The 68,251-nt window shown below is 45.7% G+C and overlaps 2 protein-coding genes, 1 long non-coding RNA gene and 1 pseudogene across 11 annotated transcripts; 1 reads left to right on the top strand and 3 right to left on the bottom strand.

Annotated features, from left to right (window-relative positions):
* Positions 1-13,969: 13,969 nt before the first annotated feature.
* Positions 13,970-20,940, bottom strand: LOC124850745. 6 transcript variants are annotated; one of them, XR_007031564.1, is made up of 6 exons: positions 18,311-20,558; positions 17,958-17,998; positions 17,369-17,800; positions 15,909-15,997; positions 15,061-15,119; positions 13,973-14,955 (listed from the first exon to the last, which is right to left on the bottom strand). It is a non-coding gene; the product is annotated as an uncharacterized LOC124850745 (long non-coding RNA). The 6 variants fall into 6 exon arrangements; XR_007031563.1 differs by adding an exon at positions 20,865-20,940 and having other exon boundaries at positions 13,976-15,997; positions 18,311-18,902; positions 19,215-19,262; XR_007031561.1 differs by having other exon boundaries at positions 13,970-14,955; positions 15,061-15,997.
* A 321-nt stretch (positions 20,941-21,261) lies between these two features.
* Positions 21,262-50,102, bottom strand: kif20ba (kinesin family member 20Ba). Of its 4 annotated transcripts, none has more exons than XM_047335091.1 (34): positions 49,962-50,102; positions 48,882-48,990; positions 47,507-47,596; positions 47,277-47,399; positions 47,041-47,179; positions 45,994-46,178; positions 45,672-45,726; positions 45,349-45,555; positions 44,999-45,110; positions 44,662-44,733; positions 44,402-44,548; positions 43,580-43,742; positions 43,344-43,502; positions 43,117-43,221; positions 42,858-42,997; positions 41,920-42,040; positions 41,372-41,558; positions 41,053-41,216; positions 39,609-40,867; positions 39,294-39,432; positions 39,087-39,209; positions 38,869-38,929; positions 38,647-38,772; positions 38,410-38,540; positions 37,987-38,142; positions 37,582-37,758; positions 36,303-36,404; positions 35,149-35,256; positions 34,654-34,863; positions 28,290-28,331; positions 24,898-24,972; positions 24,067-24,184; positions 22,512-22,666; positions 21,262-22,090 (listed from the first exon to the last, which is right to left on the bottom strand). In XM_047335091.1, the coding sequence occupies exons 2-34, from the start codon at positions 48,987-48,989 to the stop codon at positions 22,010-22,012; spliced, it is 5,340 nt and encodes a 1,779-aa protein (XP_047191047.1). In that variant the 5' UTR covers position 48,990; positions 49,962-50,102; the 3' UTR covers positions 21,262-22,009. The 4 variants fall into 4 exon arrangements, with proteins under 4 accessions (XP_047191047.1, XP_047191049.1, XP_047191048.1 ...); XM_047335093.1 differs by having other exon boundaries at positions 38,869-38,923; XM_047335092.1 differs by having other exon boundaries at positions 42,858-42,994.
* Positions 50,103-52,856: 2,754 nt separating this feature from the next.
* Positions 52,857-59,525, top strand: LOC118283837 (annotated as a pseudogene).
* A 125-nt stretch (positions 59,526-59,650) lies between these two features.
* On the bottom strand, positions 59,651-67,339 carry ankrd1a (ankyrin repeat domain 1a (cardiac muscle)). Its single transcript, XM_035606241.2, has 9 exons — positions 67,185-67,339; positions 66,327-66,515; positions 64,143-64,271; positions 63,861-63,968; positions 63,611-63,709; positions 63,351-63,449; positions 62,646-62,744; positions 62,458-62,556; positions 59,651-61,009 (listed from the first exon to the last, which is right to left on the bottom strand). Exons 1-9 carry the CDS (start codon positions 67,209-67,211, stop codon positions 60,908-60,910), a joined length of 951 nt encoding a protein of 316 aa, XP_035462134.1. The 5' UTR covers positions 67,212-67,339; the 3' UTR covers positions 59,651-60,907.
* Positions 67,340-68,251: the final 912 nt, after the last annotated feature.

The following is a 68,251-nucleotide window of genomic DNA, read 5'->3' as shown; positions in this document are numbered from 1 at the left end:
CACGCCGTCGTTAATATTCATGTGTACAGTAATGAGAGGAGAAGAGCTTTTCAGTGTTGTTGTTGTTGTTGTTGTCAATATTTAAAGTCTGAGGGACGTTTTACTGCCCCGTTGCGTGTGTGTGTGTGTGTGTGTGTGTGTGTGTGTGTGTGTGTTTTGGAGCTGATCGGTCAAAGGTCAAACACAAAATATAGTCTTAAAAAAAACACATTTCTCCTCAAACAATAAAGAGACAATGTAAATGTCCAAAGTGTCCATTTCGTCTGCGGCGGGGGCAAAAGCAAACGCTGAGAGATCGGCCATTGTGGTTGTTGTCGGCGGCTCGCTGACGCGCTACAGGAAGTAGGAGGAGTCGGACTTTGACGGTTTTAGTTGTTAAGCTCCGCCCCTGCAGCCGCCGGCTGCTCGCGTTGACGTATCAAGTCCGCCGCAGCCGCAGCGTAGGTGAGGCATTGACTAGATGACGTCACGATGACACCGCGATGAAATGGCATTGATACAATTTATATATATATATATAACCGATTTTTCATTCTTGTTCTGATCATGAATTAAAGAGGAAAACTTAAGACTCCGGTGGAATCAGGACGTGTGAGTGCGAACGTCCGTGAAAAGAGAAAAGATCATCGGCACCTGGCGACTGCTCTCCAGACGGAGACAGGTGAACCAATGTGCCGCCGTCACACTTCGTGGTCCCGTGAACCGAACCACTGAACCGAGCTCGTTCTGGGCCCGGCTCCACGGCAACGAGAGCCGCTGCCAGTGAGTCAGTGAGCGCCGCTAACACACAGAACATCCGCCGAGGAAACCAGAGCCCCGACGCCAATCAGCTGATATCAGACGTTTATGGTTTACTGATATGAAACACATTGAGTTAACAATGTAGAAAAGATCTTTAATTGTGTTTCTTTTCTTGATTGGACTTCTGTACATTTGGTTCTGTGTCATAAGGGTTTGATAACGTCGTCGTAGAGTGGTGGTGAGAATTTGAAATCCTCCAATGCGGCAGCGGATCAATTCTGATCCTTCCAACTGATTGATTTTAATGGCAAAACCCCCAAGCGACCGGCGACAGCAAGGTCAGAGGTCAAAAAGGTCTGGGACCCGATGTGAAGATGGTTGGACGAGACGATGGCGCAGATCGTGTCGTGCGAAGACACGGGCTCGTTTCTCTGACACTCTGAGTCCAGTCAATGAAAAGAAGTGACGGACACTAAATGACGACTGGCGAGCGGCGTCCCAGTTCAGGCTCCGCCTCCTTCCGAGGACGTGGTCCACAAAAAGGCCGACCCCAAACGAGACGGTCTGGTCCGGGCAACGGAGCTGCAGTTGCCCACGGTACGAGGAAGTAAGTCACTGGAGCGCTATGAATCATGGGGAAGATCGGCCCGTTGCTGGGACGCGTTTGAAACGGGACGATCGCCTCTGGAAGGGGGCGGAGCCTGAACTGAGACACTGGAGGGAAACAGCTGTGGAACGCCGCTGATGTGTATAGTGTGAATATTATTGATGTGCATGTATTATGATTTGTAAAAAAAAAGGAAAAGGGAAGGAGGTGAAGTGTGAAAGCACAGGAAGACGATTCCGTCCGCACGGACGCCGCCCATCAAGTCTCCGACGGATCACTTTGCCAGATTCGTGGCGAAAACTCACAGAAATGTGTTGTTCCAGCAAATGAGTTTCAATTGGAAGAAAAACAGCAGCGACGCTACTGTGGGACGTCGTGGCAACATGTTGACGTCTTGATCTGCTCCGACAAAGACTCAAAGGTCACATTTCTTTGTTTGGAACTCTCTGGGACTTTTGGTTTGGGACTTGTTATCACCTTTACGTTTCACCGCCTGACTTGAGATTATCAGAGTTCTGACTGTACGTTTCATCAAACCAAAAGTCCCCGTGAAAAGACTTCCGACCCAACGAGAGTCACTCGAGTCTTCGGCAGATCCTGATGATTTTTGTGTTTTGCAGTCTAGTCGTTCCACCGTCGACGCTGTGGTGAACGTCCCGTTTCTAACGTCAACATGTTTTACAGTGCGTGCGGTCGCATCTCACCTTCTTGTCTGTGTGCCGTCACCTGAAGACTCAAGTGTAAATAATAAATCTGCCTGTTTTTCTCCAACTGACCTGCGTAAAACCTGATTTATTGTTCTCGTGTAAAAATGACCCCATGAGAAAAAGATGTGTGACGCTGCTCCACAAACAGAATCTGCACGGGCGACGTGTTCTTGAGTTTTGCAGATCGGACATTTTAGAAATACGAACAAAGAGCTGCAATGAAGTTAGAAATACCACAGTGAACTATGATGGTCAACATTATGTCAGTTATTCAACATGGATTTAAAATAACACTAAAATACCAACGGCTAATGATTAACACATTTTCCAGTTTGGAATGCTAGCAGGCTAGCTTAACGTTAGCTTAGCTACTTTGATTAACGATTAACGCTAACCTGTAGCTATAATTTGATTTGCGTAACGCTATTAGCATTGCTAGTACTACCAAAACCGTACTGTACTAAATACTGCCACAACGTACCGACGTTCACAAGTTACATTATGCAACCGAGCTGCTGCTAAAGCTAAAGCTAACAATCTCGCAATCTAGTAACGTAATTCCAGTAACGAATTTGCCAGATAAAAATTCCGGTGAAATTGAAAGAACTCTACACAGCTAAAATGTATATATCATGTATTGAAAATTGATCTACATGGCATCACTATTTATGAAAGTATGATGCATACATGTCGCCGCTCGTGAACTCTTATGGGTGCGTTCTCAAGTGTCAAGTGGACACGAGCTTCTGCAACACGAACTGTGCGGACAACATTCAACATTCGTGGGTTGATGAACGATCCTGTGGCCAAAGGAGCGTGAACGCACCATTAAAGATAATTTGCATTAACTTTACAGCAATATAGCATCTTTAAAAAGGAATTGAGCTTCTACCCTTTTTTAAAAATTGAGTTTTTTATCGTGGCTTGTAATTGGCGGTAACAATTTTAAATTGTATCCCATTAAATGAAATTCCTTTTCATCCCTCTTTTCCCATTCGACAGCTCAAAGAGACAAAGCAAATACATCCAGGAACTCGCTCAGAGAATGGATGAATATGGCGAAGGGACTTTGACCCAGTTACAGAAGCTGCCGAATGGCTTCCTGCCACTCCGACAACTTACACTCTACAAAATGTTTTCCAGCAGGTAAAGAGAGAAGGGATTCCCGTTGAGCAGCGCGTGTTCACGCGTGTGAGCTCTATTCTGAGACATACGAGGGAAATTCATCGGGCGCGAACCGAGCGACGAGGCGTCGTTTCCTCCGCTCGGCGTGGGCGTCATGATAAGAACTCTTTTTCTGCAAATACATCCATTTGCATTTTTGCAATCCTGCGAATGCAGACGTGTGAACTAATTTCCTCACTCGACAAATGTCAGTCGCTTTTTTTTTTTAAAAGCGCAGATTCCCTGAAAAAAACAACAGTTCACGTCTGAATTTATGAAATTTCCCTTTAAGCAGCGAGAATATTTATTGTTATTAACTATGAATACTACAGGTTGAAATGGAATTAAAATATTTTGATGATAATTTATATATTTGGCTTCATGAATTGTCAGTTACTCAATACGCAGAGCGACGTGTCATGTTTTAAGTGATGCTGCTAATGAAGCGGCTTGTTCTACCATAGGAATCAGAGTTTTGGGCCTGAATATGTCATTAATAGTAGTAAATAAAATAGAAACTTCATTAACAACAGAGTGAAGACGCCTTACGCGGTGAGGAAGTCTCTCCGACGTGACGATTGTGATTCAGTCGCAGATTAAATCCAGAGTCTGAAGATAACAACACGTTTTCCTCTGACATGAATAAATCCAACGCACTTTTGAAGATTCTGGCTTCTCGTCTTTGAAGAGATGAGTTTTCCTCCTGGAGTCCGATGAATCACCTCTTTGATGTAGATATGTGCAAAAAAAAATAATAAAGAAATCCTCGTTTTTATTTAATCAAATGAGATTAGATGTAAAAATGTGTGTCAGTGTCAGACGGAGGAAAGAAGAAGACAGCGGTGGATCACTTCTTTGTAATCAACTCATTCTCCTTGATAACATCACGTCCAAATACTGGGACATGCGTTTTCCATCCAAACTAAAAACTGCTCCTCAGCTGCTGATCGATGAAAAGACTGATCAGGAAACGAGGTAACATTTCATTTCCCTTTTGATATCTATTCATGGAAAAGGATAATAAGCTGCTTGTTTTGGGTTTCATAAGACTTGAATCTAGGTCACACAGTTTTTAACCTGACCTTCTTCCGTTCTTTAGTTGAGCTGCCGATGAATCAAACAGAACCACATGTTCTCACCCGACTGAGTAGGGGTCTCCCAATCAGAACAATAACAACCGACAGTCCAACATGTGTATCGGAGGAGCCGGAAATCGAACCACCGAGCACCGGTTACAGGACAATGAGCCGCTCTGCCTCCTGAGCCACCTCCATAGTGTTGGACCGCACTCATTCGGCAAATCCCAGAATCTGAAGAGTGAAGCCAGGAGGTCGGAGGCTGGTGAAGCGACACGTGAGGTCACGTCTAATGGTTTTACAACACTCAGTAGAACGTATCCCTCCGCCAGCCGTCCTCTAGTTCTTATGGTAGAAATACATAAAGGAAAACAGGAAGTGGTCTGATAACCTGAAAGACTTGGTGGAAATTGGTTAAGTAGTTTTTGTGTAATCCTGTTGACAAATAGACCAACTAACAAACCAACCAACCAACCAACACAACAACCAACCAACTAACAAACCAACCAACCAACACAACAACCAACCAACCAACTAACAAACTAAACAACCAACACAACAACCAACCAACTAACATACTAAACAACCAACACAACAACCAACCAACTAACAAACTAAACAACCAACACAACAACCAACCAACTAACAAACTAAACAACCAACCAACTAACCCAACAACCAACTAACCAACCAACCAACCAACCAACCAACCTAACAACCAACCAACTTGACAACCAACCTAACAACCAACCAACCAACCTACCTAACAACCAACCAACCAACCAACCAACCAACCAACCTAACAACCAACCTAACTAACAACCAACCAACCAACCAACCAACCTAACAACCAACCAAACAAACAACTTAACTTCTAACCAACTATACCAAATTAATAAAAGCGGGGAAAAGATAACTTCCTTGGTGGAGGTAAGAAACACATATGGGTGAGAAGTTTGTGTCTCCATACAAATGGTGTATTTTTCTTCGGTTTTCTTGATGTTTCTGAAGTAAACTCACTCTCTCACTCATACACACACACAATAGAGAAGGTTATTTTTAACTCCTGCCCACCACTGGAGCTGCAGAGTTGGTGTGAAGAATATTTTACCTACTGTAGAGTTCAAACCCGCCGCCTCTCTGCCTCCCGGTGACTTGCTCGAGGACCAGCGGACGACGAAGGAGAATTTCACCGACGCGCCGCTTCGTGTCTGAAAGCATAGTTCAGCATTCCGCGTAACTTGTGGCCAGAAAGCATTGATTTGTTTTGTTTTTTATTGACCACAATGCACCTGTGATGGATGTCCGCTGACGCACTTCGCTGTTTGACTCATTTACTTTTGCCGCCCGGGGCGGCGTTCACATGAGCGGCCGCTATCGACTCGGCCTTCCCACATCCACACTCAGAAATATGTTCAGCAGGGACGTTTGGTTCCTTCAAAAGGCAGCGGAGCAGGGGAGAGCGAGACATCACACTCACCGAGCTGTTGCACCGAAGAGGAAGAAGAAGAGGAAGAGGAAGAAGAAGAGGAGTAGTTTTTTTACATTTTGTTTTTTTTATTTCTGAGTCAAAAAGGGAGTGATGCTGCCTGTCAGGTGAGGAGGAAGAGGAGGAGGAGGAAGAGAAAAGAGACAAAGAGACTGAAGAGGGGAAGAAAAACAGAGGACAAAGTGAAACCGGATGATAAAGGAGCGACAGGTGAGGAAAGTGGGACAGAAGAGGAGGAGGACGAGGAAGGAGAGACAGAGAGAGAGAGTGTGAGGGAGGAGGAGGAGGAGCAACGAGTGAACAGAGGATGGAGCGATGAAGAGGGAGAAGTGCTGGATGAGCTGTCGACTTGGCTCAGCGCTGACTCACTGGCTCTTAGTGTTGTTACATGACGTGAGTCCATGTGATGAGTCACAGACGTGTTGATGATGATGATGATGAGGATGATGTCAGTGTGAGGAGGAGGAGGAGGCGGCAGAGAAAACGCTGGTCACTTTGTCGTGTCCTGAAGCCGGAGGCAGCGAACCGGACGCTCGTCGGTCGATTCATCGCCGACCCCGTCGGCCTGTCGATCAATCACAGAACCACAACCATTCTCCCCGACAGGAAGTTAACGGGGCCCGACCCCCCGACGGAGCTAACGAGCTAGCGGTGGGTGGCCAAGCTGCAGCTTATGATGAGGCGTGATGGCGGGACACGCTGGTGACGCCGTCCTCCGTAGACAAGCCCGTCTCTTTTCCGTCCGGCCTTCACGCTCCACTCCGTGTCTGAAGGCGTCGACGAAGGCGTCACGCCACCGCGTCCTCCCGGGGACGTGGTCTGACGAGGAGGTCGAAGCGAAATGAGACGCTCTGATTTTTTCTCATTGGGTTTTTGAGAAATGAACATTTTCTCCCGGCGCCTCCGAGCGTAGAGAAACGTGACGGCGTCATCACGGGTGTATGACGCGATGGCGCCATCGCGACCGACGCGTCGACTTCCTGCCGCTTAGGGAATAAATGTTCTGATTGTCGTGGTTTTCTCTGTTTTAGATCAGTTTAAACGGGATCGTGTGAAACAACAATCAGTTTTCTGAGGATTAATGGTTTCACTCTGTCAGATATTCAGGAGCCTTTCTCCAATGTCAAGCTGCTTTTCCTTCGTGTCCTCTCTTTTCTCTCCGTCCGTGACTCATCTCTTCACCTCTCTGCTCCTCACATGTGTCGCGGCGGCTGCTGCTCGGCACAGACGACTCTGTTAGAGGAACGATGTGGTGGATCCAGTCGGACTAATTCCATTAGCTGCTGGAATAAAGAGAGCCTCAGGAAGGACTTGTCACTCTGATAAATCCAACCGAACCGCAGTGTGGGCGGGGGGGGGGGGTTGAGTGCTCTCACTCTCGCTGACGCTTCCTGAAAATAATTCAGAAGTTTCAAATATGTAGGAGCATCAAGAGTCTGACGCGAGGACGCCCGAGGTCAGGACGCAGCAGGAATCCTCACGGGGGCGTTTGACAATTAAAAGACAAAAATCATATTTTAACGGCAAGCTGTGAGAGATTGACAGCTGCTGACACATGGCTCGCCATTGGTCGAGAGCGTAGAGGGGCGGGGCCTCGATATACCTCGACTTCCACACCACGATCACCGCAGACTCTGACTCCACACCACGTCACCTTTAACTTCGCTCACAGTTCGTGTGTGTGATCTGTAGTGTCTGTGTGTGCGTGCGTGTGTGCGAGCGATTTCAAAATGCCACACTCGTACAGTGTTTGTCGCCTGAGGCGCCGGGGGGCGTGTCTGCACCTTCACCTGCTGACGACCACGATGCTCCAGGGCAGTCCGACCGTCGCTTCACTCCACGCGACCTCCTGTTCCCCCGTCGGCCCTGACGGAGCGTCAATCATCCTCCAGGAGGCGGGAGGAGGAGGAGGAGGAGGTGGAGGTGGAGGAGGAGGAGGAGGAGGAGGTGGAAGAGGTGGAGGTGGAGGAGGAGGAGGAGGTGGAAGAGGTGGAGGAGGAGGAAGAGGTGGAGGAGGAGGAGGAGGTGGAAGAGGTGGAGGAGGAGGAAGAGGTGGAGGAGGAGGAGGTGGAGGAGGAGGAAGAAGGGGTGGAGGAGGAGGAGACATCATGAGTGATCTGAACAGAGACGTGTTCTGACCTTTTTAACCTTTGACACGTTGTGACTCGTTTGACCTTGAGGTGTGAAGTGCCTCTTTTCTCCAGGGAGTCGGAGTGCTCCTCCTCTGCAGCTTCCTGCACGCGCTCCACAAAACTCTTCCTTTCGGAGGAACCATGTTTAATGTGATTCACCGCGCTCCACCGCGGCCGTTCCCCTCTGTTCTCCAGCCCCGAACCTTCTTCTTTCATCTTCCCCCTCTCTCCGACCTTGAGGCTGCTGGTGGGAACAAGAAGGTCAAACGCAGGTTCAAGTGCAGCTCGAGAAAAGGAAAGATAGAAAAAAAAACCATCTTTTCCCACTCAGGAGAACATCGCCCCTCGGAGCCGAGGTGTCACGTCCGTGTGGAATTAATCTAGATTACTTCCTGCCTGGCGGCAGAGCGAGGCCATCTGCTCGGCGGTGTGACGCCCATATAAGGAGCTGGTTCCTGAAGACGATAAACAGAAACACACACACACAGACCAAGATGATCAAAATAATTATGAATTATTCTTTACGCTGCTTCAGAAGACATATAACCTGCATCCTGCTCACGACTTCACACACCAGCTGATGGTACATGGAGGCGTTAACACACACACACACACACACACACACACACACACACACACACACACACACACACACACACACACACAGACACACACACAGACACACAGACACACACACACACACACACACACACACCGGCAGCAGCTGGTCCCGCCCTCACTCGATTCTCATTGGACAGTAACTACATTTGCAGGTATAAGTGATTATATTGATTATTCATGACTTTTGATTTCACATCAGATCAACAGCGACGATGCGCAGGTGTAGGCGGTGAACCGACGAACGAGCTCTTTCCCCTCGTGACGTCACGGCCCAGGTCACCGACAGGCTCAGGGGTCACAGACGGGCTCAGGGGTCACAGACGGGCTCTCAGGGGTCACAGACGGGCTCAGGGGTCACCGATGGGCTCAGGGGTCACCGACGGGCTCAGGGGTCACAGACGGGCTCAGGGGTCACCGACGGGCTCAGAGGTCACCGACGGGCTCAGGGGTCACCGACGGGCTCAGGGGTCACCGACGGGCTCAGGGGTCACAGACGGGCTCAGAGGTCACCGACGGGCTCAGAGGTCACGTGCAGCAGGTGGAGCCGGAGGCGAGCTGACGTGAGCGCCCTCTGCTGGATCTTAATCCCATCAGGTCGAACATGAACTTCTCCGTCTGTTTGACTTTCAGATTTTAAAAAAGCCTCTTGTGGGTTTTTTCTAGCTGCTCTTTCATCTTATGAAACTTTAAACCGACGAAGGAAAATAAATTGTCCTTCGTCGCGTTCACGACCTTCCTCCATGTTTTCGCCCTTCGTCTCATTCATCTCGTCTTCCTCGTTGATTTGCCTCATCAACAGCTGCTGCTGCTTCGCCACCGATCGAGTCCGTTCACATTTCCATCTCGTCGCGTCCTAACAAACTGTGCTCCGACCACTTCAGCTCCTCGGACGGTTTCGGAGTGTGTGTGTGTGTGTTTCCTTATCTTCTCGTCTTTTGTGTGAATCATCTGGACTCGTGCTCTGTGTCCTTGACGAAAAGAGCAAAGATCCATTACTTAGATTATTTGGAATACAGCTCAATGCAACACGGGTTTGGGATCTGTATGTGTTTGTGAGACGACGTACAGTATGAAGGTCAGATCTGAACGGAGCACACGAGGTCAGCCTCTCTCGGACGCACAGTTCCACTCTGTTCAGACACTAAAACTTTTTCCTCTTGTCTCTCACGTCGTCTGTTTCTTAAACTCGGCCTCAGACACGCCAGCACGACCTGACCTGAGCATCCATTTAAGGCTCTTTTTTTTCTCCGTTTCAAGTTTCAAGTTTCAATTTCATGCCACAGACGGCAGAATTTATTTCAGGGGCAGACGATTGTGCACTTTGCTGTCAGGGTTACTTACATCTTCCCCCCGTGGATTTAACACGATGTTGAGAAACAAACAAGCCCTCAGAGGCTCCTGGTGGGAAAAGTGGCCATCGAACGGAGGATTTCACGATTGTTCACATTCACAGGACGTCGGCGCTTCTCACCTTGACAGTCTTAAAGGTGCTGAAGGAGGATGAAGAGGAGGAGGAAGAGGAGGAGGAGGATGAAGAGGAGGAGGAGGAAGAGGAGGAGGATGAAGAGGAGGAGGAGGAAGAGGAGGCTTCGGCTCAGGATCTGTGAAGCCCCGCAGGGAGGAAAGTTCAAGAAGCTGCAAAGCTCAAGAGAAAATCTGTTGGTTTGTTTGTGCTGTAAAAAAAAAAAATCTGTTTAAATAAAAGCTGCAGGAAACTTCTCGGCTTAATCGCAAATATTCAAACTTCGGAGGAAAGCAAAAAAGTCAGAGATGATGTAACGCGCAACGAACTTCTGTTCTGTTGAATTAGAACAGTTTTTTAGTTTTGAACTTCATGTCGGTTTTTTCAATTCTGCAGTGACGTACGCCAGGAGGCTCACTGAGCCCCCTGGTGGTCAAAAGCCATAAATGCACCAACAATGTTTCTCCTTAACGATGGCAGCCGCCCTCGTCTCCTTTGTCCCAACACAGTTTCATAATGGATCAAAAATGTTTTTAAATTCATAATAACATCTCTTACCAGCAGCCCGTCACGTCGTCGCGTCGCCAGAACATCCGTCAAGTTTTTCTGCTCGTGCGTTCCCCGTCTTCGTAGGTGTGAGTCCGATCTGTCGCTCCGTCGCCATGGCAGCGAACTGCGTGATCTCGTGCGTTCCCCGTCGCGTTTTAAGATTATGTCACCTCTCTCAATTTTCTATCGCGTCTCCAGATTATAAATTTTTCCGTGTAAACTAAGCTTCTTGTTGTGAACTTTGACCTTAACGCTCAAACTGCGTCGGGTGTTTCTATCAAGTAAAGAATCGGACGCTGCCTGATCGCCGCCGTTTTGGGGATTTACTGCCCTCCGGTGGCCGCAGCAGGTAGTCCCATTGACAAGTGTCATCGAACTGTACAAGTTATTACATATTATTAATGTGATGATGACGATAGACGATCTCAGAGGAGGCGGCTCTGTGATTTATTCTCTCGCAGTCCGGCCATTTGAGATGGGGAACGCGGTCAGACTGAGCGTGACACGTACATGTTCTTCTTCTTCTTCCTCAGGGAATCACAGGACGAGATGGGAGCCGTTCAGTTAGATTTCCCTCGGGGAAAAACTGAAGTGTGAGAGTCACAGGACTCACAGTGTCCCGACTCCTCGTCTGCTCTGGGCCTCGGGGGCGTGATGGCGTGATGGGGTTGTGGTGGTGGTGGTGGTGGTGGTGATGGTGGGGGGTAAGGGGTTGGCGTCAACAGCAGGAAGTCACAGTCGCTGTCACACTTTGGGGCAGTGAAGGCAGCAGGAACGACACGCGACAGAGTGCAGCAGGAGTTCCCTCCGGCTACAGAACAGCCTCTTGTTCCTCAGAGTTCATGACCCCGTGTTAAAGGGCCAGTGGGTGATTTTAATCCGATACACGTTATGTCACGTTACATCTCCGCGAGCTCGTCAACATCACTCCCCACAACCAAGAGACGTGCCAGCGACGGACGCTACGACACAGGGGCTAGAGGACCGTGCGTCTGTCTAGCGTACCCGAGGCTGCGGGTTCGATTCCCGATCATTAACAATAACAACAACAAAGAGAGAAACAATCTTTCGCCAAAATCGCTTACTGCACCTTTAACGCCACAGTCCCCTCCCCTCATCTGGCCCGAAACCCCAACGAGCACAAATGTTTCAGCGACCAAACTCAGACACTCGGGTCACGTCTGGTGTGAATGAACCTTTAATGTCAACACACAAACACACACACACGTCCTCCATTTAAAGGTGATACTGCCTTTCTGCTTTAGAGAGAGTTTGTGTGTGTGCGCGCGCGCTGCAGCCCTCTGGATTAATACAGTCTCCTCTGGCCACGCTGCTGAATCTAATGAAAAGGTATGAAGCTGATCTCATATATCCACCTTAATGTTCCTTTGTTCCACTGTGGCTCCGTCCAGACGCAGTTAACTGCTCAGACGACGTTTCACCAACTGCACCTTCGCAAATAAATCACAGTAAAAACGTCTTTTCAGTCGGAGAAAAGTTCACGCTGAAAAAATTTAACTGTTTATTTCTCCACTGTTTGAGGCTCAGTCAGTAAAGTTCCTCTGACCGTCTGCCTGCTTAACTGTATGACTGACTGTCTGACTGACTGTCTGCCTGCTTAACTGTATGACTGTCTGTTTGACTGACTGTCTTTCTATCTGTTCATTTCTCTCTCTGTCCGTCTGTCTGACTGTTTATCTGACGTCTGTCATCCATCTGCCTGTCTGTCTCTGTCTGTCTGTCCGTATCTCTGAAGTCTCTCTGTCTGTTTGTCTTTCTGTCTGAACGTCCGTCTGTCTGACCGTATCTCTGACGTCTGTCATCCATCCGTCCGCCTGTCGTCCGTCTGACCGTATCTCTGACATCATCCATCCGTCCACCTGTCGTCCGTCTGTCTGTCTGATCGTATCTCTGACGTCTGTCATCCGTCCGTCTGTCTCTCTGTCTGACCGTATCTTTGACGTCTGTCATCCATCCGTCTGTCTGTCATCCGTCCGTCCGTCCGTCTGTCATCCATCCGTCTGTCTGTCATCCGTCTGTCGTCCGTCCGCCTGTCTGTCTCTCTGTCTGACTGTCAACAGGATTATATAAAAATACTGACCAGATTTCCAGTAACCTTGGACAGAGGTCACGATCAGCGCCGGAGGTCAAACGTTTGCCGACTTTGACCTTAAGATTCCTTGAACCTTCCTCGGACGTCGGTGATTAAAAAGCACTTTTAATCACATTAACAAAATAAATCCTAATGTTTTAATCCACTTCTGTTCTCGATCACGTCCCTTCTCCTTCCTGACGACGTGTCCGACTCCTGGGATCAACGGCTGCCCTCTGACGCCACCCGAACACGGTGTGTTTTCTTTCAGAACAGATATTTTACAGTTTAACCCCAGATTTTTTTTTATAAAGAACTTAAATTAAGAAAGAATATTTTTGAGGGGTAAAATAAAAAATATCTTTTCTCCTTTTTTTATTCTGCAAAATGAACGTTTTGCTTGTGAAAGATTCAGATTAGCCTTTTTTTTTTTTAATTGATTCACGTCTTTCTCAAATCTTTTTAATATCAATCTGATCAAACTCTGCTCTTTAAATCTGTTGCTTGTTTCCCTGTTCCTTTTTTAGATTTTATTCGTCAATTTCTCTGATATTTTTCTGTGAATCTATTCTTTTTATTGCCATCTATTACTCGGAGCTCCATGTTTCAGAGCAGCGGCTGCACCATCTGTCCCTCCGTCTGATTGCTCTTTATTTAGTCTCTAACATCACTGTTTTCACTGTCGTGTCCTAATTAAAACAAATAAAGTTGAATATGATACTGTGATACTGTATAATGCACACGTTTGATTAATGCTCTGTGACTTTTCGGCAGCAGATTTGTGCAGCGTTGTTTGGCAGCGTTGTGATTCTGGATATCTGCTCTTCACAAAAACAGACAGTTATGGTTGAGTGATGATTTTCTCCGAGGCGCAGATCCCGGATCAGCACCAGACTCCAAACACCTGCACCAGGAACCTCGGGCCAAACGGCGCCGGGCCACCTGATCTGAGCCAGAGTGCTCTGTGTGTGTGTGTGTGTGTGTGTGTGTGTGTGTGTGTGTGTGAACACGTCTCTCGATCGTTAAGCTTCACACCAGACTTGAGAACAGATGGTAAATAAACGGACTGAATTGATATTATGCTATTCTTGTCTTTACAACCACACACACCTCTTCTCTCATACTAACACACACACACACACACACACACACACACACACACTCTCTATATCTAACACTTTCAGGTGTGCATCTTATCAACGCTTCACAGTCGTCAGGGGCAATTTTGTGATCAGAGTCTTGACCAAGGACACCTGTAAACTCTGAATCCACCTCAAGCTTTTAATAACACACACACACACACACACACACACACACACACACACACACACACACACACACACTCTCCTGGATTTCTAAGAGAAATGGAAAAATGCACAATTAGAGATGTACAACATTTAACACGTCAGGAAACAAATGAAAATCAAGGAGCTGGAGAGTGTGAGAGTGTGTGTGTGAGTGTGTGTGTGTGTGAGTGTGTGTGTGTGAGTGTGTGTGTGTGTGTTGTTCAGTCCCAGTTCTGATGGATCCATTAGAAAGTATTTTTAGACGGACTCAAACGTTGACCTGAAGTCCTTTCGACAAGATAAACAAACATCTCCGCCGAAGCATGAAATCTATATTCCCGTGAACGCGGAGCATTGGGAGAACATTGCACAGAGGGAGTAATGATCAGAATCAATCATCATTCATAAAATCATGCTTCAGCTGCACTGAGCAGATATCAAAGTAAAAACACATGAAAAACAATTGTCAAAATTTGATTCATAACAAAGTTTTAGTTATTTTCTGATCAGGTTTATTGTCCAATTGCAAGTAGCAAAATATAAAGAAAGATAAGTTTGTCACATCAGAGCTTCTTCAAAAGATTTGTATTAAATATGATGGAACAGTTTTTTAAAGTTTAAAGTGATTCTCAAAGGAGCGAAAGAGAAAAGCCTGAGGTTTAAATCCCTGATCCTCCTGCAATCAGATGAGGATTTAATTTGTCAACATGTTGTCGGAAGATTAACGATAACGTGAAGTGATTAAAATGGTGATTTCTGTTCATGTCACACGGTGACACGGAAAATATGATTTTTTACAGTTAGTGATGCTCCTGGAATCAGAGAGCATTAGGGATGAAGGGTTTTCATGTACATATTAATCTTCTGCCATGATTATTTATTTTACTTTTCCTTTTGGGACATCAGTCACATCTTCACCTGTGGAATCTCCACGTTAACGTGACACGTCGGAATACCTACCTCATATTTTCCTTCCAGGTCAGTGACTCACATCGAGGGGGTGGGCGGAGCTTCAGGTCCGTCCGGCGTCTGTGGAGAGAGAATATGAGGAAGATGAAATTAAAAAATGTTGACTTATCACAATGTTGTTTTTCTTTGTGAACTCAGCATGTTGATGTAATGAGGCAGAATCACCGAGACGTTGACTTGTTGAGTCGGTGGTTGATGAAGACGTTGATGAACAGTTTCTGGTGCTGATGAGGAGACTGAAGGTTTTTTTAATGAGGGGGAAGTGAAAACACTGCAAACTGCCAAGTTATCCAAGCTGGATAATTTGTTCTTATTGAACTGACGTCGTGCTGCAGAAATAAAACCTCTCTCTCTCTCTCTCTCTCTCTCACACACACACACACACACACTGGTTCATGTGTGAACACTGCAGCTGTGGGCTGTGAGGGACGACTCTATTATCAGAGGAGAGAGGTTTTTTACTCAGTGTGAGTGTGTGCGTGTTTGTTTAAAGATGTTCTCCTTCAGTACTTCACTGGTTGGATGGCACCAATCTAATTTCTGAATTAGATAACACATCCATCATACACACACACACACAACCTGTGTCACAGTTCTGAGAAAATGGGCACAAGAAAAACTTTACTTGGAAAAAGGACACAAAGTACAGAGACCGAAAAGAGATTCACAAGGTGAGACTTGACGTGACCTGACGTGACGTGTGTGTGTGTGTTGGGGGTTTCAGCTGTGTCTATGACCAATGTGTGTATGTGTGTATTTTTGTCAGTGCCCTTGTGGATCATTGTTGAGATTTTTGGGACAAAGTCATTCACATTTTCATTATGATCAGGTCATAAACTATTTATAAGATGTGACGTGGTCTCAAGGTCCAGTGAAGTGAAGCCTGTGTTCTTCGTACTGACCAGCAGTGGGCGACTCCATTGATTTTGCTGATAAGTTTATTTGTTGTACATTATGGTCCATTTACAGTCACATAAACCATAAAGCACCGGGTCTATTGGGGTCGTGGATACAGTGTGATTGATGGCTGGTACTGTCCAATCGGTGAAGGTCACAGGTGTCAGTCAGGCCACGCCCCCCACTCCTCCAAGGTTGGTTACTTCTGGTTTCAAACAATAATAATAATATATAATTAATGAATAAGATAATAATAATATAATAATCATGGTGAAGATGTTACCTTAATTATTATGTCACATATTTAATTCCTCAGGTCACATGATGTTTCTGAGGTTCTAATATACAGAACAAAGGGTCACGACCTTGAGAACCATATGACTCCGACCTTTTGACCTTGACCCCTGACCCTGTCGACCTCAGTAAACTGGATGTAACTGTCTGCATGTTGGTACTAATATATATATATATATATATATAAACATAAACATCTACTGCTCTATAGAGCAACTTTCAAAAGCATAGACTGTATATAAAGACGATCACTGACTGTATATAAAGACGATCACTGACTGTATATAAAGACAATCAGTGACTGTATATAAAGACGATCAGTGACTGTATATAAAGACAATCAGTGACTGTATATAAAGACAATCAGTGACTGTATATAAAGACAATCAGTGACTGTATATAAAGACAATCAGTGACTGTATATAAAGACAATCAGTGACTGTATATAAAGACGATCAGCGACTGTATATAAAGACGATCAGTGACTGTATATAAAGACAATCAGTGACTGTATATAAAGACGATCAGCGACTGTATATAAAGACGGATACAAACACATCCAGACTGTTAGTGGATCAGTGTTTGTTCACTGTTTTACTTTAATTAGTTTGTGATGATGAGACTAAAGATCTTTACTCGACAAGCCCGAGGCCACGCACGCACGCACGCGCGCGCGCACACACACACACGCACGCACACGCACAAGCACACACACACACACGCACACGCACAAGCACACACACGCACAAGCACACACACGCACACACACGCACACGCGTCCAGTGAGGCTCATCCTGACTCAGATTTTATGTAAATCTTCTCCCTCCATTAAAACCTCAGGTTATGACTTCCTGAATGTTCCTCACTTTAAAATTAACGAGAAACATTTTCGCTGATGCTTTTGTTTCATCAAAGTCCACAGTTCTCAGTTTTGACTTTTCTTATAAATCTTAATTATATTTCACAATGAGACTAACGACGCTTTTCTCTCCATAGTTTTCTCACATGGAGAGTTTGCTGTTCACGTGACGAACGCAGCAGGAGATAATATTCAGAGTCGGACGCGTTCACGCCAACAGGAACATTTCTGGAACATTCACAAGTTCAGACTTCAAAGCAGCTTCAGTAGAAGTCCAATCCCCCCGCTGAGGCCCAACAGTCAATCAATCAATCACCAGATCTCTCTCATCACAGAATCAGTCAGTAAACGTGTCTGATAGTCCTCATGAATTATTCTCTGTGAAATCAGTGAACATGTTGAATAAAAAACCTTCCATCTCACAATTTACTGGAAATCTGTTGAGGAGTTCCGAGAAGAGCTGCTGCTCCGTCGTGTCGACAGGAGTCAGTTGAGGTGGTCCGGACGTCTGGGGGCGACAGGGAGCAGCGTTCCCATCGGTCATGGAAACACCTTCGGATCACATCTGGAACATCCCGCGGCCTCGGAGGAGCAGAAGAAAAAAGAAAATTGATGGATGTATTGTGTATTTTTTCCCACCGTCACCTTTTCTCTCCCCGAGTGAACCGGACTCTCCTCCGTCTGATGATGTGATTATTCCCATCAGTGGTTCTGGCAACAAGAGTCGGGGGACGAGGCCACGCACTCCTCTCACGTATTAACCAGACGTTTCCCTCAACATGTGGAATCTCCTGATCTGATCTCACAGCTTCACCCTGACGACGCAGACGGAGCAGAACGCCTCTGATCCCGTTTCTGCAGATTAAGATTTTTTTTTTTTTTTTTAATTAAAATTTTACCATAAAAAAAACATTGTCCGCAGGCAAAAGCAGGACGAAATAAATCAGGTGAAAATGATTAAAAAAAATCAAACAACAGAAGAATGAGAGAATAAAATTTCACCTGAACTCACCTCTGAGACAGATTTACTGCAGCAGCAGCAGATGTTTCATCCTATAGGAGAAGAAACCAGATGTGACCGGGTCACTTTACCCCTGCGGGCGTTTTGTCTCAGGAGAGACGGCATCTTGTTAAACCAATCAGCTGCAGGCCGAGTGTTCGTTAACGACGCTCCTGAAGCGTCAGTTCGATCAGAAGACAACATTTGGAGGTTTTTACTCCGACAGCTTCATCATCTGGGCCTGAAAGGTCACTGAAGTGAAACTAAGTTGTGACCACGAAACCACGTGACCTTGTTCTTCGCTTCCAATCGTTTCATTTCACGCTTTTAATTAAAAAAAATCCTAAACAGTTTGGAGAACTAACCCTTGTTCCGTCACAGCACCACGGACAGCTCCGGCCTCCGGCGCGTCCCAGGATCAGCACCTTGGACAGCGGCCATGACACTGCTGCAGAAGGTGATGTCCCAGGTTCGTTGTCGTCATGGAGACAGAGCTTCAGCTTCGTCTACTCACTCTGAAAAGACTCGTCCTGTTTCAGTCTCATTAGTCTGATCTCAGATCGGATTCTCCTGCAGCTGCAGTTCGTCTCATTAGTTCCGACTCTAAACATCTTCAAAGTTTTATGGGTTTTTTTTTACCTCGAAGCAGATTTTTTTTTAAACCTCAAATCTCCATCAGCTCTCAGCTTCACCGTCCGTTAGTCAAGTTTCCCTGTTTTGAAACTTCTTAAATCAACCAGACTGTATTCTATGAACGTTTTATTCAAGCACACGCACACACGATTCATCATAATACTTCTGTGCAGATGTGACAAAAACTGTGATGAGATTCTGAAACCAAATCCCAAAACACCCATAGCTCAACGTGCAGCGAGGGATTATGGGTAGTAACAAAGCGCTGCTGACATTCACCACATCATGACATCACCACCGAGCGGACGAGTGAGAAGGAAAAAGCTGCCGAGGCAGAAAGAGAGAGAGAGACAAAGGAGGAGAGAAGAAAAGAGGAGAGGTGAAGAGTGAGGATGATAAAGCACTAATCCAACGATGAGACGCGCAAACACATGAATACATAAATATAAAAAAAACATAAATACACATTCATCTGCGTCGCTGCTGAGAGGGAAAATCATAAAAATGCAAATGTGGCAAATTTACTGAGGCACAAACACTTGGAAGGAAATGTTGGGTCCTGTGTGTTACTGTGTGAGAGGCAGCAGCAGAGAGACGCGATACACTCACACACACTCTCTCTTATTAGTACTGTACCTGTCAGGACCGTCCTGCAGGTGAGTCCTTCAACATGAATCTCATGGCCTGTTTGAAAAATTACAGATATTAAAAGGAATGAGATAGACTAAATAATGCAGAAAGAAATGTTACCATGTAACATTGTGAAGACATGTCAAGTATGAACTTTCACTCTTTCAGCCGCAGAGGAGGTGAAAATATCACAGCGACGACGAGACTGACTGGCGCCAAAGAGCTGGACGAGTTTATGATTGACATGTGCTTATTATTTCTTATGGATCACATAACGTCACTTGCTTAAATTAAATCAGTCAGACAAGAACTTCTAAAGGCAAAAGTGTTCAGAAAGTTTCCTGCTGTAAAATATAGAAACAGGTGTTTGAGGTTGAATCTAAACTTATCTGCCCTTCGCCAACCACTGTTCCCCAGGGGCATGATGGGTAATGACAGTGAGGCATGATGGGTAATGACAGTGAGCTAACGACACAGCTGTTGTTCTGAGATGTGACACTTTGTCATATTTTATCACCGTCACGTCCTTGACAAAGACAATTACTCACGAAAAAGACAATTATCCACGTTCGTGACACACACACTTAACTGAGACTCTAAAACTCTGCAGGTGATAAAATCATCATCATCTAAGAATCATTAGTTGATAAAAACAGAGAAACTGAACTTATACACCACATGTATAAATTCCGCCCCTTCAGAGTCAAATCTCCGGACATTCTCCAAACTTCATGTCTGAAAACAGCTTAAAAAAAACAACAATTGAACAAACTATTCGCTTCACAGCTCCTCCCGGATGATCCCAAGGCCTGATGGGATATGTAGTCTCCCTTACCTCAGCAGGCGACGACTCACACACACACACACACACACACACACACACACACACACACACACACACACACACACACACACACACACACACACACACACACACACACACACACACACACACACACACACACACACACACACACACACACACACACACACACACACACACACACACACACACACACACACACACACACACCCTGCAGAGTGACCAGCTGTCCTGCATCGATGAAACAAACACTTGCTGCATCGATGAAACAAATACTTCCTGCCTATTGACAGGTCACATGACGAGCGTCTGCAGCTTAGAGACCTAAAACTCAGCATCAGCCATAAATAAATTATTGACTAAAATAACAGATGCAGCAGAAGCCTCAGTGTGTGTGTATGTGTGTGACAGACATTTTGAGTCAATGAGGATAATCATTAGAATCTAACTTCAGGGTTTTGAGGAATGAACAATTCTGTTTTTAATGAACCACAACACCAGGGAGAGGCTGTTGGTGTGTCTGTGTGTGTGTGTGTGTGTGTGTGTGTGTGTGTTACATCGTACTCAACTTCCAACGGCGCTAAAACAGGAAGAAAATAAGTCTTTAGTTTTTGACACACACACGCACGCGAACACACACACACGCACATGTTGGTGGGTGTCGATGGCGAACAGGAAGTGGATGCTGTTCAGCTGGTACAAAGGACGCAGCTGTGTGGGAAGTGATTTTCTAAAATTGCATCATGGCAGCTTCTCCATCATCCGAGGAAACTGGCCTCTGCTCGGCTGCTGAGGTGAAGAAAAGAAAAACGTTTCGTTGTGTGAATCGTCACCTTCGTCTTGGTCGTGCTGCTCTTTCTCCTCATTTACCCTCTGTCACTTCCTGCCTCTCTGTTGTCTGATGATGATTGAAGCACCTCTGATGACTCCGCCTGCACTCGGCTGCAGAGGCAGAGAAACGCAGAGGAACCATCAGGTAGAAACTGTTTCTCTCCTTCCTGCTGCTCCCACAAATCACGTCACTCCAACAGTCGTTTCCCAGGTGATGTTGAAAAGTCTTAATTAACCAGTTTGTTGGTTGCCAAGACCCCGCCCCCTGGTGTCTGGCTGCAGTACAGGTCATAAGCCCCGCCCCCTCCATGTTAGCAGATGGGACATGGACCAAAATTGAAAAATTCAAAGTAGACGTTAAATAGATGTTCCAAACAAAGACAAAAAAGAAGAGCTGCAGATGTTTTGGATTTTTAATCTGACTGATATGGTCAAAGGTTTGAAAATGGAGAATAAACATTAAATAACAGTAGGATAGAAAAGTGCAAAATTTGAAAAACTAACTTTTTTAAAAAAAACGTAAGGCAGCTTGAACACATTAAGTCAAACAGTCGTCTGGATCATGTGGTCGTGTCCACGCTGAGGATTTGATCTGTAGTGTAAAGTTTTGTTCGTGTTATAACTTTGCTCTTATAATAAAGTGCAGTGTTAGTTACTGTAGTTGGAGGCGGAGTCGCATCTGAACTGTGGATAAAGCTCAACGCTCTGATTCGCCTGCAGAACAGGAAGCAGAAGTTAGTGGTTTGAACAGAAACGTTGTCTTCCACAAACAGGAAAGAAAAGATTTAAACTAAATATTAAGACACTGACGACTAAAACAAACCTTCATCTAACTTCACTCCGGAACAGTGAAGAAAATGTAATAAATTGCACTTCAAAGTAAATCTCCGCCTCTTAATAATAATAACTATAGATTATAAACTGATTGAGTCATAACTGCATCATCCAGGGGCTGATTATTGATAAGATTATTAAACAGAGACAGTAAATAACGATGGACAACATGACAGCTCCCATAATGATCGCCCCCTGGTGTCTGGCTACAGTACAGGTCATAAGCCCCACCCCCTCCACTTTGGCAGATGGGATGTGGACCAAAAAAAAAGAAGAAAAAAAAGGCGTGTCCTGGACTTGGAGCAGAGGTGAATTATTTCACCATCCTGGAGCGAAGACGCCTCTTGATGATCGAATGGTCGCTGTCTCTCTCCTCCGGCTCTCGGCTGATGATCTGAAACAAGAACAACACGTTGAACATCACTGAAGGGCTGCGACGCGACGCGACGCCCGCCCGCCCGCACACACACCCCTCAGCTTCTGATTTATTTAATTTAATTTTGTGGTTATTTGGTTATTTGTTCGACCTGAGCACAAAGGTGATGTAAGTTAATAAACATTAATAACTGTTGTGACATAACGTTAGCGTAGCTATGCTAAACCAACATGACGTCATTAACACGTCCACAGACGCCGAGCCTGGTTCATCTGAGCTCAACTGTCTTTTTTCTAATCGCCTGAATTAATCTTTTGTTTCAGCGACGGGGACGAACGGCGGATGATTTGCTAAAGAGGGAGATTAAATTGAACTTTCAACACGTGAAGAAAAAATGTATCTCTTTGCTAATAACAGCCGTGAGGAGCTGGAGACTCACTGGGTGTGCGGGCAGGTCCATGGGTGAGGAGATCTCTGGTCGGTACAGTTTCCTCTTGTTCATCTTGGCTCTTAGGGATGAAGAGGAGGATGAAGAGGAGGAGGCTGCCGAGTCGGCTTCGATCCGGCCGCTCACCAGACTCATCATCTTCTTGGCTGCAGAGACGGAGAACGATCGGAATAAATCATCTGAGCAGTGAATCAGTTTAACGATTGGAGGAATTTATACGGATGAAAATTAAAATGTAAATAAAGTCAGTTTAACCCTTCAGTCAGGGACAGACTGGTAAGTCTGAGTCAAAAGGATGAAACCTGTGAGAGGTTGACGAGATGTTTGCAGTGTTCCAGAAAATACATCAGAATTTATCTTTGCCTTTGTAAATATAACTCATTCGTTGTTGTCATTTATCATCCGGGTTTAAAACAGCCGCCAACAATAAATATGTTTTTCACACCAACAGGAAAAGTTTCGGCATCATTCCGGTGAGGGGCTGACGCGCGAGTAGAGACGTGAATCTTCTCACATGGGCTCCCCTCTCACTTTCTGGAACATTTATCAGGCGGCCGGCAGGGAAAGTTTTGCAAAAGTCACCCCGAAGAAGTGCAGGAAAATGACTGAAAGCAGCTTAGAATGGCACGAGTGCAGAGGATGGGAGGGAAAAGACTGGGATGGAGGGAAGGAAAGAGTGATGGAGAGAGAGAGGACGAGTGAAGGATCGGGGGAAGAGAGAGGGAGGATCAGATGCCACAGTGCCGTTGCGTTAGAACCCCCGGGCGTCAATTAATTGGCCGGGTGAAACCGCCGGTCCCCGAGGACAAAAAGGCAAACAGGACTCCGGCTGGTTGCAATATGTTTCCCCTGTCTCCTCTGAGCCATCATTAGTATCCCCAACCTGCAGCCCTTTCCCCGGGACTCTGTCAAAAGTTATCCTTCGACAGGAACTCTTTGTCCTTGTGCGTCCTACGTGACATTTAAACGTTGTGAACAACCACTGGGACCATGCGGCTCCCTCCTGGAAGCAGCCGCGTCCTCCTGTGTGCGCCTCTTTTTTTAAATCCTGGTTTGAATATTGAAGATCATTTTTAAATATCAGCAGCACTGAGTTTTCATCATCCCTGAGGTTTCGCATCAGTAACGAGCGGTAAACCGTCAGACTTTCATCATTAACCGACGTGATTACTGCAGCAGCTCTTTTTCCCCCGAGATGCCTCTGGATAAGTCTCAGATCATTTAAGACACAGCAGCTCAGAAAACATCGCACTGGTTTCTATGTCACTTCACGAGTCAACTGTTGGTTTTCAACAGACTCCAGGTAGATTTAATCTGTTTTCATCCTCACGCTTTGTTTTAATTAACATAAAATGGTTTTTACCTTTATTGATATTTGATATTTATAAAACTCAGAAAACTCATCACCTGAATGAAGTTTTGTTGTTGATAAACAACAGTATGAATCCTTCATCGTCACACTGTTGAAATTTTATTAAAGACAATCTGACGTTTTCCCAGTGGAGATCAGGTCAAAGTTCAACACCTCCCACAGTGACTCACTGACCTTTGGAGCCGAGCAGCGTGGGGGAGCTCTGCAGGAAGTCTCCAATCTTCTGCAGCGTTCCTTCCTTTCTGCTGGGGATGCTGCTGTGGGAGTCATGGCGACCAGCCGGGGAAGAGGTCTGATCACAGAGAGAACAGTGAAGTCAGTCTTTCGTTGTGATTACAAGATTATGACATTTTTATTTTTCATATTTGCATTTTATTTTTGTTCTGTATGGGACATATGTTAAATAGTAAATGTATCAGCAGAAGAAGCAGCTAAAGCTGTTACAGCAGAATGTGGCTATGATGCTAAAGGAAAAATATAAAACAACATTGACATAATTCTTCTATAATCATACATTTTCTGCTAATTGTAACTATAATCGAATTATTTCATTTCAAATTATGTTAACATTTGGTTATAATTACTAATTTTATATTCTTTATGTTTATTTTGTCTGTTTACTTATTACTTCGACCTCGGTTATGATTTCACCCGTCTGTTTATTGTCATAAATTCCTCCACAATCCGTCTCATATGTTAATCTGTGGAAATCTACCTCATGACTCAGGAGCTGTGAACTAATTTACCTGAAACACGATTCTGTGTCGGTTTCACGGAGCAGAAATCTGCGCATAGCGCAAATTTGCCTCGAAGCAACACTAAGTCTCAGCAGTTAATGTGCAAAATGAAACATTAGAATGTGAATTAAAATGTCAAACGCATGAAAACAAAACATGCGACTCAAGAGCATTGGAGTGTGATGAATTATGATTCGCTGCACCGAGAATTTGACTGAATATTTTATGTTAATACGTGCGTGTGTGTGTGTGTTGGTGTGCTCGTCACCTCCTCGGTGTGTGTGGTCAGCTTTGACGTCAGTTTGGTTCTTGTGTTGCGTCTGTTCTCGGCCTCCACTTCTGCCTGTCAACACACAGACAGACACACAAACACAAAAGTGTTGAAACACTGACCAGGGATCAGCAGCGACTCAGTGAGAAGCTGAAAGTGAAAAAAACAACCACCACGAAATGTTTCATTAAGACCAGAGCGTCTGGAGGAAACGCTTGTTAACACGAGGGAGACGCCACGAGCAAAACGGCCTTGCAGGGCGCTCGATTCCACTCTCAGCATTTATCCTGGCCAGAATAATCTCCGGGGAAACAAAACAAGCTCCACTTAAGGGCCATTTGCCTGCCACAGGGCCTGACAGGCTCCACTGCCACCGGTCAACACACATTGTCTGCGTGTCACAAACAACCAATTTAATCTTCGGCCCTCACTGTCGGACGAGAATCTGATGTCGCGACGTCAACTGAGTGTAATGAAAACCCTTTCATCGAGGAAACACGACGTGTCTGAGACTGCGTCTTCAGCTCCGAGTTCACCAGGTGAAGAGAATCTATTTTGATCGGCGGCTCGACTGAAAGAGTTTTAATCGGTTACTTTGGTTAAAATTAACTTTGTATGGAGTCTCATCGCTTCACGTTTGGACTGAACGAGTCGTGACTTCCAACCGAGGAAGGAGAATCTCAGCAGCTCGTTCTTTTGGTCACCATCCAGCTCAAGACCCCGCTGAGGGACACGACGCAGATCAACTGGTAAATCAAAAGGCATTGCTCCAGCTCAGCCTCCTCTTTGCCACCACGACGCCCACATTACCGCTAACGCCGCTTGAACCCCCTCAACAAAGAGTCCATGAAATAATATCAAAAAACTCCAAACAAAGTCCGAGGCATGTGATTTGCACCCTGGGCACGTTTTGGAGCAGATGAAGTGATTGTGACTCATGGGGGAGCCGCCGGGGACGACGCCGACCTGAGAGGGAGGCTCGTCGGTCGGGCCGTTGACTCAGAGGAGAGTTTTAAAAACAAGACTGGAGAAGAGAAGAGTGGAGGAAAGATAGAGAGATGATAAGTGATAGTGATAAACCGACGAGATGAAAACGAGTGAGATGAGATGATAGGAGGAGCCGGAGGAGGAACCAGATCGTGGAACAAAGACAGATGCAGATGATGATAGTGAGGCGGAGACGAGCGGAACATTAACTGATCTGTCGTTCCTCCGAGTTTCACATCTGACAATTTAAAACACGTTTATGTTCCCCGAGCTTCTGGGGTTTTTTTTCACGTTGGCAGCAGCTCAAACACCAGTTTTCTGCAGAGGCCACAGTTTCTCATTTTCAATAATCTGCCATAAGATAAAACACGGGACTAAAATGTACCACATTGTATTCGCGTGCATCAGCAGAAAACGTAATTCAATTATTATTTCTGCCAGGATGGGATGTTTTTTTTGTTGTTTTTTTTTCTTCATCGCCATGCACTCGTCTGTCTCTCTGTTTGTCTAATGGAACATGGACCTGTCTGTCTGTCTGTCTGATGGGGCCACAAAACCCAAACACCCCAAATCACAAAGACTAAAAACTCAGATAAAAGCCACAGCCTGGTCAATAAATCACGAGGAAGTCGCCTGCAGAGCGGACAGACGAGGCAGGATCAGAGAGGGGGGGGGGGCGATGGCGAATAGGCGACCGTTAAGACGAGTGCAGAAAAATACCACAGAGCAAAACGACTGAGAGCAAAGAGCGAGAAGTGCAGCAGTTTATTTGCTCGTGTGTGTGTCTGTCGACACTCACACTATCTCTGAGAGGAATCGAACGACGCGGCGGCGGGGCTGCCGCCGTATCGCTGCAGACAAATGTCAAAGCCATCAGATAAGAATAAAGTGGATTCTTAAGCCTGGGTGGCGTCACGTGGACGGAATATCTCTGTGAGAGTCGGTGATCAGATTCTTCGTTTTCTTCTAGGTCCATGAATTATTCTCTGTGAACATGTTAAAACACCTTTATGGGAAAACTAGGACTCTTCTCCTCCGGTAGATGAAAGTTACGTGTAAAATTTAACAACATCGTTGCGTTTTATGAAGTGATAAAGAATCGCCCGTCTGAGCAATTCCCAGAAGAAAGGCCTCTGATGGACACGGAGCGACGTCTTCATCAAGAGTGTGATGGGAATGTTTTATGGATTAAATGAAAACTTTTTCTCCAGAGTATAAAGTGACGTGTGGGGAATAGTTTCTTAATAACACATCATCGCCATCGCCGTCCACAGAGACGAGGGGGTGACATTTTCAAAACTAGATTAAAGTGATCGCAGCGCCATCATTAAAACATTTCATCAACATGTAAATGCTGCGGTTGTTCGCAGCAGCGACTCCGGGTGCAGCGACAAGACACTCTGGAAGAGCCATTTCACACCTCGACCCCGAGTGACTCGCTCGAGTCCTCGAATCGTCAAAGGCCGGCGGCTCGACCTCGGCGTTCACCTCGCCGGTCCTGGAGGACGAGCGGGCGGAACAAGTCCGCCTGACATTTCAGGAGATCATTCACAGCAGCTCATATTTATTATGACGCCGCACCAGCCAGTTTCCTCCACAGTTTTTAAATTCTTCACATTCCCGATTCTCCTCAAAGTAAATACATATATCATGAATCCTCCCGACACATCACGGTCACCAGAGCTCAACGATCCTGCTCAACCACACGCTTCCACATACGAGCTCGACAGTCGACACATCCCACAGCCTTTTTGTATGGTACCGACAGGATTCCCGTCCTTCAGAAGGTGAGGACGCGTCAGCGTCCTGGAAGAACTTTGTTTCTGGAGGCTGAACACCGGAGGGGAATCTGTGACTCGATGCGAGGGAGCGTCTCGGGGCATTAGTCAGACTTTGCTCTGCGGCTTTGAAACGAGTGAATTAACGGGGACGCTCCGACAAACAAGCCGAGTAAACATCCTGATGGGAGCGATGGCCCACTCTGATTATTGGCTGTAATCAGATTATGTGAGAAGGGCGGTCGCGGGAAGACGCGTTCCCCCCCCTCCCGTTTCCTCGACGTTACTCATTGGTCCCTGTTGGCAAGAGCTCGCGAGGAGACGGGACGACGGCGCAATGGCGCCTCAGAAACAATGTCATTCCCATTACGCTCTCATTTGTCCCGAAGCCTCGAGGTCAGTTTAACTCTTCTGCTGCCGCCAGACTGAAACCTGCTCTGTAAAGTGCTGTGCCCGGTGGAACACGACGTTGTCTGGCAGCACTGCGATGTGGAAAATATGATGTACTGGTGAAAACTAGCCTACTGTGATAGATGATGAGGGTGATGAATGTGATGGATGTTTCGCGTCTGTTTGGACGATGGAAACATGAGGCTGTTGAGTAGAATTTATTTTAAAAAGTACCTCTCGTGTCGTTCGTCGTTTACTCCTCCTGAAAATGTGAGACTTTAGAAAAGGAAAGAAAAAACGTGGTTAAAAACAAGCCTGTAGGTAACATGTTCCTATGAAGCTGATTCAGAAACTCTGCGGTGTGTTTAAATACTAATATTCAAAACAAGAAAGTAAAACTACAACAGGAAATGTGAGAACGTGAACATGTTTAAGTTCCTATACTGTAGAAAGTGAGATGTCAGGATCAAAATATATAAAAAACTGAAGCAATTAAAGTGATCAGTCCATGAAACTGTGACTTCAACCAAGCCGACGGGACTTCCCCGATTTTGTGATGTCACAATGAAACAGTCCGCTACAAAAATATCACTAAAAGCTCCTGAATCTTTTCAGTTGTTTTCTGTTTATCACAAACGATTCATACACAAATGCGACTGGAGGAAACTGACACAGTTCAATCTTTCGTGTCATTTTAAAGCTTTACAAAGGTCAGGCCCCCTGGTTTGATTAAAAAAGAAACGCCCCCTGGTGTCACAGCGTGGAACTGATTGCCCCACCACACCCTGCCGCATTCATGTTTAATATTTCAAAACCAACCGGTCGCCTCGTGTGCGTTTCCAGATAGAACATAATTCATAAACTCGGTTGTTCACAGAAGGTAAATTTGAAGTCACATTAAAATGTGTTCACACACATGAACGACCCGTGGTTGTCGCCAACGCATCGTTCAAGTTTCCACGAAAAGTGGGAGATTTCACGATCCAGACAAAAGGAAGATCGTCTCTACTCTCTTATATTAACGGTTCAAATATGATCCATTGGTTTACTGAACATCTGCACGTTTAGTTTTTTGAGGGTTAACAGTTCTTTTTGTAGCATTAAGGGGATTTTAATAGCGTCTCCACTGGGCGGAAACTGTTAAATCTACACTTCATATTCAACATCACCACCGACTACAGCCTGGAATAATATCAAGCGTTCAAAGGGGTAATTATTATTATCATGATTACAGACAATCCCTTTTTCATTTCTTTGTTTTCCCAGCTTGACTGAAATCATACTTAACGCTGCAGGAGTTACGACCTGTGAACACTCACAGCTCAGTGATTCACAGTGAGTGGACAGAAGAGGAGGCACTTGATTTGATGGATGTTTGGCCTCTTCCGACACCTACACAGCGACGAGAGCTCTCCAACAAACTCCCCTCTCCTATAACGAGAGACGGCCTCCAGAATCATTTGCCTCTAAAAAGCAGGGTTTTTTTAATTTTCACTCTACGTTCCTCACGCGGATGAAGATCCTTCAGTGAAAGATTATTTTTGGGATGTCGTGTGATGTCCAGCTGTCGTGTGCATATTTTCTCCGATGGAAATCGAGGGAGATGGATGATGTTGTCGTTTTCCATTCGACCGACCTGAACAACTGCTAATGTGAAATCGTCTGTGGATCAAGGTGAAGCCAAGATCCTGCTGGCAGACAGACGGGCAGAGACAGACGCCCTGAGGGGGTGAGACAGAGTGGGTCTTTTTTACTCTGAAGCAACATCGGCTGGGAGAAGCTACATGCAACAAACTTCCTCCCAGTTTCAAAAGAACCAAATAAAACTAGACACACTCAAATCCACTTGATCCAGATTGTCATTCGGATCCATCACTTAAATAGTTTCAATAGTTTGACTGTGAAAGAAACATCATTGATTCAAAATAATCGTGAGTTTAATTCACAGTGAGCCGTCTCTCCTGCCCGGAGGAATATTATTAACAGGGTTTCTCTTATGCGGTTTCACTGCTCCACCACATGTTGTGTCGCCGGTAAAGTTTCCATAGACAAAACGTTCCTGGGTGAATCCGAACCTGCCCACAATGGTCGTTCTGTCCCGTCCGAGGGGTTGTGGTGTATATTTAACAGTTTTTTCCACTCGGTTGTTTCTCCGCTGAGCGTCCGTGATGACGACTGACGTGGCTGGAGCTTTATGAGGGAACAGGGACGCCTCTGTTTGTCCCTAGGTTCAAAGTGACGGTGAATATGTGACGGAACAATAAGTTCTGTTTGTTGGTTTCCTCTGGAGTATTGTACAAGTCAATTAAAACGCGTCCCGTCTCTTTGCTTAATGGTCCAGCGGTTTAAACACCCAGCGACGTGTGAGAGTTAATAATTACAGACTTCACTGTCTCAGAAGTCTCTTGTTTCCTCTGGTTCAGTAAATATCCACATTTCTCTTTTCAGAGTCTGAGCTGAAGTGAAGACGTGAGGCAGATGTAAGGTTAATGGATGTGTAACATGAGGCTGTGGCTCAGATCTGAACTCTCTCAGCAGCAGCCGTCAGAATTACGTCGGCCTCTGCTGCTCTTTTTTTTTTTTTTTACCCTTCTCCGATTTTTTTTCCTCTTTGCTCCCATCCAACCTCGACTACCCACAATCCCTCCTCTTTCATCTTGCCTTCTGCCTTCCCCTCCACCCTCCCCTCCCGGACAGACTCCGCTTGCATCCCACTTTTATCTTCTCTTCTCCACTGCAGTTTTCCCTCCTCTCTTTTTTCGTCTTCCTCCCCGGCTGGCGTCTCTAACCTCTCGTCCTCGACCAATTTCTCTCAATTTATTCTCTCTGTGCCGCCTCCACCTCCCTCTCAACTCTTCTTCCTCAATTTATTTTGGCCCATTTCTCTCGTGGTTTAAAAACTCAAGTCTCCCCCTGAGTTTCCTCTGCAGCCTGTTCTCTCCCAGCACATCTCCTCCACCTGGTTCTCTGGCCTGATGCTGTATGGAAGCTGACAGGGTCACTCACTTCCCCACAGTTCAAACCTCGCCTGTCTTGTTTTTCAGATATGCTTGAATCCTTTTCTTTCCAGGTGGAAACTGGGTCACTGCAGCGGCATTAATGGAGGAACTAGTTAGAGAACAAAGGGTACAAAAAGGCAAAATAATAAAATGAGACAGGCTGTCTCTATGCTGAATTGATTTTTCTTTATATATATATATAAAAAAGAAAATGTGCCCAAATGGAAATCTAGATCCTTTACTTTCATTCTTGGAGCCTCACGTGGATCGCTCTTCAAACACGTGGGCTTCCGCGTGTCAAAGTTGTTCTTGCAATTGTTGTTCAGAGTTTGAGAGCAACCCAAAAAGAAAAAACAACCCACATCTTTATTCCCCTTTATTCGCGTCTCAGTCTGCATGTTTTAAAAGACGTGCTCACATTCATAAATGGGAACTGAAGTGGCCCAGATCCCAAAAATAAGATCTGATACAAAGTGACGTCGGTGGAAATGTGAAGCAGAATCACTCCCCAGCAAACATCTACATCTTTTTTTGGTTTGTTTGTGGGCTTTTCGCTGCACCTCCCTACCCCTCGGCCTGTTCCAGTTCTCTGTGGTGAAAGCGAGCGCAGTCAGCAGAAACAGCAGTCATTAGTGGAATTACTTTGGGGAGAGCTTTTCACCCTCCTGTGTAAATACTCCCACTGCTGGTATCAAAAGAGAGAATGTCGCCACACCAGCAGAGTACAAGGAGCTTGAGTCAAGACAGCGTTGATACACTGGGGGAGGTTACAGGGCCTAATATGTTCCAACTAATGAGCTTTTGTCGCAGCGGCTGGGCTCGTTTGCGAACTCGTCTTCACACAGGTCTCACTGCTGCTGGTTTTAAAGTACTGAAGACAGAGGATTTACATCAGATTCTGCTCCCTCCTACGCGTCAAAAGAGCTTTTGATTCTGCAAAACAAAGCCAACAGCACGTTTGGTCAGTGCATTTAAATCTTTGTACAAGGATTCAGTAAAAGTCCCTTTAGCACCACTTCTAATTCCTCTCCTGTCACCGATCAAACTCATCCATGTTCTACAACTTTATACGTTAAAACATCGACCTTAATCTTGAAAACACTGTCAAACAGCTAATAATGTCTAGCTAACGTTAGTTAAACATTGCCCCCGATTACAGCTCTGACTTGGCTAACTTAGCTTTTAAAGCTAATAATGTGATGCTAACGTTAGCTACACCTTGCCCCTGATTACCGGCTCTGACTTAGCTTCCTTAGCTTGTGAAGCTAATAATGTGTAGCTAACATTAGATAAACGTTGATACTGATTGCTAGCTCTGACTTAGCTAACTTGGCTTTTAAAGCTAATAATGCGTTTATAATGTTTGCTAGACCTCGGCACTGATTAATAGCTCTGACTTAGCTAGCTTAGCTTTTAACGCTAATAGTGTGATGCTAACATTAGCTAGACCGTGCCCCTGATAACCAGCTCATTCTGAGCTAACTTAGCTCTTAAAGCTAATAATGTGACGCTAACGCTAGAGAAACCTTGCTCCTGATTACCAGCTCCGACTTAGCTTTTAAAGCTAATAATGTGTAGCTAACGTTAGATAAACCTCGACTTTTTTTGTTGAATAAAAAAGTTTCCAGGCGTATGAATCGAACACAGATGTTGCCTCAGTACTGGGAACACTGGGGTCTTTTCACACTGTGAAACATGTGAGAGAGCAACATGTGAGAGAGCAACTCAAATTGCTGCAACTCAAAGTTGACCCATTTAGCTTTCAAGTCGCTTTCCTCTTGGTGCCATCTAAAAACATCATCTTTTATTCAGCAAGGTTCACTTTGTGTGGAATGAAAGACTGGTGCAGTGGCGAAGACTCATCCCGGGGAAAACTGGGGCTCAGGAAGGTTTACTGTACGTGAAGGCAGTTAGTTATTACACCTGCGGTCATTTTCAGTTACAGAAACACTGAAGCTACAACATGTCTGGTGACAGTCTGCTCACCGGGAGACTCCGGAGGAGAAAACCTGCTCAGATGTTCACGACGTCCCAGGAAAGTCATGGTGGCGAATTATTAAAAAGGTTGTACATCTGACGGTTCACCATCAAAATGTTAATTAAGAACATCTCTTTGCTGTACAATGTTTGGCTGACCATAAGAAACTCCATTAAAACCAATTGATTTTGTTCAACAAGATTCTGAATTATTCTCTGGGAACAGGTGAGATGATGAGCTGCAGGAAAACATTGACTGTTTTTAATTCCTCGTCTGATGTTGAATTCCCTCCAGTTTCCTATTTACAAAAATGTGACATTCTAAAATCCAAGTCAATGGGAAGAAACAAAATGATTGTTATTATAATTTTTGGCGTTGGCTCAGGAACGAACTGATCTTAAAGACCGCAGCAAAGCAGTGTCCTGTGTCCGTCAAACAGTTTCCTCTACAAAGAAACGTGCTCTGTGACCCTGCGCTTGACCTAACCATGACCTGACCTTGACCCCTGCACCCAGAGCAGTGACATTAAATCCTTCAAATGGAGCCTGAGGAGTTTCAAAGAAACGTCACGGAGCCAAAAAGAAGAACAGAGCATAGAAGTGACAGAGTCGACGTACGAGTCGTCAGCAGCGTTAACGAGGAGAACAGTGATGTGACAAGTGAACTGTACCCGACCTCGTGTTCCTGTGTATATGATTAAGGAGAACATTTGTGTGTGTGTGTGTGTGTGTGTTGTGAGTACATGCATGTGTACATCTGCAGTGAGTTGTGGTGTTGATGTTTATGTCACTAAATCTTAATAGAGTTAACTTGAACATTCACACTAAACACCGAAATTAAGGACGTGTTATTTGTTTAGCTGTAATTTTTTAAGTTTTATTAATAATACATTTTGTTGCAGACACAAAGGTGTAAAACGCAGATTTTCTCTGTTTGTCAAAGTCATGCTGCGCAATTAAAGTTTAAGGCGGAGCAGAGTAAACATGAACCATGAATTAATAACTTCTTTATGTTCGTACTGTAACGTGTACATATACTGTGATGTGTGTTCTGCATGAATGCACATGGTTTGGCAGGTCCGTCTGTCTGTCTGTCTCAGTGTGTGTGTGTGTGTGTGTGTGTGTGTGTGTGTGTGTGTGTGTGTGTGTGTGTGTGTGTGTGTGTGTGTGTGTGTGTGTGTGTGTGTGTGTGTGTGTGTCACAAGCCTTCGGGAGCTGAATGTATCAGAGGCATTAACCTACTTCTCTCACATTAGTCCAAACAAACACATTTACATAAGCAAAGCTTCTCAGGCGGCGCCTGAAATCCCAGAGAGACGTCGCGCGATGACGACCTTTAACCCGTGGCCTCACCTCTCGTTGTCTCTGTTTACGAGACGACGTGAACATCTGGAGAATCCAGCAGTTGCTCCAGATGTTCTCCCTTGCTCCCTAAACTCATCCCACATTTCAAACTGCTGCAGCATCATTCTTACAACGGTTTAAAAAGAAGATATGAAAATGCTTCCCCTATCCTTTTTTTGTGGAAACATGACGGAGGACATGTTGTCCAGTGTGATGTCATCATGTTCAGATGACAATGTCTCCGTCACCTGGCTCCTTGCGGCGTGATCGGCTCTTACCTTCTCCATCTCGCCGCTCTTCCTCTTGCGGGCCGAGCGCGTGATCTTGACGGTGACGGCGTTCTCCTCGCCCTGCCGCCGCAACGCCATGCGGTTGGGCTGCAGGGGGCTGAAGGAGATCTCCAGCTCCGGCCGAGGGAAGCGGCTCGCCCGCCCGTTTTCCGTGGAGATCTCAAAGGAGTCGAGCACTGACGGACCGCCGGCCGAGCCCTGTGGGTGAGAATTCAGGGGTTGCGTCACTCAAGAGAGACATGAGTCATTGGTGTCCGTTGATGTCACAATGTTGACATAAACTTTATCGGAAAATCCTCAACTCTACGGCAAAGGCCATTCAGAGGTCAAGAGGTCGTGGCCTGTCAACTAGAGTTTAGAAGATGCATGAGACAAGAAAAAAATGTTCAAGCACAACAGTTGCTATGCTGTGAAACTTCCTGTCGTTTGAGTCTTCTCTTGGTTCGTGAATTATGCTACACATCTGTAGTCTCCTGAACTCACTTGGCTGCTGACTGACGCTCTGGTTTCCCTCTGTCCTGCAGACTTCCTGGTCAGGGTTTCACTCTGGGGGTTCCCTGCCAGCGCAGCAGGGCTCTCCTTGCTCTCAGTCTGTCATGGGCAGGGCAATGGGAAAACTGACGTTAACGTAAATCGAGGTTACAAGAACAATGTCCCTAAAACATGTCGAGGAATTTAGTAGGTTGTTTCATGACCCTGCGTACATCTGCGTCTGGTGATATTTCACACGCTTTAAAAGCGTCTCTTGTTTCACACACACAGTGTCAAATCAAAGTCAACATCCAACCATTTGTGTTGTTATCAATCTGAGCCGTGTGATGGCTCCGTGCACAGAGACATTCATCAAACACTGAGCAACATACAAGTCGAGTTGAATCCATCGGTCGTGTCCCTCTTCATTCATCTTATATAAATAAACACACAGTCACATTCACACTGTGTGATTAAGTTGTTTCTGAAAATGGCATTAAAACGAGGTGTGAATCATCAGAAACAAACACACGGCTCCGCGGGCACTTTTTTACGCCGCACGTTTGAACAGATGAGAAAAAAAAACATCAGGAAAATTCAAGGTTTGAATATGAAAGAGAGAAACGCTTCTACGTCTGAGGCTTCAGGTACAAAAAATAACTACAAAGTCGTGCAACTTCAAATTAAGACCAAAAATAAAGCTTCTCTTCTGTCATGTTTGTGACGTCGCGACCGAACACACAGAAATGTGTTTTCAGGATTTTTAAGTTAAATGATCTTAAAATAGAAAAGAAGTTATACTTGAGTGTAAAAACTAATTTAAACGTTTCAGTTTTCTTTGTGGAAGATGAATCACAAAACCTTGAACTCTCACAAAAGGAACGTGGCATCGATGCAAAGCAAAACTTTTTTTAAATTTTTTTTTTACTGTATCTGAATCTTGAGATTCTTTGCGTTATGAGGAGACTTGATCCCTTGAGTCAAACAGGTCTGTAGTGCCTGAAGTGATGCGACTGTGCCTCCTGGTGTCACAAAGCAGAAGTGTCTGAGCTGTGACTCGTGAGGAAAAAGTTCACATGAAGCTACAAAAACACAGAGCAAACAAATGGTTCAACTGAGTCACGGGATCAGCTCAGAACCTGCAGTGGCCGTCTCTTCAGTCTGACCTGCGCAACTGTCGACGCCTTCAGCTCCGCCTCCAGTCGCTGGACGTCGGCCTCCCTCTGCCGCAGAGCAGCCTGCAGCTCGGCCACGCCACCATCGCCGCACTGTAACAGGAAGTTCACGGACACTTAGGATTTTTTCAGTCAGTCCAGTTTCCTCCCTCGCAACTTTGATTTAATTTTTTTCCAACACATTATGGCAGAGAAAAAAAAGCTCCGTCAGGAAGAAACACGAAGCTGAAGAACATTTTTAAACGATACAGAAACTCGTACGAGTACAAGGTCTGTCCCCGAGTAAAAAGTACAAGATTAAACTGTGAGTGAACATGATGGAATTTCTCTGGGTCCCTGAGCCTCGTCTCCCCCAGATACAAACAACAACATGTATTGGATTTGACGGACCGGTGAACGATGCTGCGGCAACATATCGTGCTGCTGATGATGAGTAGGAGGAAGAAGAAGAAGTGATGCAAAGTTAAAATTAAAATATAGGAGCAGGAGCTTGACCAGATATTTTGGGAGCCGATGCCGAAACCGTCTGCCCATAAGAGTCAATATACAAACATATTAAAAAGAAAATAGTCACCGATGCCTAAGATGTTGTTTTGACGAATTCTACCTCGCCCCGTGTTTTTATTTATTTATTTGGCTTCATGAGATTCGCTCTGGACTTTATATTACCCGACTGCTATTCATGTTCTTCCTCCTGTTGTTTTTCCGTTTCGTCTGTGACCTTCAAGGAAACATCACAGGGACGTTTCCTCAACACCGTCGTCAGTTTTCTTTTCCCGATTCAAAGTCGATAAAAAGTTAACTGTAATTTCCTCCCAATTTTTTGTCTGATGTAAGATTTTTTTATTCAGTATATTTGTAATCAGACACTGATGTGATTGGATGAGGTGAGTGATGACACGCTGCCCTTCACACCGTCTGTCTGCTCGCAGTGTGAGAAATGACCAGGAAGTAACGACAAACTGTAAAAACACTGATGTTCACACATTATTATTAAACTGTTTCGCGATCATTTTAAAGTTGAGGTATGAACTGTACTGAGTGATGTTCAAAGTATTGGTATTGAATTTTTTCCTCCCTAATATCGGCATCGCCCCCCCCCCAAAAAAAAATCAGAATCCATGGAGCTCAAGGAAAAATACAGTGAATTATTTTGAGGAATTATTTTCTATAACAGACACTAGTGTCCTAACTCTTCCTCTGCTCCGTGTCTCTGAGGACAGCAGTGTGTGTGTGTGTGTTTGTGTGTGATCAGCTCTGTTACACTGACCTCTGGTGGCGGTTGTGTGGGATTCTGCTGAAGCTCCTGGATGAGTTTGTCTTTCTCCACATGGCTGGAGAGAAGTTTCTGGAGCTGAACCTCCAGAGCTGCGACCAGAGTGTCTCTCTCCGTCCGCCACGTGTCCATGGTCTGCTGCTGCTCTGCCAGCCGTGACGACAGGGAATCCTGGGACAGATGGAAAAAAACCATGACGGTTAAGTTGAACATTTGAACATTATGTTATGCATGTCAGAAGACAGAGAGCTGGACTTTACAAATGATTATAACCGGTAAACTCTTGAGAAACTGGTGAGTCAGTTCAGTTTGGGGATGAGAACAAAGATGCTTTGGGAAAAACAGACGGTTCAGCTGTGTTATTATTTTCTAACACGGCACCATGTTCATGTTTCGTACCACGTGACTCTGCTGTCGAGCGTAACGCTCCCGGTCATCAGCAAACTTCCTCATCTCCTGGTTCCTCTTGTCCTCCGCCTCCTTCGCTTGGCCGATCAGGGACAGTTTCTCCTCAAGCCACTTCCTGCGTTCGGCCTGGTGTTTGTCCGCACACAGCTGTAAACAACAACAACAACATCATCATTTATTTATTCATGTGTTTAATCAGAATTGATCGAATCAACAAACTGGAAGAGAGGACATGACGACCTGTGATTCTATGTTTTAAAATAAAAACCTATTTCATATTTGAGAATCTTCAGTCACTTTGTCACTGAAACATTTCAACATTCACCGGATTTTCAACAAGAAATAACGGAGAGTGAAATCTTCTCTTCAACGTTTCCTTCAAACACGTTTGAAACACATTTTCCCGTCGCTCACCTTCAGACTCTCCTGAGCCTGTGCAGCTTCCTGTTTGGCCCGTCGGAGGTCATGTGAAGGGCTGTTGCCCTGACGGCGAGCGTCGGCTTCACCGTCCTGCTGCAGCAACGCAGCCTTAAGTTTCTCCACCTCTGAAAAAAGATCAAACCAGAGGAGAAATGAAGGGCTGGTTCGGTAAAACAATATCAATCATCATCACTTATTTAGTGATGATGGTTGATGAATTTAATTTCTTACCGTGGGACAATTCCTGGATGAGGAGAAGTTTTTCCTCCAGGATGTCGTCCATCTGAGCCTGAGTCTCCTCCTGCTCTGTCAAAGCCAGACGCATGTCGTCCATCACCTGCTGCTTCGCCTCCAGCTCTGCAACGACACGACAAAGGAAACCGGAGCAGGTTTAACACAGAGAAACAACATCGATGTGCAGTTAACACACACGCACACACGCACACACTTCACCTTTGCAGGTCTTCTGGTAGAGCTCCAGCGTTTGGTCGGACTTGGAGTCAGACGACTGTTCCTGAAGAGACGGAGCAGCAGCAGCAGCAGCAGGAAAACGTCAAAAGTGAAATTCACTGGATCGTTGACGTCAGACAGAATCAAAGAGGAAGCGGCAGTTTCCTGACAGATTCATTAATAAGTCTGACGAAGGAGAAGTGACAGATGAATGTTCTCACCGCTCGGAGCTGCTGGATGATTCGGTCTCGGTTGGCAACGTCGGACTGAAGCTGCTTCCTGGTTTTCTCCGCGTCCGACAGCTTCTGCCTCAAAACCTTCTCGTCTTCCCTCATGGTTGAAATCTGCAGGAGACAAATCAGGGCAATATCTTTCTGTGTACAGTCTGAACTGTGCTGTGTGTCGAGAGGAATCAGTTCCGGACCGACCTCCTTCTGGACCTGCTGGATCTGCTTCTTGTAGTCGGCCAGTTTCTCTCGCAGGTCCGAGGCGTCGTCGTCTTTCCGCTGCAGCTCAACGTCCAGACTTTTCACCCGCTCCGAGTGTTGCTCAGCTTTTTCCTTCAGTCTGTGAACAGAGACACAAAGAGACGGAGTGAAACAAACACAACTCCGGGTTGGACACTGACAAACTTGTGGAGGGAAGAGAAGAAGAGAACGTGACTGTCGGTGTTTGATGAGATGGAATATCGGCCTCGTCCTTCAGAAAGTCAGGAGACTCTCGAGGTGTTGACTAGGAGTTACCTGCTGATCTCCTCGCCTCTCTTGTCCAGCTCCTCGTCTTTCTGAGCGATGGCCTCGTGAGCCACTGCCAGCAGCTCTCGCCGTCTCTCCACCTCCCTGCGCCGGGCGTCCTGAACGGCCTGGAGCTCGTCCTCATCCCGACGCTCCTGCGCTTCCTGCAGCTTCTTCTGCAGGGTCGTCACCTCGGCCTCTTTGTCCCGCAGCGTCTTCTGCAGCTCCGCCTCTCGCTCCGCGGACGCTGCTCGCCCAGCTTCGGCGTCGGAAGCGGACTCCTTCGTCTCCTCAATGACGGAGACCTTCGCCCTCAGGGCTGCGACCTCTGTCTGGAGTTCAGAGTTCAGCCTCTTGAGCTCTTGGTCGGCAGCACTGGAACCTTCCAGCTGGACCTTCAGCAGCTCCACAGTTCCCTGCTGTTCACTGAGCTTCAGCTTCAGATCTTCTTGTTCGCTCAGTTTGTGTTTCAGCTCCTCCAGCTGCTTCAGTGACGAGGCTCTTTGTTCTTGCAGATTCTCTTTCAGCTCCTCCAGCTGGGTTTCCTGTGCGTGACCCTGGAGAAGTTTTGCTCTCAGCTGCTCGACTTCCTCTCTCGACTCTCGCTCTCGACTCTCCAGTTTGGATGCGAGCTCGTCCAGTCGCCGCTGCGACGTCTCCTCCTGCTCCTGAAGCTTCTTCCTCAGATCCTCGTTCAACACTTCCAGCTGCTCGTTCTCTCTTTTCTGCTTTTCCTCGGCCGGACTCCTCCCGAGCTCAGACACTTGGTCTCTCAGCTGATGATTTTCCAGCATCAGGACGTTGATCTGTTTCGACTGCTCCTCCAGCTGGACCGACGCCCGCTCTGCTCTCTGTGTCTCCGCTGTTAACTGACGCTCGGCAGCTTGTAGTTTGGCCGCCAGCTCTCCGACTTCCTGTTGTAGAGCGTCAACCTGCCGCTGCTCTGTCAGTCGGCCGATCTGCGTCCTCTCCTCCTCCAGAAGAGACCGAGCCTCCTCGGCGCGTCTCCGCTCTTCGTCCAGAGCGGCAAGCGTCTCCTCGGCACGCCGATTCGCTTCCGCCAGACTGGCCGCGAGCGTCTCCTTGTCTTGTCTCTCCTTCTCCAGCGAAGCGAGCGTCTCCTCTCTGCCTCGCCTCAGCTCCTCCCTGGCTTTCCTCTCCTCCTCTAAGGAGGCCAGCGCCTCCTCTTTGCCCAGGGTCTGATACTCCAGAGCAGAGAGGACGTCTGCTCGGGCTTCCTTCTCCATCTCCAGGGCTGCCTGCGCCTCCTGGTTGTGAGGAGGAATCATTAACTGAGTAAAATAAAACAGTGGACTGCTAATGTTTAAACTCGGTAACTGTAAGTGACAGTGGAAAAACGTATACAAAAGCCATGACTGCCGACCTGAATCAGGGATTTCGAATGTTTCAAATTTCTTATTTTAAATTGTGATAAAATACAAATCGTTCCTACCTGCAGCAGTTGACTCTCGCCCTCGCCCTGCAGGCGGCGCTGTGTCGCCCCCTGCAGGTCTTCCACTTGCTTCTCCAGCCGGGAAATCTCTGACGACTTCTCCCTGAGCCGAGAGAGAAGTGTCCTCCTCTCCTCCTCCTCTTCTTCTTCTCCGACGGTTTGACCTTGAAGAAGAGACCCACAGAAAACGAAGGAATATAAATTATTGTAGAAACCCCTGCCTCAATTTTCGGTCAGCTGTCTGTCTGTCAGCGGGACGAAATGCCCCTGAAACAGATTTACAATAAAGTTGGTCGACGATGGAAACGTGGACCCTCACCGAGGTGTTTGTGAGCCTCCTGCTCCTCGACTCTCCGCTGGTGCTCGTGCAGCTCCAGCACCTTCCTCTCCAGCTCCTCCACAGTTCCGGCTCGTCCTGAGCCCAGACATTTACGAGCAGCCTCGGCAGCCATCTTAATTTCCGCTAAGTCGGAGAAGGAGGAGGACGTGCAGTCCAGAGATTTGTCCTGCAGCAGGAGGGAAGTGAGCGTCAGACATGTTTCCCCCCCGGGATCAAGAGTGACTACATTCAAAATGTCTCCGTGGATAATTAATATAACATGTCAAATATGTAATCTTTCGTGACACCAAGTGTTGAAAACCTTGTTTTTTATTTCAGTGGGAAGCTGGAGGCAGACGCAGGTCAAACACAAGTAAGTCCAACTCAATCATTAACACGTCCGTCACTGACGAGTGTTTGTGTTGAGATTTTATAACCTCTTCCTTGTGACTGATGAAATCTTTAAATTAGTTTTGTTTTTTTTACAGGAGTAACAAAGCAGCCGTGAGCGGAGATGACGGCGGCGACGGAGAGGTTTTTTTTTTTACCGCGTCCTGTTCGTCTCCACCGGTTCCAGCTCTGGTCATCTTGTCGATAAGGTTCTTGAAGATCTCGAGCCTCGTCTCTGCTCGCTCCTCCAAGATCTCTCTCTCCCTCGCCAGGCGCTCGCTGCAACACACACACACACAAGATTAATATCATACGCACAAAACTTAAGACTGATTTCAGTTTGAAACAGACATAACGTTTTTTTCCTCAGGCTCTTCTTCTCCTTGGTGTATGGGTGAAAGTGATTGACAGGTCCGCTGATGAGCAGGAACAGTGTAATAAATCAGAGCAGCTGCTCACATCAGATTTGTTTTCTTCAGGATCAGACTGACGTGATAAATGTCTGACAGCTGGATGACAGGATTCATACGAGTGTATTTCGAACAAGACTCCATTGACAAAACCGGTGATTTTATCTCACAGACATCGCCAAATTTCAGTGATGGAAGATGACACAATAAGAACCATCTTCAAAAGTATTATTATTTTTTAACTATTCTTTAACTATTTGTAAAGCCCAGATTCAAAAATCACAATTTGCCTCATGAGCAGAAGATTTATGTTGGTCGATAAAAATCAGCTGACATGAGTCACAGACAAATCAGAAGCTGCCATTATGTTTGTTGATATGAAAACTTATTTGACAGAATAAACAAAGCAGGAAAGATTTGCCTTTGTATTTACATTAAAAAATATATATATTTTCTTAATGCAACTATATATTTGGTTGTATTTGTGTTTACGGTTAAACTGTAAAAATAAAAAATATTGGTCATTTATATATATAAATCCGTTAGGGCATATTTCTCTCAATAAAACTATTAATCTTTGTTTTGGTTCTGGATGATGGGAATTTTAATTTTGGGGAAAGTTAAATGTAAATTAAACTACTGATGTCATTTTTGAAAGTTATCACACGCGCGCACACACGCCTCACTTGTAGTCGCTCTGCATCTCGGAGAAAAGCTCAGAGAACTCTCGGCTAATTTCCTCTCTGACCCGCGCCTCCATGAGCAGACCATCCGCTCGCTCCTTCTTCAGCTGCTGCTGCAGCTGCTGCACCAGCTTCCCCTGCTGCTGAGGAACACACACACACACAACTTCATCATTTACAGTAAAATCACTGAACAATTTTAAATAAATCTCCTGTTTATTGAGGAGTAAGTTCTCTGTCAAACACTCAATGGAATCAAAACCTGGTGCATCTGGCTGCTGATGTCACCGTCTCCTTGGTTTCCCGTCTGGTCCATTGTGTCGTCCATCAGGACGCTTTCCTCCTCGAACTCATCGTCCACGTCCTCCTGCACCAACACATTCAATAACGCAAGCACAGAAGTTCATCTGCTGATGACTGAAGCCACAGTGAAGAAAAAAGGCAAAATTTCAGCGCTATAATAGAGGAAACCGAGGGGAGAAAGCTCACCTGTACATCCTCCAGGCTGCTCTCCCAGCCAATCACGGAGCTCCTCCTCCTGCTGCTGCTGCGAGGACACTTCCCGTCAGCGGCGTTGACCGCGAGGGACTCGTCGACAGCCGAGCTCAGAGGTCTGATGAGAACGGGCCTCGTGGACAAAACCACAACCTGAAATAAGATTGTTTTGAGTCTGTTTTGAAGTCTGACGCGATCGTGAACCATTTAAATCTATATCGAAAAATCACCTTCTGAGCCACGGCAGAGAACTTGAGGACATTGAGCGTCTCATCGTACATGGACGCACACTGGTTGATGTTGACGATCATGCAGGCTTTCCCTCGGCCGCAGAAGAAACCCTGAAGGTAGTGGGTCAGCTTGCTCTCCCTGAAGGGAATGTGTTGCAGTAGCCTGAGGGAGGTAGAGAGATTCCATTGTTTCATTTGACCGGTTTTCAAAGACGCTTTAACCTGTTGTTGTTTTTCAGACTGAGGCACAAAAAAAGAACAGAATGGAAACTGGCAGGAAAAATATCCACCACATATCTTAAGTTGTGACTGTGAATGTTTTAAAAGGCAGACGATCAGTGACTGTAAACAAGGCCGACGACACGTCTCCACTTTGTACAGAAACAAAGCTAAAATATCTCAGACACAGTCGCCGCTATCTGTGCTCGCTTTATCACGAAGAATTAATTAAAGTCCCACACAATCTTAACCAATCATGAGTCGGTGTCGGCCATCAATCATGACATCTCAGCCAGTTTCCATATCCTCAAATGAAAAAAAACATTTATTTAACATCTACACTCCCCATCTGCTAACATGGAGGGGGGCGAGGCTTATGACCTATACTGCAGCCAGACACCAGGGGGCGATCATGATCATTTATTTTCACTTTAGAGGAGCTGTCATGTCGTCCATCTTTATTTACAGCCCACAGTTCCTACGTCCTGCAGACACTGAGCAACTTCATCATTCTACCAGAGTTCAGCGTAAGAACAGAAACACGTAATCACTGCATGTTGTCCTTCTAAATAAAGTTTTTCTACAGGGAAGTTGTGATCTCACTTGGCCTGCTGATTGTGTCGCAGTGCATTGATGCATTTTCCCAGGATGAGCAGTGACGTGTTGATGTTTCCAGCTTCTTTCAGACGCTCGCCTTGGTTCTGGGTCTTGGCGCATCGCTCCGACCCGGCCAGGTCGCACAGACACAACCTGAGGACAAACACATAAAATCCACATGATGACAGCGAAAACACGCGTTTATGCAGATATTCACAAGTGTGTGTTCATTCACGGTGTGTCTGTAAATCTGAAGGTTTACTCACTCGCTGACGTTGTGGACTCTGGGAGTCCCGACATCCTCGAGCCTCAAGATGCGGATGGAGAAAATACTGTGACTGTAGAGAGAGAGAGAAGGAAAAATTTAAACAAAGAAATATTTAGATAATCATGAAGAAGTAACAAGCAACAACACAAGGACAGAGACTCAAGAATGTTGAGTCTGTTCAACGCTGCTCCAGGTTCTTAGGCCTCCTCGAGTAAGCAGCAAGTTGACGAGCAAGAAGAAGACTAGTTTTAGTCGCAGATAGCATAAACCGCTTTGAGTGGCTGTCCCCTCGGCGTTCCTGTCTGATCTGAACACGTGTAGATGCCGCCGCTCACCTCCTGCTGGAGAGCTGGTTGAGTCGGGTGGCGGAGAAGCTCTGGTTCTTCTTGCCCAGCTTCATCACCTTGTAAGCCTCGTCTGCACCGTTCACCTGAACCCAACGCAGATCTGAGCACAAACGTACACAAAGACAGAATGTTCATCACAGTTGAAGGACTCTCAAAGAGTCGGCATAGAACCGAGCGGTGATCAGTATCCAGCACGTCAGACGCCGAGCTCGGACAATTAACCCCACAGGTTCAGTGCCTTCTTGTCTGTAGCTGCTCGTTTATCAACATTACATGGGAAATCATTTCATTCAGAAAACATTCAGTTGTTCATGACCATGACAACGGTCCATTCAAACCTTTGACAAAGGCGTTGCCCTTGACGTCCTGCGACAGGCGCAGCACCGTCCTCTTCGGGGCGCCGCTGGGCGCAGCCTCCAGCAGGTCGTGAATGTTTTCGTTGTAGATTTCACAGAAGGAAACCCAGACGGAGAACTTGGTGTGCGTCTCAACCTGCAGGTGGATTCTGTCCTCTGCCGCCACAGTCGTCCCCGGGACAGAGGAACCTGTTGGGCGGCGACACACATTTATAAAACATCCACTTTCATAAAAGAGGAAAGGTCGATCCAGTCCAAAATTTGGTTTAATAACTGATAAACAGATATTCGAGTACACGTCTTGCCTTCGAGGAGAGTCTTGTTGGTCGAGTGCAACAGGCTGGTGTTGCTCCTCTCGCTCTAACAGACACAACAGGTTCATTATCAGAGCCACTTCAGAGTAGATTGGTAAAAACACATGAAACTAGACCAAATAAACAGGGAGGGCAGAGGAAGTTAAGCCTGAACAGGCAGTTTGACAGAATCCACGGTTTATGCAAAGTCGAGTTTACGCCTCCGAACACGGTTCGTTCACGGAAACAACACATGGTGACTAAAGACGGACATCTCGTCTCTTCTTCGTCCCAAGAAAAGGACAGAAAAGAAAAGAGCTCAAGAGTGTTTCACCTCTTTCAGTTGCCTGAAGAGGTTTCTCTTGAACGCCGCCTCCTCCGCCTGCTGCTCCCTGGTCAGTCTGGTGAACTCTCGGCAGCGGTGAGGTTTGAAGCATGTCTCCGAGAACACGTGTTCGTCGATGCTGCTGAAGATCACATCCAGAGACCTGGGCAGGATTCCCGCATCGGCATCGGGACCTGGAGTCACGAGAGCGGGTGGATTGCGTCACATCAATACATGTTCATCAACACTGGTTCGTGCGGCGTCAAGACTCTGGCGCAGCAGCGACTTGGATTTTGTTGTGTTGTAAAAACACGGAGGACTAAGAAGTGACAGGAAGTGAGTTGCTAGCATGATGAGCTACCGTTAGCATCAACTGACGTTTAACAAACGCCGGCGGTTTGTCCAGACGTTCGGAGTCAACGTGGTCTCTTAACGCAACGTGCCGAAACTCGACCGTAACACAGCAGAGAGTGACCTGAGACAGTCGCTGAGATGAAACGAGAGAAACAGAAACGAGCTGAATAACAAATATTTTCATCTTTTGGTTTCTGTCACAGTGTAGTTCGTCTTCTGTGACGTCATCAAGTTCAATAAATCCTTGACCGCCGACAAACTTGTCAAACTCAGACAATGGAGTTCTTTACACGTGTATAATTCTTACATTGTCGAGTTGTCTCTATATGAAGCTTCTTCCATTGAAGCCCCAGTGTGTAATTTTCTGGCCGCATTTGGTGGTAAAGTTGCAAACCGCAACCAACTGAGCAACCGACAAGGGACACTTTATGGTGACGCACCACTTGATTACATTTCCGGTAGTGTCTTAAATTTAACGTGAACGCATTCTGGACCGTTTTGTTCAACAACCGTATTCAAAACGACGTAGAAACACGGAAACTCACACGGAGGTCGGGTCCAACTCATGGAACTATGTTTAACTCATTCAGAGTTGATCATACATATATGCACATATAGTTACGGACAGTATATTCAATTTCTGTGAATAACTTCTTGTAAATATTAAACACTCGTTCCTAACTGTCGTGTGGGGTCACAGACCTAAGAAGGTGAAGGTTTTCCCGGCGTTGGTGACTCCGTAAGTGAAAACCAGAGAGTTTCCCCCCTGGAGAACATCCGTCACCAGATCCTTCACTGTGCCTTCAAACATCTGAGTCTGGGTCGTCTCCGGACCATAGACCTGAGATCGTTGTGCATATTCAAATGGGATTGTTTGAATAGAATATCAAAAAATAGTAAACGCGGGTCAGAGAAAGGAATAAGGTAATGAACTCGACCTGGGAGAACTGGAAGCGTTGTCCCGTCTGTGGCAGCGACCGATCGGCGCTCAGCCTCGCTGAGAGCGACGAGCATGGAGGCTTCAGCAGCACCGTGTCCGGAGGCTCCATGGAGACACAGTCCTGACAGAAAAAAAATCGGTTTCAATGAACCACTGAGTTCTCAAGGAAAGAAGTCGCCGATCCTCTTTATACACAGTCTCTGGTGGTCTAATTTTCTTGATGCTCACCTGTGACTCTCCGTTGGTGGACTCTGCGGAGGTGAAGGGTCTGATCCGCAGGTAGACCTGGAGGTGTTCTCTCTCCTCCGGGCTGGACAGCTGCACGACAGTGACAGTGAGAGGTGACATGTTCCTGCATTAGACCTAAGCTCACGTCTGGGTCAGTCGATGACGCAACAGGAAAAGCAACAGTTAGTTCGGCCACGAAACTAAAATGACGAACCGAGTATTCATTTTATTGTCACTTTCACCCTCATATGGCACCATATTATAAGCGCAAATAATTACAATTGTCACATAACTTTTGTCTAGTGTATATAAAAATTGTCATTGGTCACTTGGTCCCCTTTGTGTGTGTGTGTGTGTGTGTGTGTGTGTGTTGGTCCCTGGGATTACAGGTGTATAATAGCAATGAGAGTGCTGCAATGAGCCCAGCAATTAGGCAGCTCCTATTACGCCCAGCTCCATAAACACATTCTCCCAGTTCAAATGCGAACACCGCAGTAATGGAGAATTATTGTATCGAATTCTGCGTTGTTGTACTTGGAAGATACCAAGACACTAGAAAGATGTTGATGGAAGAAAAAAAACAGAGATATGGCTTCATGAATGATTTGTAAGAGAGCAAACTTTTTATAAGTTCTGCATGAATTAAGGGGTTTGTCCAGTTAGACATGGAAGTCCACTGAATACTAACAACACCTCAGGAGCCAACTGCCAGTCACACAAATGGATACTTACAGCTGTGAGGTTGATGCTTCCTTGGGGTGTGTGTGTGTGTGTGTGTGTGTGTGTGTGTGTGTGTGTGTGTGTGTGTGTGTTTGTCATAGTTGTTGTGGAATTTATCTCCTGTCCTCCTGAGAAACTCTGACAATGAGCTTTCTCAGGCACCGAGCGAGGTCATCTCATCTCTGAAATGTGAAGCTTTTGAAGATTCTCCAGGAAATTAAGGGAAAAAAACTGAGGGAGCCTAAGGAACATTTCTACTGCAGAGGTCGAGTGCACCGTAGATGGGCGCCCTGTGCCGTGTCATTTCCTGTCCTGTGTTTGATCCGTTTGTCTGACTGCAAAACAAATGTGTCCTTCGGAGACAAAGGAAGTTGACAATTGATTTTTTTTATGATGTGTTATATAATCAGTAATTATCTGTGACTATGTGGCCCGACCAAACAGGTCCAACTGTTTCAGTGCCGGGGCCACTAAAACATTTCATCTGAAGGAAGAACACATTCTGGAACATCGTTGACTGAAGCCACATTACAGAGGCTTCCCACCAGAAATGTTAAACAGGCTTTGTATTGCTGTTGTATAACTTTTGCATCCGTGGCCAAGTGAGAATATTTTCTGCAGATCCGCCCCAAAGTATGACATGACTGATGTTTACCTGTGAGTGAGGCAAAGTGCTGGAGTCCAACGAGACGTCTCCCTTCGACTGGTCAACCTCCGACTGCCGCCGTCCATGGGGCCTGTTGCTCAGCACCGATTCCATCATCCTGCAACAGGACAATAGGGAAACCAAGTGTTAAAAGAAAAACTTCACTTCAGTGTCAAACTGAATACATGACAAGATGGAGAACAATAATTTAGATTTAGATCCAGAAATGTAATTTATTATTGGAATTTCAACCAAAAACAAGTCAAATCATAACAATTGAAGTGAACACGCGAGTATGTTTCAGTCGCTGCAGCGTGTACAGTCAGTCCACCGTGTCCAAATAATTAAACAGAAATTACCCGAGAGTTTTTAACAATTGCAGAGAATGGAAACACAATAAATCACACTTTAGTGAACTACAGAACATTTTACGGAAAATTGGTGATATCGGCCAACTGAAATATCGGTCGGGCTCTAATATATACTGCATTAGTCCCTTTATATATTGTTGTTACACAAATCCCTCAGATACAAACATCAGTGCCATGTTTATTGTAGAAGCCAAATTGTCTGTCAAAGCTTATTAAAAGTCATTAAAGACACTTATCGGTTTATTGATATTAAATGAAAATATGTTGACAAAAGTGGAAAGTGGACATTTTTACGACGTGGTCGTTTACATGACAGACAGCAATAAGTGAACAGGCCAGAGGGAATTATGCTTCCAGCATATTTGAGTTGCCCAGGGGGATGCACTTAGCACTTAGCATCTCGTGTTAGCATCTTCCGACCGCGTCGCGCCGGGTCTTTAGTCACCGAGCCGGAGGTCGAGTTTCTATCACAACATTAAATACATTAAAAAAAAGTTGCATCAACGAGCAGTTAAGTTGGCGTCAGGCAGGAGGACGTGCCTCGAGTCGAGCCGAATCAACCGGTTTGTTATCGTCATGTGACGTCAGCCAAACTGACTGCTAGCTGCTAGCTGCTAATCAGCTAGCTGCTCGCGGCCAACTGCTGTGAATACGAGAATTCGACAAGAAATGTCCGTGTCCCTCTCGGGAGAGAGCAGCACACGGGGAGAACTCTTACCTGACAGTCTGACTCCGGACATCGGCCGCAGACAGACGCTCTTCACTTCGCGCTCACGACAGCTGAGCTATGAACACAACAACACAGCAGCACACACACCCGCGGTCTGACTTTTGAAACGGGCCAATCAGATTCAAGCAGAGAAAAAAAAAAACGGCGCATGCGTTATGACGCGTTTCTCCTGTTGCTGCGTTCCATTGAATACAGTTGCGCTCGGAATTCGGAGCATCTCATGTAATGGGGCGGCTGCAGTGGTGTGTTCACGGGTGACGGGTTCACCGTGGCGGAAGGTAGGACAAAAGAGAACGAACATGTTTACACAAATCAAACTGTAAAATTAGCTGATTGACACTCAATTAATTCGTATGTTAGTTGATGGATTAAATGTTTGAGTCACTTTTCAGGCAGAAATGATAAGATAAAACAAGATAATTCTTTTTATTCGTCCCACCACGGGGGAAATGTGGATGCTAGAGCAGCAAAGTGGAGCAGAATATAAAAAAGCAACAGACATGTACAAAATATGAAAAAATATAAATACTATTGTCGTGGAATTTTGTCTATCCTCCCGAGAAACTGTTAACACAAGTCTTCTCGGGCACCAAGCAAGGTCAACCTGTCTGTGGCAAGCCATAACCATCATCGACCTCTCGTAGTGTTATGGTCGCGGGGAGATGACGACATTACTCTAAACTCAATATACTACAGAGACCGGGAGCAGGCGTATTGTCCTAGGGCACCGTACACTGACCACCTTGTTGATCTGTGTAAACGAACCAGAAATCTCCTTGATATATTTTGAGCTCTTATCGTAAATACTTCTGCTTAAGACATCCACGGTTTCGATCTCCCTGAATCAGCATCCACTCCTCCAATTATTCCTTTTCAACTATAATGGTACAAACTACTTGTTTAGGCTTCACAGACAGTCAGACAGACAGACAGGGGCGGCTGTGGCTCAGGGCAAAGACGGCCACTAACGTTAAGGCTGGCTGTTCGATCCCCGCATGCCCTTGTGTCCTTGGGCAAGACATCCATCCATCATCTTTACTGGAGAGAACCCACGCAGCCACGGCGAGAACATGCAAACTCCACATTGAAAGGCCCTGGTTGGTCCGAGCCGGGGTATGAACCCAGAACCTTCTTGCTCTGAGGCGACATCTTGGGCAAGACAGTCAACCCTGAATTGTCTCTGACGACTCCTCCAGCACTGTATGAATGTGACAGAAAAAGCACAGTTAATAGCAACTGTGTAGTGAATGTGACTTGTGCTGTAAAGTGTTTTGAGTGATCAATAAGACTAGAAAAGTGCTATATATAAACACAGCCATTTACTAGACAGACAGATGTACTTTATTGTAGAGCTGCAACAGTTAATCAATTCATTGATTAGTAATTGATTACTAAATTGATTGCCAATTATTCAATTATCTCTGATTTCAGCTTCTTAAATGTGAATATGTTCTGCTTTCTTTGCTCCTCTATGACAATAAACTAAAAAACTACAAGTCCCCAGAGTTGCATTCAACAAAATGCTCTGTGGGGGGATGGTACAGCGAGAAACAGCAAATCAACTGCAGTGAAGGTACGAGTCTGTAAAGCAGTCTTACTGTATGTTCCACTGGTCCGGGGTCAGAAAACAGTCGAGAGAGAGAGAGAGAGAGAGAGAGAGAGAGAGAGAGTTTTTGATTTTTAAAAAACAATGTTTATTAAGATTTACCAGAGAACATCACGGTCCTCTAAAAATGAAATGGAAAAAACACAACAACAACAAAAAAATAACTGAAAAAACAGAATAAATCAGGTCATAAACACAGAGAAAGATGAGCTCTCCCTCCTTCACTGAACACAGACTGGTTTAAAAACTCCTGTACGTCGTTCATCCGAGAGTTGAACCTGAAATCCACTCACCCTGGCTCACACCAGAGACACGTACATTTGTGTCAGCCCGTGTCCGGACACATTTCCTATCTTGTCTTTCCTGCTTTTAGAAATCGAGAGTGAGAGTGAGAGTGAGAGAGAGAGAGAGAGAGAGAGAGGGAGAGAAATTCAGAAATTAAACAAAGTCAAAGAATATGAAATGTCACTCAAAGTATTCTAGGAATTCTGATGTTGAATTTCAAAATGAAAGCACTTAGACATTTCTAAGATAGCATAACTCAGATATGGTTCAATAAACAAATGAGAAGCTCTAGCTACAACCTTTATTAAAGACGACAGTTTAAAGTCTAATCCAAAGTAAATTTATTTACTGTCTTCTGTCTAGGAGGCGGACCCCCACTCTACTTTTAAGGTTAGACTTCAAACTTTTTTTTTAATCTAGTATTATTTTTGTAATCATAAAAACAACTGTTCTCTCTCTCCTCTCAACAACCGGTCGCAGCATAAGGTTCTGTTAGAGATTTCTTCCTGATAAAAGGGAGTTTCTTTCTCCTGCACAGTCTCAGATCTGCTCACTGTGGGAACTGTTGGGTTCCTCTTTAATATTTTAAGGTTTTGACCTCACTATGTAAAGAGCCTTGAGACGATGTATGATGTGGGCGCTATACAAATAAAATTGAAATACAGGAAGACAGAAAACTTGGACAGATAGGTCAGGGTTTGTCACATGGCGTTTCATAAACACACTGATTAACTAATTGATTATTTAAGAAAACAACTGGTAGAGTTAATGTGTGTCTGGTTGTGGGGCGCATTATTTCATTTAGCTTTCAAAGAGATCAAAGTCTCTGATACATAATTGGTTTTGTACAAGGGTGAGGCAGGAAATCTGTAACATTTTGAGATTTCTAAGATCAATGGTAACTCAACTCACCAAGCCTGTTTGTTGAGGTCTGTTGTCTTTCCAGTTTCTCTTGTCACTTTCTCTCTAGCCATCAGCAGGAGTGGCAGACAGTCAGCCAGGCCACCATGGCGGTGAACATCCCACGAGTGATACTGATGGTGCTTTTCTACCTGTTGGTCCTTGGGACTGGCATCTGGGCTTCTTTCAAGTCCGAGGGAAAAGAAGAAAAGTGGAGCCAATGCAATGGAGATGACTCTGCTGGGAAACCGGAGCATCAACTGGATGGTGGGAATCTTTACTATGACAGGTGAGGAAAGCACAGCTGAAAACAATAAGATGGACGCTGCAGGGTTGTCCCAGGGTCTCTGGGACGCTTGAAGGGCAAAATGCATTTTTCACATCACCTACCTACCTCTTTAAAAAATGAAGAAGACTGCTGTGTGAGTGATTATACAAGTTGTCGTGGTAAATAATGAATCTATATTAATCAGCTGTAGCCACATGTCCAAAATGTCAAGGTTGAGCAGGAAGCCGGACCCAAATGCAGGAGTGCACTTTAAATAGTTTTTAATCAAGCAAAAGAAACTAAACGTACGGAGTCTGTACGTAAAACAACAAAACAAAGTCCAACTAAGGGTGTCCACAAGAAATAGCAAAAACGGAGTCCAAACTAAACACTAGAGCCAGGGGCAAAATCACAGACGTTCAGGAACAGGTTGGGAGCCAAAACCACAGGGACATACCGGGGTAGACGACAAGGAAACCAACAGCATCTCATGAACAGACTTGGGGAAAAACAACAGACGACCCAACACCGACAAAAGGAAGCACAGAGACTAAATACACACAAGGGGGGCGGGGCAAATAGAACACAGGTGAGACACATTAGGAACAGGTGCAGACAATCACAGGGGCAGGAGACACAGAAAAAATAAGACACCAGAAACAAGACACAGGAAAGGAAGTTAATCAACACATGGGAAGGGACTTCAGAATAAAACAGGAAACCAAAACACGGAATCATGACACAGGGGCAGGAGACATGGGCAAAGAAAAAAAGGAACTGACAAAAGACCGGGAAACAGTTCCGGGGGACCACCGACAAGGGACGCGTCGATCGGCCCACCAACTGGCGAGAAAGAGGCGTTGGTCGGACCACCAACGAGGGACGCGTCGATCGGCCCACCGAATGGAGACGTGATACAGGCGACGGTCGGACCACCAACGGGGAATGCGTTGATCGGCCCACCAGCTGGGGACGTGAAGCAGACTATGGTAGGACCACCAACGAGGGACGCGTCGATCGGCCCACCGAATGGAGACGTGATACAGGCGACGGTCGGACCACCAACGGGGAACGTGTCGATCGGCCCACCGGCTGGGGACGAGGAGCAGAGCTAGGCTGGACCACCGACGAGCGGCGCGTCGATCGGCCCACCGACGAGCGGCGCGGCGATCGGCCCACCGACTGGCGACGTAGAGCAGAGCTCAGCTGGACCACCGACGAGCGGCGCGTCGATCGGCCCACCGACGAGCGGCGCGGCGATCGGCCCACCGACTGGCGACGTAGAGCAGAGCTCAGCTGGACCACCGACGAGCGGCGCGTCGATCGACCCACCGACTGGCGACGTGGAGGGGCAGATGCCGACCGGACCAACGGCGAGGAACGCGGCGATCGGTCCACCGACTGAAGACGAGGAGGGGCAGACGTCGACCGGACCACAGAAGAGGGAAGTGTCGATCGGTCCATCGACTGAAGACAAGGACGAGCAGACGCTGGCCGGACCACCTACGGGGAACGTGTTGATCAGTCCTCCGACTGGCGACGAGGAGGAGCAGATGTCGACCGGACCACCGACGAAGACTGGTCGATCGGTTCATCGACTGAAGATGAGGAGCAGACGTCGGCCGGACCACCGACGGGGAACATGTCGATCAGCCCACCGACTGGGGACGAGGAGGGTTCGGCTGGACCACCGATGAGTGACGTGTTGATCGGCCCACCGACTGGAGACATGTAACAGGCATTGGCCGGACCACTGACCGGGAACGTGTCGATTGGTCCACTGACTGGGGACTTGGAGCAGACATCGGTCAGACCACTGACGGGGAACGTGTCGATTGGTCCACTGACTGGGGACTTGGAGCAGACATCGGTCAGACCACCGACGGGGAACGTGACGATCAGTCCTCCAACTGACGATGTGGAGACCGGCTGTACACTCGGAACCATGATGCTAGCAGGCCTGATGCTAGCCACGTGGGGTGCTGGCTGGATGGCACACTGGGAGGCTGGCTGGATGCTAGCAGGCCTGATGCTAGCCAACTGGGGTGCTGGCTGGATGGCACACTGGAAGACTGGCGGGAGGCTAGCAGGACTGATGCTGATGATGAATAATAATTATTGAGGCCACTGTTCTACTGGGAACTGTCCCAGCTTAAAAAAAAACTAAACCTGCATAAACCAATTCATTTTAAATTAAAATATTCTCGGAATCATTCAGTTGGATGAAAATTGTTGTGAATTTATAATCCAATATGACTCATCATCAAGATCCCACTTTAATGTGCTCAGTGATGATGAACTATGATCCGCGTCCATAAAGCTGGTGTTTGTCCACTAACATGTCTCCTGTGTGTTGATCCATCCTGTAGCTACATGGGTTGGAGGAGGTTTTATTGTTGGCACAGCTGAAATGGTGTATACGCCGTCTATGGGACTGACAAGTGCCATGACAATGATGATTTCATACAGCTCATCTTTTATCATTGGTAAGTTTGATTGGTTATTGGAATTGGTATTTGATTTAACATCATCAGCATCAGCACACATTAGTATCCATCATTTGTTTGGATGCGTTTTAAGCTCACAGACATTTTTTTAACTGTCATTTGATGTTTTTCTTCTTTGGAATTGTAATTTGCCCATTTTCAAATCAAGGTGGCCTGGTGTTTGCTAAGCCAATGAGAGAAATGAACTGTGTGACAATGATGGACCCTTTCCACATCAAGTATGGAAAAGTTCTAACAGCTGGACTAAGCCTGGTCTCAATCGTTCTTGATATGTTGTGGGTGCCCATAGTACTAATTTGTTTAGGTAAAGTATATTCAGACAAAATATAAGAGTGTGTATACAATACCTTATTCTGTAAAATAAATGTACATGAATAAAATTTACACAAAGACTGTTTAAACATACGATGACACTGAAACCATGTGTTTGACAGGAGGAACCATGAGTGTGGTCCTGGATTTGTCCTACACTGTGTGCATCTGGATCTCTGCTGCAATTGCCATCACCTACACACTGCTGGGAGGTCTCTACTCTGTGGCCTACACAGACATTATACAGCTTGTTCTTGTATTCGTAAGCTTGGTGAGTTTGTTGTAGGTTTACATTTTATATATTGTGGATGCCTCGTTTATTACTTACATTTTATTTGCCTCTGCAGTGGCTCTGTGTTCCCTTTGTTTTGATGAACCCTAACTGCTTGGACATAAGCCAGACACTGTGGAACAACACCTTACACGCTCCCTGGATTGGTTCACTGGGACTGAACAAGACCTGGATCATGATTGATGATTTCTTATTCTTCGTAAGATGAAACAGAACTGTGAGCAATGTCAAATGCGGTTCACACTAGTCTTGATTGATATCCTCGTAATGATGACACATAATGTAGGTATTTAAATGTTGCGCCCATTTTAAAATGTTACTATACAATCAGGCATGATGTAGGCAGAAGCCATGATTTGGAACTGTCAGGGTGAAATTTCACTTTCACTTTTCTTCTCATGTGTCTCAGAGTTAATAGCAGTCAGAAACTTTGCTATATTTACCCTATACAATTGCATTATTAATAATGAACTGAACTGTTTCATTTGTCAGGCACTGGGGAGTCTGGGATATCAGCTCTTCCACCAGAGAACCTTGTCGGCTTCTTCGTTAGCCACAACCAAGCTCACATGCTTTGTAGCTGCAATCTTCTTACTTGTGTTAGGAATTCCTCCTATTCTGCTTGGGGCAGCGGCTGCATCTACAGGTACTGACAGCTTATTAATACTAGTGTAACTGTAAAACCTCTTGTCTTTACCCTTTGCCATAAAAAAGTAATTTCTGTTTATGCAGTTTGACAAAAACACTTTTGTTCAAACACATGGCTATGTTATTGGTTTAGGGCAGAGCAGGACAACCTTACATAGTCGAATGATTTTACCACAGAGAGCACAAAAACACAAAATAACCAATTGCTTGAACTGAAGAATCTCAATCGACTGAGGGTTCTCAGGCTCAGACGGGGATTTATATCGATGCTTGGACCCAGTTCTCAGAGGGGGCAGTCCTAGGTTTGTTGACTCTTTAGGGTGGTAGGCTTCTCTTAGTGTTACTCAAACAAATAATTTGGCCATTTGTCAATGTTTCTTTCATCTGTTCCTCAGACTGGAACCTGACGTCCTATGGTTCTCCATTTCCATACGAACGTGGGGAAACATCTCAAATCCTGTCCATCACCTTGCAGCACCTCACCCCGTCCTACATCTCCATTATCGGAACTGGATGTGTAGCCGCTGCTGTGATGTCATCAGCTGACTCTGCTTTGATTTCTGCAGCTTCTGTCTTCACCTCCAGCATATACAAGAACATGCTGAGGCCACAGGTGAGAAAATGAAAATATAAGAAGGTAATTAGGAAGGTATTCCAAACCTCTGCACCTCTTCCTCTCTATTTTTCTCTCCAGGCATCAGACAGAGAGATTCTGTGGGTGATCCGTGTTGCTGTGGTGGTAGTCGGTGTGGCTGGTACATCACTAACCAATCAGAAAAACAGCATCTTACTGTTCATATTTATTAGTGCTGAAGTGGCCTATGTCGTAATCTTCCCCCAACTGGTCTGCGTCCTCTTCGTCAGTAGCTCCAACGGTTATGGAGCTGTGATGGGATTTGTGGTGGGAGTGGTCCTGAGAATGCTCAGTGGATTCCCATCACTAGGGCTACCAGCTGTCCTCCACTTCCCAGGATGTGTTCTTGAGGACGGTGTTTATGTCCAGTACTCTCCAGTTAAGACCATCTCCATGCTGTCTGCCATTGGTGCCATTGTGTTCTTCTCCAATCTGGCTTCTGTGCTCTTCAACAAAGGCCTGCTTCCTGAGAAGTGCGACGTGTTTAAGGTGAAAGCTCAGGACTCAGTACAACAGCTGACACCAGAAAATGGTGCAGAGGAAGACAAGAAGACTGAGGCCCTGATTAACAACTGCTCTCAAGCTGAGGCATCCGAGCCAATGATTAGTTCAGAGTGTTAGTGTCCCTGAGTAACTGCTGTTTGAATTTTAACAGACCAGTATGTACGACTAACATAACACCACATCACTTTGGTGATTCCTGCCTCCAAAATACAACGTTGTGATAAGTGTATTTTGTGATATTAGATGATGGCCATCATTTTCCTTAAAGCAATGAAAAGTGCTCTATTAATAAAATGTATTATTATTATTTTTACTAAGCACAGTTGGATTAGTCTTTTAAAAAATAATAATAACTAAAAGACATGGTTAAAAAGGAATCCATTCAATTTTGGAAGAGGCTCATCCAGGAATTTTTTGTTGGTGGGACACCTTGATGAAAACAATCAGGCATATTAAGCTGACTGATATTCATCAGTGTGTTACATTTTGCGCTGTTTCAAATAATATTTAGATCTAGCAGATTTTACTGTGGTGTTAAAAGGGGACATTGGGCCTTGGTGGAGGTTCGGGTCTATTGAGAGGCATTGTAGCTTGTCAGTTAGCATTAGCGGGGGGTTTCCAGACCATAAATACAATGATGCAACACCGCGAAAATACGTTGAAGATATTCGACAATCTTCTCACCAACCCCGATTGTTTTTTATGAATAGTATCTGAATTTTTTAGAATTTTGTTTTCAGGAGGAGATCGACATTACACTACATCTCTAATTGACATATAGAGTTTACGTAGCTCTATATTTCATATGAGTTACGTGTTCATTATTATTATTATCATTTTATATTCATTATCCTATCACTATGGTTTGCTCAGCTTTTTGCCTTTTCTAACTAGCATGTCAACACAACACAATGCTAATTGGCTATTACGATTGGCTAATTGGCTTTCACGATACCGCGGATTTTGCATTAGACTACTCAAGTTTTTGCATGGCGATTGTATGAAATCTCGTTTGAGCGATAAATTCGCTTTACGTTTGGTGTGAACGCACCATTGCGGCTTCGCCAACAATGCAGATCATTGACCTCACTATGTAAAGTGCCTTGAGACAATGTATGTTGTGATTTGGTGCTATACAAATAAAATTGAATTGAATTGAATTTAATCATAATCTCCATCACAGACGAATGACAGGTTGATAAAAAGACAAACGAACAGCAGTTGTACCCAACATAAAAAACAATGAGAAACAAACCAAAACTAAATTAAATCTGCTCGATCCACATTTTTATTTGGATCCGCACCAAATTGCACACACTCATTTTCTGATTTCAAATTCTGCACAACAACACCAATGTGTATATCTGATCCGTCTCACCTTGATTCTTACAACTAATCTGGACGCAGCGGGGGTTTTGCGTTTCCATCACAACGTTGTATGTGGTACACAACAATTAACCTCTAGGAAGTACATACATACAATATGGTCATAAAGTGTCCCATCAGGATTGACGGTGTGTGTGTGAGTGTGTGTGTGTGTGTGTGTGTGTGTGTGTGCACGTGTGTGTGTGTGTGTGTGTATTTGATTGGCCAACTCGGTACGATGACAATGACTTCCGAGTCCTCAGTGAGTCGGAGCAGCTCTGTGAGAACCAGCCGCACATCACACTGTACATCAATACATCAGTACCGTCCCCCTCTCTCTCAATAAGAGCCGGTTAAAAATTCAAAATCTGTTTTATTCAATCCTTTAATTCAAGGCAAAATTTACATTCGTGTTTTTACAATAGAAAAATAAATCAGATTCTTATTCATCTATCAAGACTTGTTCACTCCACTTAAACACTCTTCAGACATCCTCTGAACCAACAGTGACTTTTCAATTCCTTCCCTCTCACACTCGTCTGTGTGTGTGTGTGTGTGTGTGTGTGTGTGTTTTCAACAATTTCCAAAATGTCTTTCAAAATGAAAAATCACATGAGATATGTCAAAGAAACTACAGCTATTTTGTTTGAATGACAGTAGATTTAAACTTTTAGATCTTACAGATATATATATAGATCGTATATATAGATTAATATAAAGATGTTTGATTATGCAGCCGAATGCGGGAGACTCTCTATTTGCTCTTTAACTTAATAAAAACAAAATAAAACAGTAGAGTCAGTGTAAATCTGTGAGCGGAGAGATTCTTTTCAACCTGATTCAAACATCTGCGTCGCGCCGTCTCTTCCACACGTATAAGACCGAAGAACTCTTCTGTTTCAGTAGAACAACACATCAGGTCTTCACGCTGACCACGGAGTCCTTTCACACAAATAACGAACTCAGAATTAAACCACAGTATAACGCAAAACAATCAGTCACTCAGTTATTAAGTGTATGGTATTGAAAATAAATCAATCAAACCCAATAAATCGATGGCCGACAGTTGCCATTCATCAATAAATAAGTCACCTTCTCGATGCAGCATCGCTGACTTCAACTCAGCGCAAAGTAAAAGTTAAGACAAACGAAAGAAGGAAAAGAAAAAAAACATCTTCACATTGTCAGCCGAGCCATTGTCCAGCAATATTTGGCGATCGATGAATCTATCGGGGTTAACAATCACATTATCAATGACACCCTGATTAGATGTCACACAAGTCCCTGTTGCTCAGAGGTTCAGGTCCCTGAACCAGGAGCTGAGTGAATTTCAAATGCTCTGTTAGTTGAAAAGATCCTGCAGCAGCCAAATACAGTTACTTCCTGAGGGGGAGGGATCAACATCTGTCAGTCAACACATCAGCCCGAGCATGAACACACTGCACATCCTCCCTGGACGGACACACACGTTAGGAGAAGACTTGTGCTTCGTCAACCTCAGTATGTTTAAAACGATAGAATCGAAGAGACAAATCCTAAGTTCGTCCTTTTTGTCTGCCGCTCGTCTTTGTTCCGGTTCTTCCTGATGAGCCGGCAGCCACTGCGTCTGGATCTCATGGCGAGTCTCCGTTGGTCTTCACCTGGTCGAAGTTACACAGGAGGCTCTTCGCTCCGTTCTGCCACGAGTACAGAGTCTCCAGGGGAGTTTTCCCGTCCTGCACGGCAGAAACACACCAGCACAACTGAAGCTCGTGTTCTTGGGATTCACCCACGTAGACGTCGGCCCATGTTAAAACATTCTAACCCCCGTTACCGAGGCTGCAACGTACACCCATACAAACTTCCAGAAACTGGTCAACTGATTTTGATAGAGACAGACTATAGTCTGGCTTATACACAGCCAGTGATCGTCTTTATACACAGCCAGTGATCGTCTTTATATACAGTCAGTGATCGTCTCTATATACAGTCGCTGATCGTCTTTATATACAGTCACTGATCGTCTTTATACACAGCCAGTGATCGTCTTTATATACAGTCAGTGATCGTCTCTATATACAGTCGCTGATCGTCTTTATATACAGTCAGTGATCATCTTTATATACAGTCAGTGATCGTCTTCATATACAGTCAGTGATCGTCTTCATATACAGTCAGTGATCGTCTTTATATACAGTCAGTGCTCGTCTTTATATACAGTCAGTGATCGTCTTCATATACAGTCAGTGATCGTCTTTATATACAGTCACTGATCGTCTTTATATACAGTCAGTGATCGTCTTTATATACAGTCAGTGATCGTCTCTATATACAGTCACTGATCGTCTTTATATACAGTCAGTGATCGTCTTTATATACAGTCAGTGATCGTCTTTATATACAGTCAGTGATCGTCTTTATATACAGTCAGTGATCGTCTCTATATACAGTCGCTGATCGTCTTTATATACAGTCAGTGATCATCTTTATATACAGTCACTGATCGTCTTCATATACAGTCAGTGATCATCTTTATATACAGTCAGTGATCGTCTTTATATACAGTCACTGATCGTCTTTATATACAGTCACTGATCGTCTTTATATACAGTCACTGATCGTCTTTATATACAGTCACTGATCGTCTTTATATACAGTCAGTGATCGTCTTTATATACAGTCAGTGATCGTCTTTATATACAGTCAGTGATCGTCTTTATATACAGTCAATGATCGTCTTTATATACAGTCACTGATCGTCTTTATATACAGTCACTGATCATCTTTATATACAGTCAGTGATCGTCTTTATATACAGTCAGTGATCGTCTTTATATACAGTCAGTGATCGTCTTTATATACAGTCAGTGATCGTCTTTATATACAGTCAATGATCGTCTTTATATACAGTCACTGATCGTCTTTATATACAGTCAGTGATCGTCTTTATATACAGTCACTGATCGTCTTTATATACAGTCAGTGATCGTCTTTATATACAGTCTCTGATCGTCTTTATATACAGTCTCTGATCGTCTTTATATACAGTCTCTGATCGTCTTTATATACAGTCAGTGCTCGTCTTTATCGTGAAGTTGATCATTTAAATGTACATTTCCAGAGAGCAGGTGAAGCTGCACTAAGTCTTGTTGCCGTTCGTGCCGAGGCGTCGCTCTGCACTTACACAGTTCTTGGTGTTGAGACTCGCCCCGTACATCATCAACAGCTTGATTATCTTGAATCTGTTGATTCTCACCGCGTCGTGCATGGGCGTGTCTCCGTCCTGCAGCGTGGGAGGAAGAACACACGTTCAGCGTCGGTACAGTACAGCTTCCTGCGCAAGACATGTACAGTGTGAAATCTGGTTCTTACTCTGTCTTTGGCATTGACGTCGGCTCCACAGTGAATGAGATGCTCAGCGCACTCACAGTGTCCCGTCCTCACGGCAACATGGAGAGGAGTGCTGAGCAGCTGAGGAGAGGAAACAAGGAGAGGAGAGGAAACGAGGAGAGGACACGAGGAGAGGAGAGGAAACGAGGAGAGGAGAGGAGGAGAGGAAACAAGGAGAGGAGAGGAAACGAGGAGAGGACACGAGGAGAGGAGAGGAAACGAGGAGAGGAGAGGAAACGAGGAGAGGAGAGGAGGAGAGGAGAGGAAACAAGGAGAGGAAAGGAAATGAGGAGAGGAGAGGGAACAAGGAGAGGACACGAGGAGAGGAGATGATAGAAAACAAGAAGGGTGGAGGAGAAGGAACAAGGAGGGGGAGAGGAGAGGAAATAAGGAGAGGAGAGGAGAGGAGAGGAAATAAGGAGAGGAGAGGAGAGGAGAGGAAATGAGGAGGGTGGAGGAGGAGAGAGTAAAGGAAATGAGGACCGTTGGATTGATTTCTATCTTATCGACTGATACTTTGTGAAGCTCGTGTTGGGGGAGAGTCTTTTTCCAATGTCACCACTAGATGACAAAAAATCGAAACCAGCTCCCGAGATCTTCATGTGGCTTCACGTCTTTTCCTCTGACAACAGGGGCGACCTACGGTGACCCCCCCCCCCCCCCCCCGATGGCGGCGCGTGGACCCACCTTGTCCCTGGAGGTGACCTTTGCCCCCTGGTCGAGGAGGAGCTGCAGGGCCGGCAGGCTTCCTCCTCTGCAGGCCCAGTGGGCCGCTGTGGCCTCCAGCTGCAACACACGGGCATTCAGATATCAGACACGGAAAACTCACATCCGGTGAGGAGCCGCCAGCATCGCGTGACCTGCCTGAACCGTGAGAGGCTGGTGTCACACAAGATGGCTGCCGCGTGACCGCATTAGACTACATGAGGCGTTCTCACTCCTCTCACCTTGTCTTTCTTCTCGATGGCGGCTCCGGCCTCCAGGAGCCTCTTCATCACGTCCGTGTTTCCCCTGAACGAGGCTTTGTGCAGAGCGCTTCTCTGGAACTGGACACGAGAGGATGCGTTTTCACTTTTGACGGCGTTTATTTTACGGATGGATCAAAAGAACTCGATCCCAACCTCCATACCATCCTCATCAGCTCCTCGCGTGTATTTCAATTTATCAGCGTGGGAGGGTTTGTTTGTTCACACTCACGTGGTCGGACACATTGGGGTTTCCTCCGTCACGTAGGAACTTCTCCACCACTGGCAGCTTGTTCTCCATCGCCGCCGTCAGAAACAGCTGCTCATCCACCGTCTCCGGCTGGAAAGAAAAAGAACATGTATTAAATAATCATCACCTCAGTGATCGTTCACGTGACCGACTCAACTCACTGTCCCTCAGATTTTTCTCTCTGCATTGTGTGAAGACCTTTGTATTAGCAGAGCATGCTATTATATATATTATATATCATATTTTCAACGTGATAAACGTTACCACGGTCTCAGGCTCCGGCTGCTGCTTCCTCCGGACGGGAGTCTTCCTCTCTCTCCTCCTCTTCCTCAGCTGCAGGATGTTGAACAGGTCGTCCACCGTCTCCAGCTTCAGTCGGCCGCTCTTATCCGTCTGAGCGGAGACGAGACGGAGGGAAGAAGAAGAAGGAGAAGAAGAAGACGAAGAAAAGAGAAGAGGGAGAAGAGCAGCGTGTGTGAGGCCTGTGAGTTAACGACACTTGTGAGTGTGTTCGTCTGGAAACAGCAGCTTGTTCAGGTACTGGAGTTACATTTCATCAACTCCTCATTTGCTCTTAAAACAAAAGTAAAAACCTTGAAAACAGACTGTCGCTCAAACCACATTTACATCCGCTAGATCCACCAGATCTCTCTCATCACAGAGTCGGTCAGTAAACGTGTCTCATAGTTTCCATGAATTGTTTTTCTGTGAAATCATTGAACATGTTAAAAAACCTTGTGTCTCACAATGTTAAAGAAAAGAGGATCAAACAGTCCTGGCCCCGCCCCCTTTGTCCAGATCCACACCAACATGTCATGGATTCTTTCTCGCTCCATGTTCCATCAGACAGACAGGAAGGCAGACAGACAGACATGCAGACAGACAGACAGACAGGAAGGCAGACAGACAGACAGACAGGAAGACAGACAGACAGACACATGGTACAGAGAGAGACAGACAGACAGACAGACAGACAGACATGCAGACACATGGACAGACAGACAGACACATGGTACAGAGAGACAGACAGATGGACAGATGGACAGACAGACAGACACATGGTACAAAGAGATAGACAGACAGACAGACGGACAGACAGACACATTGACAGACAGACAGACAGACAGACAGACAGACAGACAGACAGGAAGGCAGACAGACAGACATGCAGACAGACAGGAAGACAGACAGACAGACATGCAGACAGACAGACAGATGGACAGATGGACAGACAGACAGACACATGGTACAGAGAGACAGACAGACGGACAGACGGACAGACAGACACATTGACAGACAGACAGACAAATGGACAGACAGACAGACACATTGACAGACAGACAGACAAATGGACAGGCACCGAACACATCACCTCCTTGGTGAAGGTAAAAATCAGATGAAAAGAAAAGTGAGGGTTCTGTATTCTTTCGTCTGCTCACGTCAGTGGCATCCTGACGAGGAGAGAGGTGTTATACTCACATACAACCTCCAGGTGGCAGCAAACACCAGCTGACACACTGCAGCTCCAAGTGATGGATCTTCAGCACTGACACACGTGGTTGACGCAGTAACTCTGCTTCCGCTGAAACACCGACTGACTCTTCTGATCGTGTCACCCAAATAAAGGTTTATCTTATTTTATGAATTATCTCGATGAGAAGAAACAGTTGAAGATGTTTTGACTGATCAGAGAGAGATCAGCTGCACGGTCATGGCTGTTTCAACCTCTTCTCATTGGCTCCTCGTCGGTTCCAGGATGTTGATCACCTTCAACATCCGACACGACCCGACTCCAGATTCTACAATTCATCTGTTGATCCAGACAGACAGAAGCGCCTCACTGAACTAAGGGTCTGTCTGTCTTCCTGTCTGTCTGACTTTCTTCCTTTCTGTCCATCTGTCTGTCTGTCTGTCCGTCTGTCTGTCCGTCTGTCTTCCTGTCTGTCCATCTTTCTGTCTGTCTGTCTTCCTGTCTGTCCGTCCGTCTGTCTGTCTGCCTCTCTGTCAGTCTGTCTCTCTCTGTCTGCCTGTCTCTCTGTCTGTCTTCCTGTCTGTCTGTCTGCCTGCCTGTCTGTTTGTCTGCCTGTCTGTCTGTCTGTCTGTCTGTCTGTCTGTCTGTCTGTCCGTCTGTCTTCCTGTCTGTCCATCTGTCTGTCTGTCCGTCCGTCTGTCTGTCTGCCTCTCTGTCTGTCTTCCTGTCTGTCTGTCTGTCTGTCTGCCTGATGGAACATGGATCAAGTTCAAAGAATTGAAAGAAGGAACGTTTGATCTCTTTTTTTAACATTGTGAGACAGAAGGTTTTTTTAACATGAGGAACTTGAACGTCACTCAGTGGAGTTACTTCCTCCCGCCACTTAATATGTTTCCTTCAGGATCCAAGAACTATTTAAAACTTGGTTGACACCATGGTGGTGACATCAGGCACAGACCCTCCGTGGCCGTTCTTACATTGAGCGCTGCGACGCTGACTTGCTCCTGTTCACCTCCACTGTCACTCTCCTCCGACAGAGCTCCGCCCACTCCGCCCAGCTCGCCGTGGGACCTGCGGTCGTCGCGCTTCTCCTGATTGACGGCCGCCTCGTACACGCCCGCCTGGAAGTCGTCCGCCTCTTTGCCCTCCGACCTCTTGCCGGTCACCTGAAGGAGACGACAGAATCACCACACGACAGACGTTCGTACGAGCTGAGGCAAAGGTTAAAAGGTCACAATGTTGTAAATATGCTCAAGACTTTATGAAATAAAACAAGGAAACGTTTTGTAATCGGTTTAGTCAGATTTACTGTCGGAATAGAGACAGAGGAAGAAACGAATGAAACACACACACACAGATGGGATTTATCCACTCATGAAATGTGCAGGGTCAACATGATTGACTCAGACAACTCTGCTGCTGAATCGTCTCAGTGATTAATCGTCTTTACATCAGTTTGTACTCAAACAGATCTGGTGAAATCAGCTGACTTGAAGATTTACATGAAAAGAAAACTGAGATGATTTTAACATCGATCACATGTTCAAGTTTCATCAACTGTTAAACAATGTTCTTGTTAGTTTGTTAGTCCGACAAATGAAGTTTGATGGTAATTGACACTTTGCATTTACAGTAAAATTATAAAAAACATAAAAAATGATTAAACACTAATTCACATCAGAGACTCTGAGAGCTGAAATGTGCTTTTCTTGCTTAAACCAATCGGGAAAAATCATTTCAAGCAAACATACACATTCTTTGTTTTCTTTTTAAGTTCATTTTTTTCCTTTCACGTGTAAAGACTCTCCTCTCGGCCTCCCGTCAGCGGCTCTTACCAGCTCCTCGACGCTGTGCAGCCCCATTCTTCTTCTGCTCCGGGTTGAAGTAGATGGATATGGATATGAATATGTGTGGATGCAGTTTAGTCCAGTGGCCTCTGATGTTCACCGGGTCTCTGCCTGTATTCTCCGGCTGCAGCCTCTTATATAGGCTGTCAAACCTCTGCAGAGACAGACGGGCTCCTGTCACTCAGCTCGGATCACATTACTGTCCTCATGTGCTCATTTGGCATCAGTCATATCCCCCCTCCCATCTCCACACTCGCCCCTCCCACCACCACCACCCAGCTGGCTGTAATGACAAAACATTACAGGATTAAAACAACAACTTTCCCTCTTTTGTTGTCGTACAAACTAAGCTACAGAGTGAATCATCTGTTCTAGCAGACAATCTTTGTCAGCGCCTCGTCATGTCGATGAATGTGGCCACAGACATGCAGTGATGTCACAGTGAGGAGACAAGGTTCCCGGTGGTGGAGGAATAAATAGTCACGCACGTCCAAACATCGTCTCAGGGCGGCACAGCAGGTCACAGGTCAAGGTCAAAGGTCAGCAGGACGCCTGGCGGCGGGAAACACGATGTAACGCCATGTCATTCCTGTCCGGCCAGTGAATGACCGGCGCCTGATGGAAAGGGACGTTACAAGCTGCACGAGCTCATCGTCCACCAATCAGAGGCCGGAGAGGAAGGACAAATATTTGAAATGGTGATTCATTATTATTAATTATTATGAGGCTAATGGGAACAAACAAACAAACAAACAGGGCTTCGCGAGCGTGGCTTCCTCTCTGGGCACCTGGCTAATCGGCAAACGTGCTCGTGATCATCTCATCACCAGGCTGCTTAAAATCCAGGTCAATGTAATGCTTCCACGCTTTGGGGATTTCAGTCTCTTAGAAAATGGCTGAGACTTCTACCGTAATCACATTTCCCGCACCTCAACTTCTTTTACTGACTCAGCGATTTTCAAAAGAACCTGCTCTTGAATCTCTGGTGGCAAAGTTGCAAACCGCAACCAACTGAGCGTCCGACAGGGGGACACTTTATGGCGGCGCACCGCTGA

The sequence above is a fragment of the Scophthalmus maximus genome, chromosome 10 (genome assembly GCF_022379125.1).
Source record: "Scophthalmus maximus strain ysfricsl-2021 chromosome 10, ASM2237912v1, whole genome shotgun sequence".
In the NCBI taxonomy this organism is placed as follows: Eukaryota; Metazoa; Chordata; class Actinopteri; order Pleuronectiformes; family Scophthalmidae; genus Scophthalmus; species Scophthalmus maximus.
Note: the sequence above shows the minus strand (reverse complement) of the source record. Positions and strands in the feature narration are given on the sequence as shown.

Excerpts from the sequence above, each read along its gene's own strand:
- kif20ba (XM_047335091.1), bottom strand. The coding sequence starts at position 48,989 with ATGATGGAATCGGTGCTGAGCAACAGGCCCCATGGACGGCGGCAGTCG. Across the intron at positions 43,503-43,579 it reads TCTCTGCCGTGGCTCAGAAG|GTTGTGGTTTTGTCCACGAG; the intron begins GTGATTTTTCGA and ends ATCTTATTTCAG. Across the intron at positions 24,185-24,897 it reads TGACCACACACACCGAGGAG|ACCTCTTCCCCGGCTGGTCG; the intron begins GTGACGAGCACA and ends CTCTGTGATCAG.
- ankrd1a (XM_035606241.2), bottom strand. The coding sequence starts at position 67,211 with ATGGGGCTGCACAGCGTCGAGGAGCTG. Across the intron at positions 66,516-67,184 it reads TGCACAGCGTCGAGGAGCTG|GTGACCGGCAAGAGGTCGGA; the intron begins GTAAGAGCCGCT and ends CGTCTCCTTCAG. Across the intron at positions 62,557-62,645 it reads ACGTCAATGCCAAAGACAGA|GACGGAGACACGCCCATGCA; the intron begins GTAAGAACCAGA and ends CCCACGCTGCAG.